Source organism: Lepidochelys kempii, unplaced genomic scaffold (genome assembly GCF_965140265.1).
Source record: "Lepidochelys kempii isolate rLepKem1 unplaced genomic scaffold, rLepKem1.hap2 scaffold_61, whole genome shotgun sequence".
Taxonomy (NCBI): Eukaryota; Metazoa; Chordata; order Testudines; family Cheloniidae; genus Lepidochelys; species Lepidochelys kempii.
The window spans coordinates 600,796-670,224 of record NW_027333641.1 but is presented as its reverse complement, the minus strand read 5'-3'; the positions used below and the strand labels follow the sequence as shown (position 1 = coordinate 670,224).

Below are 69,429 nucleotides of genomic sequence, written 5' to 3'. Positions count from 1 at the left end.
TCCCTCTCGCACCAGCACCCGTCCCTCTCGCACCAGCGCCCGTCCCCCTCCCACATCTGTCCCTCTCGCACCAGCACCCGTCCCTCTCGCACCAGCACCCGTCCCCCTCCCACATCTGTCCCTCTCGCACCAGCACCCGTCCCTCTCGCACCAGTGCCCGTCCCCCTCCCACATCTGTCCCTCTCGCACCAGCACCCGTCCCTCTCGCACCAGCACCCGTCCCCCTCCCACATCTGTCCCTCTCGCACCAGCACCCGTCCCTCTCGCACCAGTGCCCGTCCCCCTCCCACATCTGTCCCTCTCACACCAGCACCCGTCCCTCTCGCACCAGCGCCCGTCCCCCTCCCACATCTGTCCCTCTCGCACCAGCACCCGTCCCTCTCGCACCAGTGCCCGTCCCTCTCACACCAGCACCCCCGCCTGCCCTTCCTCACACAAACGCTTCTGCCAGTGCCATCCCCACCTGCACACACAGCCAGGCCCTGCCCCTCGTACATGGGCCCCCCTCACACCATCCCCCCTCGCACGGGCCCTCTGGCCGCACACGCCCTCGGCCCCCTCTGCACACGTGGCAGGAGCTCTGCCCATGCCCCACGCCCCAGCTGTGCCACTCACAGGGAGTGGGCGAGCCCCAGGGCCAGCGCCCAGGCCAGGGACAGGGTGGCCACGGCACCCCGCATGCTGATCTGGCTCAGGGCTCTGGGCTGTCGCCTGCCCCTATATAGAGTGGGAGGCAGGGCCCAGAGCCCATGGCACAGCCCCCACCCCCCAGCCCAGAGCAGCTCCAATTAACCCTGCACACGCCAGGCTCCCTGCTGCCCCGGGGACCAGCCCCACAGCCCGGAGCCGAGAGCCCCGGAGACCCCCAGAACCCAGCAGAGGCAGCCAGGTGGAATGGGGAGACTCTGCCCCCCTGGAGCCGAGCAGGGTGGGGGTTGTTCACTGTCTGCCCCAGGACTTGGCCCCCGGGGCCTTGCTGGGATGGGGTGCAGGGCTGAGCACAGGTCCACACCACCGCTGCCCCCCACCCAGGGCTGCCCCTGGGTCCCCACTGGGTAAATCCCCTGAGTGCTGGCTAGGGGCCTGGGGAGAGCTGGGGGCGGGGAGGGGGAGATGCATGGGGCAGAGGGACAGGGCGAGGGGGGGCGCTGCATGGGGGCTGCATGGGGCAGAGGGGACCGGGCCGAGGGGGCTACATGGGGCAGAGGGACAGGTGTGGGGGCTGCATGGGGCAGATGGCCGGGCTGGGGTGGGTTGCATGGGACAGAGGGACCGAGTCGGGGGGGGGGGGCTCCATGGGGCAGAGGGACAGGGCAAGGGGGGGTGCTGCATGGGGAAGAGGGGACCAGGCCAGGGTGTGTGTGTGCGCGCATGGGGCAAAGGCAACCGGGCCGGCAGGGCTTCATGGGGCAGAGGGACCAAGCCGGGGGGGCTGCAAGGGGCAGAGGGACAGAGCGAGGGGGGGCGCTGCATGGGGCAGAGGGGACTGGGCCGGGGGGGCTGCATGGGGCAGAGGGATGGGACGGGGGTGCTGCATGGGGCAGACGGCTAGGCCAGGGGGTACATTCCTGGCACTGTCCTGCCTGTTTCCCAGCAGCTCCCTGGGGACGCCCCGCAGGGGGGTAACCCTGGCCCCAGCTCTGTTTGCTCAGCTCAGGGCAGCGACCAAAGTGCAGGTCAGTGAGCACAGCACCCGGGGGTCAGCGCCCTGCCACCCTCCCCCACCCTGGGCCTGGGCCATACCCACCCTTACCTGGGCCTGGGTTAGGGCCCCCCCCTTCCCTGGCCACGGGGCCCTGCCTCCCTCCTGTCATGCTGGGTACAGGGCCCTGCTCCCTTTTCCTGGGCACGGGACCCTGCCTCCCTCCCCTGCTCTGGGCATGGGGTCCTGCCCCTCTCTCCCCCTCTGGGCACGGGGCCCGCCCCATTCCATTAAACTAGCCAGAGACATAAAGGGTAACAAGAAAACTTTCTACAAGTACATTAGAAGAAAGAGGAAGACCAAGGACAGGGTTGGCTCATTACTCAGTGAGCGGGGGAAACAATAACAGGGATTGTGGAAATGGCAGAGGTGCTAAATGACTTCTTCGTTTTGGTTTTCACCAAGACGGTTGGTGGTGATTGGACATCTAATGTAGTGAATGCCAGTGAATACCAGGTAGGGTCAGAAGAGGCTAAAATAGGAATAGAACAAGTTAAAAGTTACTTAGACAAGATAGATGTCTTCAAGTCACTGGGGCCTGGTGAAATGCATCCAAGAACACTCAAGGAGCTGACTGAGGAGAGATCTCAGCCATTAGCGATTATCTCTGAGAAGTCATGGAAGACGGGAGAGATTTCAGAAGACTGGGAAAGGGCAAATCTAGTGCCCATCTCTAAAAAGTAAAATAAGGACAACCCAGGGAATGACAGCCCAGTCAGCTTAACGTCTGTACCCAGAAAGATAATGGAGCAAATAATTAAGCAATCATTTTGCAAACATCTAGAAAATAATAAGGTGATAAGTAACAGTCAGCATGGATTTGTCAAAAACAAATCGTGTCAAACCAACCCGGTAGCTTTCTTCACCAGGGTAACGAGCCTTGTGGATAGAGGGGAAGCGGTAGACGTGGTATATCCTGACTCCAGTAAGGCTTTTGATACTCTCACAAACAAACTAGGGAAATGCAACCTAGATGGAGCTACTATAAGGTGGGTACAAAACTGGTTGGAAAACCGTTCCCAGAGAGTAGTTATCAGTGCTTCACAGTCATGCTGAAAGGGAATAACGAGTGGGGTCCCACAGGGATCAGTTCTGGGCCTGGTTCTCTTCAATATCTTCACTGATTTAGATAATGGCATACAGAGTACACTTACAAAGTTTGTGGACAATACCAAGCTGGGAGGGTTGCAAGTGCTTTGGAGAACAGGATTAAAATTTAAAATGATCTGGACAAACTAGAGAAATGGTCTGAAGTAAATAGGATGAAATTCAATAAGGACAAATGCAAAGTACCCCACTTAGGAAGGGACAATCGGTTGCACACATACAAAATGGGCAATGACTGCCTAGAAAGGAGAACTGCAGAAAGGGATCTATACGAGTCAACAGTGTAATGCTGTTGCAAAAAAAGCAAACATCATTCTGGGCTGGATTAGCAGGAGTGCTGTAATCAAGACACAGGAAGTAATTCTTCCACTCTACTCCGCGCTGATTAGGCCTCAACTGGAGTATTGTGTCCAGTTCTGGGTGACACATTTCAGGAAGGATGTGGACAAATTGGAGAAAGTCCAGAGAAGAGTAACAAAAATGATGGAAGGTCTAGAAAACATGACCTGTGAGGGAAGATTGAAAAAATGGGATTTGTTTAGTCTGGAAAAGAGAAGACTGAGAGGCAATGGGCTTACGTTGCAGCAAGGGCGGTTTAGGTTGGACATTAGCTAAAGCTTCCTAATTGCCAGGGTGGTTAAGCCCTGGAATAAATTGCCCAGGGAGGTGGTGGAATCTCCATCATTGGGGATTTTTAAGAGCTGGTTGGACAAACGTCTGTCAAGGATGGTCTAGATAATACTTAGTCCTGCCACGAGTGCGGGGGACTGGATGTGACAAAGTTGGGGATGTTTGTGGTGATTTACATTAAGAGCATGTGTGCGCCTCAGTTTCCCTGTGTCCTGCACGTTTAACAAGGTGGTGGGAGAGGGGGGTTGTTGCAGAGGACAAGGTGTGACCTCGCCTAGCAACCGGGACCCCGGACAATGGCCTGGAGACGGGGAACCCCAACACCTGGTGACTAAGAGGCCCACCCCAGCTTGGCCGATAGCCGGGTCTGGGCAGTGGGAGGACCCCGGTGACCGGACCAGCGGGTCCCGCCGGGGGGGAACAAAGGGCGGAGGAGAGGGGCCCCAGCGACCGAGACAAAGGGCAGAGGCGGGGCTTGGGGGCGGTGATAGGGGGGCTCGGCAGGGGGGAGGGAGCGGGCAGAGCCGCCCTGGATGCGGGACAGCCCTAAATGGGCTGGGCTGGGGGAGGCCAGGCCTGAGGCCGGGCACTTTCCTGTGCTGGGTTCAGACGCTCACTAAACCCTCCTGTGTTACGCTGGCCCAGAGTCGCTCCAGTCTAGAGATTGGGGGCAGCGGGGGGGGGAGGGCCCTGGGGGTCCAGAGCGAGGGGACTCCTTGATGGGGCCCATGGCACAGACAGGCGTGCTGAGGCTCAGGACTTGTCTACACTACCCACAGGAGCAACGGGCAGCGGGGGTCGATTTATCGCATCTAGAGGCGATAAATTGACCCCTGAGCGCTCCCCCGTTGACGCCGGGACTCCACCGGAGCGAGAGGCAACGGGGGACCGTCAGCCGTCGACTCCGCGCAGCGAAGACACCGCGGTGAGTAGATTGAAGTACGTCAACTTCAGCAACACTGGTTTCGTAAAAAGTAAAGGAGTACTCGTGGCACCTTAGAGACTAACCAATTTATTTGAGCATGAGCTTTCGTGAGCTACAGCTCACTTCATCGGATGCTGTGCTGTGGAAAGTGTAGAAGATCTTTTATACACACAAAGCATGAAAAAATACCTCCCCCCACCCCACTCTCCTGCTGGAGTTGCATATCTTAGATCGAAACACACACACCCTTCCCCCCGAGTGTAGACCAGCCCTCAGAGAGGTGCAGTTCCAGGAGGCCGGGGGGCTGGACCCCTGAGAGAGAGTGGCCCCTCGAGAAGGGCTGTCGCACTGAAGGGGGCTCCCCCCAGGGACCACACGGGGCCGAGCGTGGGCGCGACCGGGGGTCCGTGGCACTGGACGAGCTGACCTCTCGAGGGCCCTTCCGGTCCTGTGATTCTCTGGTCAGTGCCAGGGGCTTGGAGGATGATCTTCGCAGCAGCAGGCTGAGTGGATCTGGGCAGCCAGGATGACACTGGATCAGGTGTCCCAGAGCCACACGATCGGTGCTACACCCCCTGCTTCGGAAAAGTCTTTCTGAGGGAACCTTCAGCGTGCCAGAGGCGAGGCCGGAGAGCGGGGGGGCAGGGATGGAGACACAAGAGACCTGGAGGAGAGTCTGAGCTCTGTGGGTGGCTCTGCCTCGGGCTGGAGAGGTGATGCAGGACGTATCCACAAGCCTTCGCCAGAGCCAAGCGGGAAGGAGCTGGAGCCCAGGGCCGAGGTACAGGCAGGCTGGGCTTGTGGCCACAGGGACCGAGAAAGGAGGGAACAGGGAGGGTTTGTGGAGGGAGATTTAAGTCTCCAGTTTTGCCATGTGGTGCTCGAGCTGCCCCTGCAGAGACAGGCCAAGGCCGCCCTTTGCACCGGAGAGGCCAGGCTGGAGCAGAGGCCGGGTTGGAGCAGAGGTTGGGCTGGATCAGGGAGGCCAGGCTGGAGCCGGGAGGCTGGGCTGGAGCGGAGGCCGGGCTGGACCAGGGAGGCCGGGCTGGAGCCGAGGCCTCAGGGAGGCTGGGCTGGAGCCAGGAGGCCGGGCTGCAGCAGAGGCTGGTTCATTTGTGTTTGCAGACAAGGTGACCCAGAGACAAGGGCAGAGCATTCTCAGGAGGCTGGTTTGCAATTTTTTCCGTCCCCCGCTGGGCTCCTCCCCCGGTCCTTCGTTCCGAGCAGGGTCTCGAGCCCCCCAGGGGAGAACGGGGGCTCTGAATCCCAGCGACGGAGCGGCTGGATGGAGTGGCTGCACCCAGTGTCAGTTCGTATAAGTACATGGCACAGGGTCCTGGACCCGCAGGCCGGGAGGGGCCCAGGGGGCATCAGCTGGTCCCGTCCCTGCACTCAGGGCAGGGCCAGGCATGACTCGGCTTGTTGGGTTCTGAGCCTGCAGCCTGGGTGATGAATTTCCAGGGCTACAAAGTGGAGCTCAGACGTTGGGCTGCAGCACAGTGACAGGGGGCAGGGCGGCGAGGGCTCTCCCGGCTCCCCCCAGCCTCGGCTCTCCCTGCCGGTGGCCTCCAAGCACCCGGCATCGGCCGACCAGGAAGAGACGCATGACAGGTGCGGCCCTGAGAAATCCTGCCCAGAATGTCCCGCATCCCGTGGGCGGAGAGGAAACAGGGAGGGGATTGACCCGGCGGCCAAGGCCGGTGGTGGGTGCTATGGGGGGCTCCCTGCCTGCAGGGTCCTGCTGGGAGCGTCTCGCCACCAAGGGACTGTCTGGCTGTGTCACGTCTCTGTGTTTGACTCCCCAGGCTGGTCTCTGGGGTGCAAGGAGGGGGTGGGGACGTAAAACCAACCTTCAGGGGGACGAGCCAGAGGGGAACGGGCCAAGTGTCTGGCAGCTAGGAGCTTGGGGAGGGGGATTTGGGGAGACTCAGGGTCACCCTGCAGGGACTGACAGGGCTGGGGAGAGCCAGGGGATCAGGGCTCTGAGTTCAGGCTGTGCAGAGTGAAGCCCTCCAGGTTGCTGACCAGCAGTGACAGGACCCCTCACTGCACTGGGGGCCCCCAAAACATCAGACACCTTCACCAGGATCCAGCTGAGGTCTGAGAGCTCCCCCGTCCCTGTGTCACCAGGGCGGGGACTGGTGAGCGCAGTGTGGCGGGGCCAGTCACCATCGCTGAGACCAGGCCGGCTGGGGTATCAGATTGGCTCGCACGGCGTCTGGCGTTTGGACTCTGCTCCGCTGCACGTGTGGCCAATGCTCCAGGGGCACGTCTGCACCCCGGCTCCTCACGTTCACACGGGATTTCGTCATCACACATTTGTAACAAAAAAATAATCTCCCTTTTGGGCGGCTTCTCGGATTCCCAGGACAGGGCTGTGCCTGCAGCTTTGGGACAGGCCTGGGGAGGAACCCCCCGATGACCCAGACCCCCAAGGATTCCTGTTCTCCCTCCAGGGCCGGCCATGCGGCCTCACCACCTCCTCTTAGCTCCAGCCTCCTGCGACTCCGGTCAGAGACCTTTACACTCTGCAGGGAATCTTGTGCCTGTCTTGGTCGTCCTCCCTGGGGAGACCCCATGCTCCGCTGGCCAGAGCTTCCCGGCTGGGGGCGTTGAGTGGTTCAGTCCTTGGAGTCCTCATTGTCCTTCGGGTCCTGCACTGATATGGGCTGGTCCTAGCCAGTCCAGACGCCCCGTCCTATCGTCCCAGACGGCTACAGGACGCAAATGCCTCAGCTCTCCTGCTCTGCCCCATGAGCAGCCCCTGAGCCCTTCTGCAGCCCTGGGGCAGCAATCCCTGGCCGGTCAGCCACTGTTGTGCCATAAAGCTATTGCAGATGAGTCCCACATCTTCACTGGGTGTTTGCTGGCCCTGTGGCAATGTCCAGGAGCGGTTCACGGTCAATTGCACGCAACATCAGACACGCAGAAATAAAGACATGAAACTTTTTATACCCTTGGATTATGTCCAAAGTCTCCTTCTCTACCTGATAAACTATTACCAGCAGGACAGTGGGGTGGGAGGAGGTATTGTTTCATGATCTCTGTGTGTATATAAAGTCTGCTGCAGTTTCCACGGTATGCATCCGATGAAGTGAGCTGTAGCTCACGAAAGCTCATGCTCAAATAAATTGGTTAGTCTCTAAGGTGCCACAAGTCCTCCTTTTCTTTTTGCAAATACAGACGAACACGGCTGTTACTCTGAAACTTCTCTATCTGAGCACCGTGAGAGGGAAGCCAGGGGTCTGACTCCTCTGATAACACCCTGCTGAGGGCACCTGTGACAGCTCCGGCCTGCTCCACACCACACAGGTGTGGACACGTCTCCCTAGGGAGAAGCGCCCCATTCCAGCCAGGCAGGAACACCCCCTTCCGAGGGCGTTGTGCCATGGTCCATGTATTCAGAGTAGCAGCCGTGTTAGTCTGTATCCGTAAAAAGAAAAGGAGGACTTGTGGCACCTTAGAGACTAACCAATTTATTAGAGCATGAGCTTTCGTGAGCTACAGCTCAGTTCATCAGATGCATGCAGTGGAAAATACAGTGGGGAGATTTATATACACAGAGAACAGGAAACAATGGGTGTTACCTACACACTGTAACCAGAGGGATCAGGTACGGTGAGCTATTACCAGCAGGAGAGCAGGCAGGGGGACCTTTTGTAGTGTTAATCAAGGTGGGCCATTTCCAGCAGTTGACAAGAACGTCTGGGGTGGTCAGGGGGAGATAAACATGGGGAAATAGTTTTACTCTGTGTAATGACCCATCCACTCCCAGTCTTTATTCAAGCCTAAGTTAATTGTATCCAGTTTGCAAATGAATTCCAATTCAGCAGTCTCTCGTTGGAGTCTGTTTTTGAAGTTTTTCTGTTGTAATATCGCAACTTTCATGTCTGTGATTGCGTGACCAGAGAGATTGAAGCGTTCTCCGACTGGTTTATGAATGTTATAATTCTTAACATCTGATTTGTGTCCATTTATTCTTTTACGTAGAGACTGTCCAGTTTGACCAATGTACATGGCAGAGGGGCATTGCTGGCCCATGATGGCGTAGATCACATTGGTAGATGTGCAGGTGAACGAGCCTCTGATAGTGTGGCTGATGTGATTAGGCCCTATGATGGTGTCCCCTGAATAGATATGTGGACACAGTTGGCAACGGGCTTTGTTGCAAGGATAGGTTCCTGGGTTAGTGGTTCTGTTGTGTGGCGTGTGGTTGCTGGTGAGTATTCGCTCCAGGTTGGGGGGCATGTATTGAGATCGGCACGGCGTGAGTGTCAACGCCGCATTACTCATGTCAACCATAGCAGTCCTCCAGCAGCTGCCCCACAATGCCCCCACTCTGACCGCTCTGGCCACCATTGTGAACTCCACTGCCCAGGGGTCACAGAGACCAGACCCCCCTGGCGTGGATTTCGGAAATTCCCTTTCCTGAGAGCAGCTCTCCACTGGTGTGTGCAGTGTCCTGCTGGCTACGCGCTCCAGACGCACTCCTGCCTGGTGCTCACGGGAGATGCTGGATCTCCAGGGCTGGTGGGGAGAAGCACCGTTCCGATCCAGCTGTACGTCAACAGCTGCGATCTGGTTGCTCGGGCGGAGCAGGAGAAGGGGCGCGTCAGGGCCCAGAAGCAGAGCCACAGGAAAGCCAAGAAGCTGGGGCAGGTGTCCCGGAACGCCAGGGAGGCCGACCATCGACGCGGTTGGCTTTGACGTATTGCTGCGTGCCGTACTTGGTGAAGACAGTGAGCTCAATAACTCCCGGAGCTCTGGGGCACTGCTTGGCTCAGTCGGTGCCCGCTGGGTCCCATTGTTTCCTTTGTTACTCATAGATGTAGCCTGCAAAGGCAGAGAATGGGCCACTTGACACAAGACCAGCGTGACAGGAGCGTTGCCTATTCACCCAAAGCAGATCGCTGGGGAAGGCAGTCCACGGCTTTTTAGGATACAATTTTTTCAATTTTACTCACTAAAATCATAGGGGAAACCATCGACCACTTTTTAACCCTGAGTCCCTTTTATCCCATAACGTGTTTTGGTTTGTGTTTGAATTCTGCAAGAGAACTGAGTCCGGAACTAAGATACCAAAAGAACCCAAACCCAAGGATGCAATAGTCTCCATACTCCGATGCCCTCTGCAGAAGTTCCTCCTCACTTAAGGAGGGAGACCAATGGACTTTTGAAACGTTACCCCTAAACTATTGCTAAGACTATCGTGCATATACGGGGCGGGGTGGGGCTGCTGTTTGAAAACTGGGAACAGCACAATCAAGGATTCCAAAGCACATTACTTGAAGTGACTGGACTAAGGGAAGTTGCTATAAAGGTTAGCCATAATGTTAATGTCACCAAATCACTGGCCATGCTCTGGAACTGCTCCATACAAAGCCAGGCAGGACTCTGTGGAAGCCTCCTCTCCCTGAGCAGACTGTCCCCAGGGCAAGAAGCTTCCACAACTTGGACCCTCCTGGATCTGACTGGTATGATTTAGTTGGGGATCGGTCCTGCTTTGAGCAGGGAGTTGGACTAGATGACCTCCTGAGGTCCCTTCCAACCCTGATAGTCTATGACCTTGGAGCATTCAGCCTCCTCTGCCCCTCCGTGCACTTCCCACAGCGAGTCCGCCCAGGCGGGGTCCTGGGGAAGCCAGAGGCTCCTGCCCCCAAACTCCGCAGTCAGACGGGACTCTCTGCCAGCCAGTAAAACAGAGGGTTTATTAGATGACAGGAACATAGTCCAAACCAGAGCTGGTAGGTACAGGAAACAGAACCCCTCCGTCAGGTCCATCGTGGGGCCAGGGAGGCCAAACTATGGGTCTGAGCCTCCCTCTCTTTCCCCAGCCAGCTCCAAACTGAAACTCTCCAGCCGCTCCTCTGGCCTTTGTCTCTTTCCTGGGCCAGGAGGCCACCTGATCCCTTTGCTCTCCAATCTCTTCAATTGGCACCTTGCAGGGGGGAAGGGCCCAGGCCATCAGTGGCCAGGAGATAGTGTGTCAGCCATTCTCTGTGCAGACACCATCCCACTGGCCCTCTAGGGCTCTGTAACAACCACACCCCCTTATCCCACTGTTGCCGGCACCCAGTGCCGAGAGGCTGAACAACAGCTTGAGTTGGTTCGTTACCCGGTGTGCTACACCCAATAATCACAACGAGGTGGAGAAGCAGAAAAGTTTATTTGCAGCTGCAAAAAGGTACAGGGAGAATAAAATCTCAAATCCTGCACAACAGAGCAGGAAGTTACACAGGCTTTTATACATCCTTTTTCCCAGCATACTTATCCAATAGCAAGCTGCCCCAAGTATCCATATAGCCAGCCAATCCAGTTCCCAGCTAGTTCCCTGATTCTCTGTATCATTTGTTAAACTATACATAAAGCTGCTTTATTCAGCATTGTTCTTCCATATCTCCCCTGTTTGGCCTTGCTTAGTTTCAGGCAGTCTGACTCTGCAACATACTGTTGCAGATTCTCAGCATAACTGCTGTGTGTGCCTCCAGGCGGGGGGGCCAAGGACACTTGGGCCTAGTACGCAGAGCTGCTGCGAGTGCCTCCAGGCAGGAGGGGGGGCCAAGGACACCTGGGCCTAGTGCGAGGGGGCTTCATCGACACTCGTGGTCTTCCATCCCCTTGAGTTACCTAGTGGCCATGCCCCAGTGTCCCCAACACCACCACCTAGATACTTAAGAAATGCATAGGGAAAACTGAAGCACACACACAGTATTCAGAGAGAATAGTAAGAACAGTCCCACTTTGTCACAGCTAATGAGGGGCTTTTTACCATTTTTAAAGACCAAGGCTAAAGGCTTTATGTAAAAAGAGGTAATTCAATTTCTGGTACAAAACTAAAAGTGAATAAGGATGGCTGTTAACTTTGCGTACAGTCTGTAACTAAGGAAATCTACCTGCATGTATGACGGAGCCCGTGGGAGCTAGCTGAGGTCACTCAATCAGGGTGATCTGCAAACAGACCAGGGCAGACAAACCCCAAACGCTGGTGGATATTCCACTACTGAGATTTACCCAGCCAGCCCAAAACAGCTTCTGTATCACCTCCCTGGTTACTCAGATGTCCAAATAATGCAGTTCCCTTAAAGTGCCCAGCCTCTGGCCTCCATCCAGACACGCCTGTCAAACATAGGATAATAAATTCTGAAAATCTTATTTCATCATGTAAAAGAAAAGGTTCTCCTGACCCCAAAGGATCAGCCACACACCCAGGTCCAATTAGAACTTAGATCTTACCCAAAATACACACTTATAGTCAATTCTTGTTATCTAAGCTAAAATTTATTTAAAAAGAAAAGATCAATTATACAGACAGACTTGAATTCAATTCTTGAGGTCTTAAGATACAGAGCGGAGATGAGTTTGTAGTGGCCAAAAGCTCTTTTAGAAATAGTCCAGAGGTCATAGTCCAATGTCCATGTTCAGGGTGACTCCAGTCAGTGACACGGGATCTCAATTCTTATGGCTCAGGGTTCCCCCTCTTGAAACCCAAAGCAGATATGAGATGAAGAAGGATCGTGTCCCAGGGTTTTTATACATTTCCTGTAGCCTTTTGGCCTGAGAAGACAATAGGCTTAACTTTCCTTCTCCCAAACATCCTGGCAATTAGCCCAGGATAATTTATCCATTGAACAGTTCACATACAGGTTACCACAACCTTCAAAGAGACATGTAGACAATAACACTATTCCACTCAAATGTCTTCCTAAATGTTAATATTCCATTTTTGATCTTTGACTCAAAGCTATAGCCATAGACAAGACTTGTTTGCTGACATTGCAAGACCATATCTCTAACAATGTGGGCTGCATGTCGTCGCTTGGCCCTGGGTCAGGTCAGTCTGGGAGTTAATTAACTCTTTCTGGCCCTGTCACCTTTCAATGAGATGTTATATGACACTCATAATGTCACAGCATGTTCCTGTTGCCTGGTGTTTTAACAGTTTGTTAAAACTTTACATTGTTGAGATTTTGAAAACACCTTAGGGACGTAGAAGAGTGTGGGGGAAAAGTCCCGTCTTCCCTCCGGGATGAAGTGTTTGCTTGTAACATAAGCCAGTATTTCTCTGAACTCTGCCTGGGTGTGTTTTGTCTAAAGCTTTCTTTGTGCTTTACGAGTGATACGCTTTTAAGAAGCAGACAGGCAACACTTTCAAAAACCAGCTAACGCTTTATTTCCTGGAAGGCTGCTGTATTTCTACCAAGACTTTGCATTACAGGCAGCATCTCTCTTTCCATTCCTTTGTGTGAGGCGCTGTATTTTTTAAATGGACCAAGGCTCGATGGCCACACCTCCATGGTCATGTGGCACATTCTGATTGGTTCAAGACAATGCATTCTATGATGTCGCCATAGAATAGCTTCTGAGGGGCTCAGCCAAGAGGCCTGGTTTGCCCCAGGCTGGCTGAGCCCGAAATTGTTGGCAGTTGCCGAGACGTGGTTTTCTCCTCTCCCTGCCACCTACTCAGTGACAGGCCCTTTGTTTTGCCTCTTTCTGTAGCAGGCTAAGAGGCATTTGCTTTTCTTAGCTGCTCTTCAAGCCTCTCGCACTTCGTGCCGTGTTTATTTCCTGTATTTTTATGTATAAAGTCTGAAAAATAGGCGCGTGGAGGGCAGGACATAAACCAAAAAGGGGTGTGGAAACCTGTCAGAGTACAGAGTCCTTAACGACTCATTTCCCATTAAAACAGAGGTTTTCAAACTGTGGGTCGGGATCCCAAAGTGGGTCGCGACCCCATCAGGGCCAACGTTAGACTTGCTGGGACCCAGGGCTGAAGCTGAAGCCTGAGCTCCACGCCCGCCTGGGGCAGCGGGACTCAGGGCCCCCCCTCCCCCGGGGCCATGTAGTAACTTTGCTATCAGAGGGGGGTCGCGGGGCAACGAAGTTTGAGACCCCCTGCGTTAGAATGATGTGCTGACGGCCCCGCCCCGCAGAACACCTGAGCCGGGCAAGGAGGTCATGACGTGTCCAGTGAGATCCTGCAGCCAGCGCTGCATGGGACCGGGAGCACAGGGCCCGGAGAGCAAACGCTGCAGGCAGCCTGGGGAAGGGAAACGCGGAGAAGAAAAAGGCCGAGGAGTCCCAGCAGGAAAAGCAGAGGGGAGGCTCCAGGACGTGTGGGGGCTTCTCCAGCAGCAAGCACGGCGGCTGCAGACTCTGGTGGACCTCCTGGGCTGGCCTCCCTCCGCAGCCCGTGGAGAACTGCACTGCAGCACCTGCCGGGCCCCCTCACCATTCCACATGGCACCAGGGGCCACCTCCCTTCCCCTTCCCCTCCTCCTCCCCCCGGGGGGACGCCCACCGCCTGGTGACAGCCGCGGTTGCTGTATGTCCAGGTGGCTGTTCTTTCCCTCGTTAATATGTTCATGGAGAAGAACCTGAACGCTTCATGTATTTGTTTTAAATTGCTCCGGGGGGTTGCACTGGTTTAATACTGAATACAATTCTGAAAGTTGGAAAACGATCACGGTTCTGAGCTCCCAGCATATGCTGCAGAGAGACCCCACGTGTTACCGCTCGGTGTGACGCAGCTCCCAGGCTCAGTGACACACCCCGTGTGACAATCGCACGAGTGCAGAACACAGTCCCTAGCAGGCAGGGCCAGGGAGCGCACCGGGCACCACGGCACCCGGGATTCTTCAGACAGGCATGAAGATCACAGGCTACAGATCGCATTATGGGATGCAGACGCTGCATGCTGGGAAGTTGAGCCCTGGCTCCCACTCACCCGGCGTCTCTGCTCCACCCTGCATTGCCAGAACGTCCCAGCAGCCCCTGCGCTGGACGGTGGTGGTGGCACGCGGGGGCAGCCAGCCCCGGTGCACGGCCCTGCCCATGGCACAGGCAGCCTGGTGAGCAGGTGCTGCGCCGACGTGGCGAGGACCCGGGGACGCACCAGCTCAGGAGCCCCACGCGCCGCGGGGGCCGAGTGCATCAGCAAACGCTTGTAGCGTAGCCGTGGCCGCAGGTTTGCTCCTCCTGGCCTAGTACCACAGCGGGGGAGGGCAGGCTGTTTCACTGAAAAACATCCTCAGTTTCTCAGACTCTTTATGACGCTTTGCATCTCCTCTCCACAGGACACCTTTGCATGCCCTGCCCTGCCTGGGCAGCTCAGTCAGGCTCCAATTTCCCCCCGTGGGTCCCTGTTCGAAGGAAACTCCGCTCTCCTCTCTCGGCTGCTGGGGCAGGTGTGGGGGCCTTTTCTTTCAGCGTCTCTAACTGGGGTCCTGGCAACCCCTTGGCAAATTAACAAATGTCCCATTAGCTTCCCGGCGGGCAGCCCGTGTGCCTGGTGCCGCAGCTGTGTCCGTTGCTCCGGGGAAGAATCCACTGGTGCTGTCGTCACCCTCTGAATCCGGGCGGTGCACTCGGTGTTTGCCAGCTCCTGCAGGAACTGAAATGGGTCCCACCACTTTGCATCTGTTCCCATAGACTGGGCATTGGCTGGCTTGTGCTGGTTGTCACAGTGTGTGCAGCTCCATGCGCGGCTCTGGCTAGAGGCTTTGAGAGCTGTGTGGCTTTCTGCCTCAGGCCTCTGTTGGAGCCTGTCATGTCCAGTGTCAGAGCACGGGCCACCCTGCACAAACGTCACTCTGGGCTGGGCAACTTCTGGGGTTTGGCAAATCCTAATGGCCTTGTAGTCACGCAATAATCTGAGCTTTTCATTCCGATTCCCACCGTGCTTTGGTCTCTGATCAGGGACTCAGTTAACTCCCTAAACTTGGCTGTTCAGCCTCGGGTCAGCTGCGAACTCCCCATCATTTCTGCTGCCTGAGTGGACTGAAACCATTAAACCCGCCTGTGACACCTGGCATCCCCATAGTCCCCACTGTCATGGAGTGAGGCTAGGTTTTGTACAAAGTGTCATTCTAAACGTGCTGGCCAGTCGTATCTCGCTGGATTGTACCTGCTACCTCTGGTAAGATGAGGCCCTGAACCATAAACCCTTGGTATCTGAGGCCCGGGATGGGGCCTGAGGCCCAAAGTAAAGGAATGGTTAAGACTTTGCTACCATAAAGCAAAGTTCAGCTGGGAGCCAGAGGCAGGCCCGGCTCACAGAAGCTGCCAAGAAGAAGGCTGCTAGTTGCATATATATACATACCTAAAGGGGACCAAGCACTAATAGGATAAACATGGACAAGGATGGCACCAGAACGGTCCGCTACGAACACTTCCCACAGAGATAACGAGGAACAGGCTGACCCATCCTAAAGACAGGGTCAGAAGGACAATACGATGGATAGACTTGTTTCTTGGAACCAACCTGTACCAGGAGAGAGGCAGCACCCCAACACAGAGGGGCTGGACCTCCATGCGTCAGGAGTGATGTGTAACCTGTTTGTACCTGTGTACAAGAACGCACCTCTGAGGGGTTGACTTTGTCTGGCCTAGGGAGCAGTGGAGAGTACCGCCACTGACTGAGCTGTGTCCATTGCCGGGGGGCACATATTCGTAGTGTGTCCAGTAGAGTCTGCCGGAAACTATTTCTGTGCTTCGTTTGGCAATAAACCTGGCCGGTTGCCTTCGTACCTTACTGGAGTCTGTGGTCATTGGGGGTCCTCTCGGGGTCTGCTGTGTCAGCGATCTGCAGAGCCGGGGCAGCATGCAGGGAGAACACACACGCAGCCGACTGTTATCATCACTGGACAGAGCAGAGCACCACCCCGGTGACGTCTGACCGTCCGCAGGTGACAGCAGCTGGGTGTGTCCTACCTGTGTGAATGCTGGTGAAAGTGCAGCTGGGGGGCTTTGCAGCTTGTCACAGCAGCACGGTGTAAGCGGGAGTCCAGGCTGGTGGGCCGGGGGGCTCAGTGGTACCCCAGTTCCAGGTGGTACCCCGGGGGGACGCATCACATTGCTGAGTGCAGCAGAACCAGCGAATATTGGAAACCGGCACCCCTCTGCGCAGCACCTTCTCATGGGCAGAATGAATTCCCTCCATCGTCTCCAAACTTCCAGAAAGCTTGAGCATTTAGCTGCTCCGTTCTCCCCCTCAGGGCTTGGCCTTGGTTTCTGTTTGCTCCGGGAGACACACGGTGGGTCAGTAACATCCCTCCGGGCCCAAGGGGCTTCAGACAGACCCTCCACTCAGGACCCTTCCCTGCTCCTTCTGCACCACAGAGCAGGAGCCTCAGCAGCCCCTGCCCGACCTCCTGCCTGCAGGACTAGCCCCCAGAAGGGTCCCCTTCCCGCTGCCAGACCCCACTGCTGCCCCCCACCAGCTACGTCCCTCTGCTCCTTGGGGAGGACGGGCCCTGTCTCGAGGGGGGTCCCGCTGCTGCCGGAACACAACCAAAAAGCAACGAGCTGCACGAGACTCCCTCCCCTCCGGGTGCCAGGAACCGGCCCTTGCCCAGCGCCCACGCCCGCAGAGCTGTGCAGCTCACATCTCTGTGCACCAGCCGCGCCGTCAGCAGGGACAGAGGCCTGCTCCTCGCAGGCCCCGGGAGGGTGAAGTCACGGCGGGGGCTTGACAGACCCCCTGGAGGAGAGGCACCATCCCCCAGGGAGGGCAGCCGGGCACAGCCCGAGCGCCAGGTGTGTCTCCTGCAGGCCCCTCAGGCTCTGCCCAGCGAGTGATGGCACCTCTCCCAGCTCTGGGTCCGCGGGGAGCAGGGTGAACCTGGGTGCGGTGGGGAACCTCTCCGGGAGCAGGGCAGGAGGAAGCAGGGCTGGGAGAGGTGCCCCCCTCGCCACCCAGCCCAGAGGAGCCAGGTCCAGCCCCCAGAGCGGCCCCCTACGTTCCCTCTCAACTGCACGGCCGCACAGGTGCTCAGGGCTGCGGCGGGGAGAACGTCTGCAGCCAGGTTAAGAGAGCAGCAGCCATGAGCTGAGACGCAGAAACTCACATCCCCACAATCCCTCTAAATGACATTGAAACAATGGACTATCCGGCGGCGAAGAAGGAGACCCCGTCCTAATGGCCCCCGCTAGCACCAGGTACAGAAACGGATCTTAAGCTGGTTAAAGAAAACTTGGTTTGATAGTGTCTGTCTGGAAAGAAATCACTTCTCAAGAGTTGGGGTTGTGAAATCCTCATTTCTTTATTGTTTTGTCATTCTGCTCCCCACTTCCCTATGGTTTGTCTGTCTGGTCTCTGCCTGGTGCTTGGATTGTTTCTGTCTGTTACATAATTGATGTTGCTGGGCGTAAATGAATTCAGGGGTGGGGTAGGAGAGGTTCGAGAACGTTGTTACCCTTGGTTGGAAGTGGTTTGTAAAATGTTAGGGTAACGAGTGGTTAAGGTCTCGCTAAGCAGGGCTCAGACTGAAGGCTGCAGGGCAGGTGGTGTCAGGGAGCTGGCAGCCAGCTACCACAAGACACACTCCTTCCTGCGGGAGGCAGGGGATAACGGGGCGACCCCTGGGCACCCCGAGAACCGTCACAACAGGTGAGGAGGTGGCTGGGCGCTGGTGAGTTTTTCTTGGACCCTGTTGTATTTAGCAGCTACTCGGGCTGTTTGAACGTTGTGGGTGGAGCTGTCCCCTTAAGGACAAGGTGGGAAATGGTCGAAAGTTACCTGGGTAAGTTCCCCATGCGTCCCGCTGATCGCCCGCGGCTGGCAGCCTCCCCTCAGGACCCCCGGACGCTCACCGGCGAAGCACACCGGAGCTGGCTGGTGCAGGGCTCAACGGGGATGGGGGGGGTCAGGACCCCCCTGGGCTCTTTGCTTTTCCTACTCCCATCCCCCAAGGCCCCTGTGAGTGGGGGCACGACCTGGGGTCAAATCAACGCTCTCCACAGGCCGGAGTAAGGTCTAGTCCTCCCATTTGCCCCAGGGAATCCAGGCACCATCCAGCGTCTTCACTCCCAGCCCCCCAGGTAATTTTCACGGTGTGACGGAGCAGGGAGTGGGGCGCATTGACCTGGGGATGTCCCGTGGGAGTTTGACTGGGACTGGCTGCATCGGTGCTGGATGGTGGGGGTGACGCCTCTTGGGGGACGATACCTGATCCTGTAACCTGAGCCTGGGAGGGAGGAGGGGGGGGCTGGGCTGGGGCCAGGTGACACCTTTGACCAGGAAACTGGACAAAGGCTGAAGGAGCAGCTGGGGGGGGGGCAGGGTGAGGCAGCGTGAAGGGGTTTCAGTTTGGGGCTTGCTGGGCCAATAAAGGGAGGCCCAGCTGGGGCTCTAGGCTCCCCACCCATCAAGACGGACCTGACTGAGGGGTCCTGGTCTCTGCACCTACAAGCTCTGCTTTAGACCATGTTCCTGTTGGCTAATAAACCCTCTGTGGTGGGCGGAGAGTCCTGGGGAACTGCAGGAAGTGGGGTGCAGGCCCCGACTCCCCCACGCTCCGTGACACCCTGTACGGCTGCAGCTTGCTGGGGCATGGGGGCGACAGAGTCCACAAGTCAGCGCCACGCGAAGGCACCCAGGACGAGCACACCTGGCGGGCCCGGGACCCAACGCGAGTGGCGCGTTTGCTGGCAGCCGGATTCCTTAGCTCCGTCACGAAACGCTGCTGGAGGCGGGAACACGAGGCCTGGCGGGGGCTTTGGCGTTCCCCACTGGCTGAAGTGAGTGACGCGTGTGTCAGGCGGGCACAGCAGCAGAGCCCAGCCCTGAGCGAACCCAAACCTTGGTGGCCAGAGGGAGCCCCGGAGCCCACGGCCACAAGGCCAGCAGGGGGCAGTCGTGCTGCAGCCGCTGAGCTTGTGACTGACGGCCACGGAGCTGCGGGACCTGCCAGTGCCACTCAGGCGAGCACGGCCGGACAGTCAGACCGCGGTCAACAGTAGAACGAGGCCGTTACACAAACTGGGGGCTGTACGCACCAGCCTGCACAAAAGTGCAACGCCCGGACAATACAGTGACTGGTTCCAGGCAGCCATTCTCCAGCCTGCATGACACAGGGGCCCAGGCCAAGTGATCCTAATGCTGCTTTCCAACCTTGAGCTCTCTGAATCGCGGGCTAAGCGGCGCCGCTAACCAAGTGTGCATCAGGAATGAGCTGGAGCCATGGCCAGGTGGGAGCCACGTGCATTCATAGAATCACAGACTATCAGGGTTGGAAGGGACCTCAGGAGGTCATCTAGTCCCACCCCCTGCTCAAAGCAGGACCAATCCCCAACTACATCATCCCAGCCAGGGCTTTATCAAGCCTGACCTTAAAAACTTCTAAGGAAGGAGATTCCACCACCTCCCTAGGGAACCCGTTCCAGTGTTTCACCACCCTCCTAGTGAAAAAGTCCAACCTAAACCTCCCCCACTGCAACTTGAGACCATTACTCCTCGTTCTGTCATCTGCTACCACTGAGAACAGTCTAGATCCATCCTCTTTGGAACCCCCTTTCAGGTAGTTGAAAGCAGCTATCAAATCCCCCCTCATTCTTCTCTTCTGCAGGCTAAACAATCCCAGTTCCCTCAGCCTCTCCTCATAAGTCATGTGTTCCAGTCCCCTAATCATTTTTGTTGCCCTCTGCTGGACTCTTTCCAATTTTTCCACATCCTTCTTGTAGTGTGGGGCCCAAAACTGGACACAGTACTCCAGATGAGGCCTCACCAGTGTCGAATAGAGGGGAACGATCACGTCCCTCAATCTGCTGGCTATGCCCCTACTTATACATCCCAAAATGCCATTGGCCTTCTTGGCAACAAGGGCACACTGCTGACTCATATCCAGCTTCTCGTCCACTGTCACCCCTAGGTCCTTTTCTGCAGAACTGCTGCCGAGCCATTCGGTCCCTAGTCTGTAGAGGTGCATGGGATTCTTTCGTCCTAAGTGCAGGACTCTGCACTTGTCCTTGTTGAACCTCATCAGATTTCTTTTGGTCCAATCCTCTAATTTGTCTAGGTCCCTCTGTATCCTATCCCTACCCTCCAGTGTATCTACCTCTCCTCCCAGTTTAGTGTCATCTGCAAACTTGCTGAGGGTGCAATCCACACCATCCTCCAGATCATTTATGAAGATATTGAACAAAACCAGCCCCAGGACCGACCCTTGGGGCACTCCACTTGATACTGGCTGCCAACTAGACATGGAGCCATTGATCACTACCCGTTGAGCCCGACAATCTAGCCAACTTTCTATCCACCTTATAGTCCATTCATCCAGCCCATACTTCTTTAACTTGCTGGCAAGAATACTGTGGGAGACTGTGTCAAAAGCTTTGTTAAAGTCAAGGAACAACATGTCCACCGCTTTCCCCTCATCCACAGAGCCAGTTATTTTGTCATAGAAGGCAATTAGAGGAGAGGAAAGTGATCAGGAAGAGTCAGCATGGGTTCACCAAGGGCAAATCATGCCTGACTAATCTAAGTGCTTCAGAATTGATTCCTTGAGGACCTGCTCCATGATTTTTCCAGGGACTGAGGTGAGGCTGACTGGCCTGTAGTTCCTAGGATCCTCCTTCTTCCCTTTTTTAAAGATGGGCACTACATTAGCCTTTTTCCAGTCGCCCGGGACTTCCCCAGATTGCCATGAGTTTTCAAAGATAATGGCCAATGGCTCTGCAATCACAGCCGCCAACTCCTTTCGCACTCTCGGATGCAACGCATCCGGCCCCATGGACTCGTGCTCGTCCAGCTTTTCTAAATAGTCCCGAACCACTTCTTTCTCCACAGAGGGCTGGTCACCTCCTCCCCATGCTGTGCTGCCCAGTGCAGCAGTCTGGGAGCTGACCTTGTTCGTGAAGACAGAGGCAAAAAAAGCATTGAGTACATTAGCTTTTCCCACATCCTCTGTCACTAGGTTGCCTCCCTCATTCAGTGAGTGTCCCACACTTTCCCTGACCTTCTTCTCATTGCTAACTTACCTGAAGAAACCCTTCTTGTTACTCTTAACATCCCTTGCTAGCTGCAACTCCAGGTGTGATTTGGCCTTCCTGATTTCACTCCTACATGCCCGAGCAATATTTTTATACTCCTCCCCGATCCTTTGTCCAGTCTTCCACTTCTTGTAAGCTGTTTTGTGTTTAAGATCACCCTCCTGGTGAAATAGTGTTTCCTAATATCCAACCTAGACCTCCCCCACTGCAACTTGAGACCATGACTCCTCGTTCTGTCTTCTGCTACCACTGAGAACAGCTGAGTTCCATCCTCTTTGGAACGCCCCCCCCCTTCAGGTAGTTGAAAGCAGCTAACAAATCCCCCCTCATTCTTCTCTTCTGCAGGCTAAACAATCCCAGTTCCCTCAGCCTCTCCTCATAAGTCATGTGCCCCAGCCCCCTGATCATTTTCATTGCCCTCCGCTGGACTCTCTCCAATTTGTCCACATCCTTTCCGTAGTGTGGGGCCCAAAACTGGACGCAATACTCCAGGTGTGGCTTCACCAGTGCCAAATAGAGGGGAACGATCACGTCCCTCGATCTGCTGGCAATGCCCCTACTAATGCAGCCCAATATGCCGTTAGCCTTCTTGGCAACAAGGGCGCAGTGGTGACACATATCCAGCTTCTCATCCACTGTAAACCCCAGGTCCTGTTCTGCAGAACTGCCTCTTAGCCAGTCGGTCCCCAGCCTATAGCAGTCCCTGGGATTCTTCCTTCCTAAGTGCACTTGTCGTTGTTGAGGGCAGAGATAGGGTCCAGAGTGACCTAGATAAATTGGCGGATTGGGCCAAAAGAACTCGTATCTCCCCACCCCCACCCCCGAAAGTGTAGTGTCATCCACAAGCTTGCTGAGGGTGCAATTCATCCCATCATCCAGATCATTAAATGGGAGAAAGAATTAAACAGAAATCTGTGACAAGTAACTGGGGACTGTAACAGCACTTCCTTAGCTGCTCCAAAAGCCACCATCCCACCCCGGAGAAAGAAGGCCGTAGTGGTTAAAACTAACCTGGCTTAGAGGAGAAGTCAGCTACAAACGCCGCATCTAACAAATGGAGGAAAGGGAGAGTTGATAGCAAAACTGTAACCCAGGAATCAGGAATTGTAGAAAATCGATAAGGGACAAAAGTAGAAACTTGTGGTCAGCAAATTTAAGGACATGAAGTTTTAAAAAGAATATTAAGAAAAGGAATCCTACCAGTGGTATTGGTGTATTATGAGACAGAACTGATACATTTGATCAATAATAATGCAGAAAAGGAAAAAGTGGTCAATAAATATTTGTATCCTGTATTTTGGGGAAAAAACATCCTGTCATCCTATCAAACAGTGAGGCTGGCACTTGTTCCATTCTACCAGTATCACTGGAGGATGTTAAACAGCAGCTACTAAAATTAGACATTTATAAATCAGAAGATCCAGGTAACTTGTGTCCAAGAGTTTTAAAAGAGCTGGCTGAGGAGCTCACTGGACTGTTAATGTTGGTTTTCAGTAAGTCTGGGGATGTTCCAGAAGAATGGAAGACAGCTAATGTTGTGCCAATATTTAAAAGGGCAAACGGGATGGCCTGAAGTAGTCTGTCACTCTGATATCAATCCTGGGCAGATGGGGGAGACCGTTTTGCAGAATACGCCACTCTGCCCCCATACGCCACAGCCATGCCAATGCCGCGCCGGCTACGCCACACCCGGAGGTCCAGGCATGGCCGGGGTTCCCTCCACATGGGAGAGGTGCCTTCCTCCCAGCTGGGTGCCTTCCAGCAACCACCTGCACCCTGCGGCGTTGCAGACGAACACGTAACAAGGGCTGCACGAAGGCCACCTAGGGAGGAAGCACCCATGGGCAGCGCCAGCAATGTTTCACAGCAGTATGGAGCCAGCTGCCAGGGCTGTGCACTGCCGAAGGTCCATTGCTGGCTGGACGAGCCCCGGACAGTTCCAGGCATCGCCTTTCCAGGCTCCCATGAGAGGCCAAACAATCCTCCATGTCCCCATGTCGTGGGTCAGCCCCAGTCCAGGTGCAGCAGGCCCTGGCCCTCCAGGCCCACCTCTGCCCCAGGTGCCAGCCCAGGCCTTGGGGATCAGCAGCAAGGGCCTGTTTGTTCTGTGCCGATTCCCTGGGCTGCTTCCTGCCTTTGCCCAGCTGCAGACATTGGTCGGAGAGCCGTGCTTGCCTGTCTCCTCCCGCCCGAGCTGCCAGCTCAGCATCTGCTCAGTTCACTGCGGTGGGTGGGTGTTCTCAGGGGGCTCTGACCCGTGCTCGAGAGGTTACCGAGCCCTCCATTAACCCTTCCTGGCTGCCATCACAGCTGTACGGGCCAAGGCCAAGCCACGAGCCAGAGCCCACCTGGTGGCCCAGGATGGATTTCCCACCCCTGGGAGCCGAGTAGGCACAGACTTGGCTGCACTGGCTGGGAAAATGCTCCCATCCGTCTCGACTGCGTGTCCCTGAACCATCCTGGGCCGGGGCTGCTACAGACAAGGGGGGGTCGCGCTAACACATCTATCGGGCTGCACACAGACCACATGCCCAGAGTGCAGCCTGGCTGGGGTTTGCACGGCAGCCATGGCGCGGGGGGTGGGGGGGGATCCTGCTGACACCTGGGTTCAGAGCAGACTGAGCCCAGGCTGCCTGTCGTGCCCGGCGCGGATGTCAGAGATTTGCAGACACATGGCGACGGCTAACTGAAGCCAGCGGGCGGCTCCGGGGTCCCGGGTGGCCCCACATCCCACACACAAGGGCCGTGCACATTGCTGGGGGAACCTGGGGTGCAACCAGCAGGGGGGTCACATGTGGTCACACGTGGGGTCGTAGGAGGGCGTCACCCCAGAGGAACAGGCGACAGGGTGGCCAGAGCCCAGAAGGCGGGCGAGAGGGGTCCCCGAGTCAGTCTCAGGCAGGCACCGGCCCCCGGGCACCAGGGCACAGCAGGGCCACAGGAACTGGCCTGGTTCTCCTGGCATCCGAGGTGCTGCTTGGGTGAGAGACCCGCACGTCCAACGCCCGTGCAGGGCACCAAGCGCTCGGTCTCCACTGCTCGCTCTAGCTCCGCTCGGGCCCAAGCACTGCGCTCTCCTGCGCCTGGCTCCCCCTGCCGAGGCCAGGGCTCCCCCAGGCAGCACCTCCCAGCCCTGGGAGCAGCACCGGCCACGGGACCGTCCCACAGCGCTGGGGCGGGCACGGTGCCATCTCAGGGGGTGGGGAGACGCGGGCAGTCGTGCGCTAGAAATGCTGTGACCCCGTTCCCCGGCTGCGGGGGGAGGAGCCGCACCGCTTGGCCACAGCGTCACCGAGCACGTAGGAGCGAGCCCTGCCCCGGCCTCCCTCGGGACCCTCTGGCTAAGTGCCAGGCTCAGCCGCGGCCTCCACGTCGCCCCAGGCAGCCAGCGGACGAGGGGAGGCCTGAGGCTTTGCTGGGGGAGCCGGGCCGAGCTCCCAGCACTGATGCCCGGGGAGGGGGGGGGGCACGGGCACTAAGGCGTTCCCTCCCCAGTGCTCACACCAAGGCCGCGTGGGGGGGGGGGCGGACCTTGCTGATTTACACCCAACCCCCAGGAGGGCAGGTGCTGCGTGGACACTGTGCCCTTTGTCACCGGGCACCCCATCCGCTGGGCCCCTGCTGCGCCCGGCTCACCTCAGCCCCTTCGGGGCAGCGGAGGGCTGGGGCGGGGGCTTGCTGGGGGCGGGGGCTCCCCTGCCTGGGGCACAGCCCATGAGGGAGACAGGAACCTGGCATCATGCTGCTGTGGCCCTAACGCTGGCCCCCACCCAGGCCTCGGGGCTGGTGCCCGGCTCTGAGAGCCCACCCCCTGCCCCGCCCCAGCAAGAGGCGCCCCTTCTCCCCAGCCACCCGTAGGCCCAGCAGCCGCATCACACAGCCCGTACCCTTGTCATGGGCGCCCGGGGGCGTGAAAGGGGCAGTTTGCCCCCCAAAGCTAAGCAGCACTGTGACCCGGTGAGCGAGGCCCCCAGAGCCTCACCGTTATCTGCCCTGCCAGGAGCTGGAGCCAGCCCCAGCCCCGGGACAGGGCCCGAGCAGCTGGTGGGTCCGAGCAAGGGCCAAGCATGGGAGCTCAGCCCCTGCGGTTTGCTTGTCTCCCAGGTGCCCTCTGCTGCCCACACGGCTTGTAGGTGGTGCCAGGCTACAGCCCCAGTTAGGGGGGCTGCACACGGGGGGACCCCAGGGATCCCCAAGGCAGGAAAGCCCCGTGAGGCTTGCACAAGCAGCAAGGGGCTGAGCCGCACCCCACCCTGAGGCCCTGCCAGTCACTTCTTGCCATGCCCACCGCTCTCTACCCCACATCTGTCTCGTGGCTCCACCGCAGAACAGGGGGGCGGGGGCATGGCTCTGCGTGTGGCCGGGGGGGGGAGGATTAGGCAGGGCCAGGGGTGGGGCAGGGCAGGGCTGGCGGAGGGCCAGGTGCAGGGATGGAGTACGACAGGCCAGGGCGAGAACCAAGAGTCCAGCCTGTAGCGGGGCAGCCAGCACCCGTCACTGGTTCCCTCCAGGCCAGGGGACGGGCACTAGCCAGGGAAAGCAGGGGAGGAGGCTGCCCCCGATACACCCCGTATCCCCAGCAGCTGGGTCAGTCTGGGTTACAGCACCCACAGATCCACCGTTCCACCAAGCGCTAGCAGATGCCCGGGGGGGCACCCCCTCCCACCCCACTCACTGACCCAGGGCCCCCTGACAGAGGCCCTTGGCTGCCCCTCGGCACCGCCCTCCGTGTGAGCCTGGCAATGCTGCAGCCCTGCGGGCCCCTACACCCCAGGGCCCCACTCAGCCCTCTGTCCCCGCACCCTCCACAGCGCTGCACCCCCTGCCAAGCCCCCACTCATGGCAGCCCAGCGATCCTGGTGCCACGGGGAGGTTGGGCCTGCCTCCCCCGACAGGGACAGGGCCCAGCATACTTTCAGAATACTTTATTTTGTACATATGGTTCATTAGCATACGGCAGTCCCACCCCCACTTGCACCCATGTGTGGAGGGTGCTGGCTGTAACCCTGGGACTGCGGGGCTGAAAGCTGGGGGGGGAAGCTTAGATTCGTGGCTCCTGGGCGTGAGGGTAGCATTACCCTGGGGGCAGGAGGGGCAGGATCTGGCTCCTGGGGGGTTCATAGCGGCGATGGCTGTGGGGCTCCCTAGGCACGGGGGTGCAGCCAGGATTGGGGGCTCCCCTGGAGACTAGCCCCCAGCATGGAGGGGGAACTGGGCTGGACACCCTCCCACCCGTGGGGTCTGCGGGGGGGGGAGGGACTTGCCGGGACCTGGCAGTGCCATGATGGGCAGGCCTAGGGCATGCATCCCTGGAATAACACAGAGTGAGACGCACCCACAGCCAGGGCCTGGCAGAGGCCAGGGCACGCCCCGCTGCCCAGACCCACGCCAGGCCGCTGCTCTGGGGCCTGCAGGTCCCACGACCCCTCCCTGCCCCCAGTGCTGGGTTCGGCAACCCCATCCCTGAACCCAGCCACAGAAATAAAGTGCAGATCAACCCTAGTGAGAAGGGAGACACAGGGAGGGAGAGAGGGGAACGTGGGGGAGGGGTTACTGGAGGGCAGATCGGGGTGGGCTGGGGGAGGCCACAGTGGGAAGGCAGCTGGGGGTTGCTGGTGGGGTGCATAGCTGGGAGACACCGGAGAGGTGAGAGGTGCCAGGGAGCACAACGGGCTTTGCTGGCGGCACATGGGGGCAGCAGGTTGGCATTGCAGGGGGCACAGCAGGGCAGGGGGTGGGCATTGCTGGCGGGCACCAGGGGGCTGGGCAGGTGTTGCTGGTGGGCACAGGGGGCAGGCACTGCTGGGTGGCACCAGAGGCAGCGGGCAGGCGGTGAGGGGTTGCACTGGGGGGTGGGCGTTGCTGCGGGCACTGCTGGGTTGCACTGGGGGGCGGTGGTGCTAGGTTTTACAAGGGAGTGGGCGGTGCTGCAGGCATTGGGGGGCGGGCGGTGGTGCTACATTGGGGGGTGGGCGGTGCTGGGTTGTACAGGGGAGTGGGGGGTCCGGGTGCTGGACTGCACTGGGGTGCAGGCAATGCTGGGGGCTCAGAGGTGGGAGTTGCTGGTGGGTACGGGGGCGGTGATAGGCAGGAGATGCTGCACCCCAGAGAGAAGGAACAACAGCCCCAGCTCCTGTATTCCCATTGACCGTCTGGCCCGGATGGCTGGGGTGAGGGGCAGCCCCCCAACAAACACCAAAGGGCCCAGGTGTGGGGGAAGGGAAGACAGCCCCTAACCTTCACCGCAACCAGGGGGACCTGCTGGGCCGCCCCTCTCCGCGGGCCAGTCTCCCTGCTGTGGGGCACAGGCCGGCAGGCTCAAGGGTGGGTCCCCCCTCGCCGGGCTCTTGCACTGCAGCTTGGGGGGCCCAGGGCTCCTGCAAGCCCCCCCAGTGGGGCTGGGCACTCAGCACAAGCCTGCAGGTGGGGGAGCAGCCCCTCGGTCTCTAGTCCAGGCAGTGGGGCAGGTGCAGGCTGGGGCCCACCCGGTGCCCCTCAGCTACTGCAGGTAGCGATAGGCCTTGAAACAGTGGTTGCCCGAGTCGGCCACCACCACGTGTCCGTCCGAGGTGAGCGCCAGGCCCTGCGGCCCATACAGCGGGTCGGCCAGCGTGTTGATGTAGGACAGGAAGGAGCCTGAGCTGTCGAAGACCTGCCGAGAGAGGGGACTGTGACAAACCTGAGGGACGGTCTCAGACTGAGGCGGTTCTGGAACAAACTGATGAATTTAAACAGCAATAAGTCACCAGGAGCAGGTGGTCACCCAAGAGTTCTGAAGGAACTGTGAAATTGCAGAACTACTCTGTAACCTATCGCTTACATCAGCTTCTGTCCCAGATGGCTGGAGGATAGCTAATGTGACACCAATTTTTAAAAAGGGCTCCAGAGGAGACCCTGGCAACTACAGGCCAATAAGCCTGACTTCAGTACCGGGCAAACTGGTTGAAACTAAAGAAAAGAACAAAATTGTCGGACACAGAGATGAACGTAATTTGTTGGGAAATAGTCAACATGGTTTTTGTAAAGGGAAATCCTGCCTCACTAATCTACTAGAATTGTTTGAGGGGATCAACAAGCACGCGGATAAGGGTGATCCAGTGGATACAGTGTGTTTAGATTTTCAGAAAGCCTTTGACAAGGTCCCTCACCAAAGGCTCTTAAGCAAAGTAAGCTGTCATGGGATAAGGGGAAAGGTCCTCTCATGAATTGGTAACTGGTTAAAAGACAGGAAACAAAGGGTAGGAGTAAATGGTCGGTTTTCACAATGGAGAGAGGTGAATAGTGGTGTCCTCCAGGGGTCTGTATGGGGCCCAGTCCTATTCAATATATTCATAAATGATCTGGAAAAAGGGGTAAACAGTAGGGCTGTCAATTAATCGCAGCTTTAATCACACTGTTAAACAATAGAATTCCAATTGCAATTAATTAAATATTTTTGGATGTTTTTCTACGTTTTCAAATATATTGATTTCAATTACAGCACAGAATACAAAGTGTACAGTGCTCACTTTATATATATATATATTTTTTGTTACAAATACCTGCACTCTAAAAACAAAAGGAATTTTTCAATTCACCTCACAGAAGTACTGTAGTGCATTCTCTTTAGAGATGGTGTCCCTAGCCTCTGTTTGCCAGAAGCTGGGAATGGGCAACAGGAGATGGCTCACTTGATGATTCCCTATTCTGTTCATTCCCTCTGGGGCACCTGGCACTGGCCACTGTCAGAGACCATCGTGCTGACCCAGTCTGGTCGTTCTTATGCTCTTTATCATGAAAGTGCAACTTACAAATGTAGGGTTTTTTTGTTATATAACTGCACTCAAAAACAAAACAATGCAAAACTTTAGAGCCTACAAGTCTAATTAGGCTAACTTCTTGTTCAGCCAATCGCTAAGACAAACAAGTGCGTTCACTTTTGTGGGAGATAATGCTGCCCACTTCTTGTTTACAATGTCACCTGGAAGTGAGAACAGGCATTCACATGGGACTTTTGTAGATGGCATTGCAAGGTATTTACGTGCTAGATATTAAACATTTGTATGCCTCTTCATGCTTTGGCCACCATGTGATGTTATTGACATAATCTGTAACCATTTAGATCACGGTTGCAACCACTCTCATATATTTGCAGCAAATATTGTACAAAGGTTATCATATAAGGCGTCTAAGACAAGGTTATGTGTTGCTGGTTAGGATGATCCTGCCTGTTTGCACATATCATTTTGTATTTAAAGATATAAGTATTGGCTCTAGACTGTCTCTATTTCAAACTTCTGCTGTGCTTCTGGGTGACACCCCAGACATCAGCTCTGCCTAGCCTGCTGGATGGCCCATTAAGGACCATCAGTGACACAAGTGACCCATTGAGAGAAGGCAGACATGCCTTGGGACTCAGCAAGGCGTGCAGGGACCTGCCTAGGGACAAAACTCTGAGGTTTTTTCATGCCATGTGCTGGAATGATTGTCTTAGAAAGAAAGAAAGAAAGAAAGAAAGAAAGAAAGAAAGAAAGAAAGAAAGAAAGAAAGAAAGAAAGAAAGAAAAAGAAAGAAAAAGAAAGAAAGAAAGAAAGAAAGAAAGAAAGGCCACATGACAAGAGACTATAAAACCCTGCTGCAGCTCCTCTGTCTTGTTTTCAGTCCTTCTTGCCTCTGGAGGGACTTCGCTACAAACGGAAGCTCTACACAAAGGACTGAATGACCCAGCCAGCTGGGGATGATCGACCAGCTGGGGATGTTCTCCAGAGACTTAATTTGAACCTGCCGTTTATTCCATCACTGCTACAAGCCTGAACCAAGAACTTTGACATTGCTGTGTGTCATTGATTCCATTTCACCAGTTCTAGCTCTCATCGCTCTCTTATTCCTTTTATGAATAAACCTTTAGATTTTAGATTAGAAAGGATTGGCAACAGCGTGATTTGTGGGTAAGATCTGATTTGTATATTGACCTGGGTCTGGGGCTTGGTCCTTTGGGATCGAGAGAACCTTTTTCCTTTTACTGGGGTATTGGTTTTCATAACCATTCGACCCCATAACGAGGGGCACTGGTGGGGATACTGGAGTGTCTGAGGGAATTGCTTGTGTGACTTACGTCTGACTTATGGGCAAAACCAAAGTCTTCTCTGTCTGGCTGGTTTGGTTTGCCTTGATGTGTATAGAAACCCTAGCCTTGGGCTGTAACTGCCCTGCTTGAAGCAATTTGTCCTGAATTGGCACTCTCAGCTGGGTCCCGCCAAAGCCAGCATGGTTACACACCATTCAAAAGACATGCTTCCATGCTGATGATGCTCGTTAAAAAAAATAATCCATTAATTAAATTTGTGACTGAACTCCTTGGGGGAGAATTGTATGTCTCCTGCTCTGTTTTACCTGGATTCTGCCATATATTTCATGTTATAGCAGTCTCAGATAATGACCCAGCACGTAGAATCATAGAAGATTAGGGTTGCAAGGGACCTCAGGAGGTCATCTAGTCCCACCCCCTGCTCAAAGCAGGACCAACCCCTAAATCATCCCAGCCAGGGCTTTGTCAAGCCGGGTCTTAAAAACCTCTAAGGATGGAGATTCCACCGCCTCCCTAGGTAATGCATTCCAGTGCTTTACCACCCACCTAGTGAAAAAGGTTTTCCTAATATCCAACCTAGACCGCCCCCACTGCAACTTGAGACCATTACACCTTGTTCTGTCATCTGCCATCACTTAGAACAGCCGAGCTCCGTTCTCTTTGGAACCCTCCATTCAGGTAGTTGAAGGCTGCTACCAAATCCCGCCTCACTCTTCTCCTCTGCTGACTAAATAACCCCAGTTCCCTCAGCCTCTCCTCATACGTCATATTCCCCAGCCCCCTAATAATTTTCGTTGCCCTCCACTGGACTCTCTTCAATTTGTCCACATCCTTTCTGTAGCAGGGGGCCCAAAACTGGACGCAATACTCCAGGGGTGGCCTCACCAATGCTGAATAGAGGGGAATAATCACTTCCCTTGATCTGCTGGCAGTGCTCCTACCAATATAGCCCAATATGCCGTTAGCCTTCTTGGCAACAAGGGCACACTGTTGACTCATATCCAGCTTCTCGTCCACTGTAATCCCCAGGTCCTTTTCTGCAAAACTGCTGTTTAGCCAGTCGATCCCCGGCCTGTAGCAGTGCATGGGATTCTTCCGTCCTAAGTGCAGGACTCTGCACTTGTCCTTGTTGAACCTCATCAGATTTCTTTTGGCCCAATCCTCCAATTGGTCTAGGTCACTCTGGACCCTATCCTTACCCTCCAGCGTATCTATCTCTCCCCCGAACTTAGTGTCATCCACAAACTTGCTGAGTGTGTAATCCATCCCATCCTCCAGATCATTAATAAAGATGTTGAACAAAACCGGCCCCAGGACCGACCCTTGGGGCACTCCACTTGATACCAGCTGCCAACTAGACATGGAGCCATTGATCACTACCCGTTGAGCCCAACGATCTAGCCAGCTTTCTATCCACCTTATAGTCCATTCATCCAGCCCATACTTTATTAACTTGCTGGCAAGAATACTGTGGGAGACCGTATCAAAAGCTTTGCTAAAGTCAAGATATATCACATCCACCACTTTTCCCATATCCACAGAGCCAGTTATCTCATCACAGAAGGCAATCAGGTTGGTCAGGCATGACTTGCCCTTGGTGAATCCATGCTGACTCTTCCTGATCACCTTCCGCTCCTCCAAGTGCTTCAAAATGGATTCCTTGAGGACCTGCTCCGTGATTTTTCAGGGACTTAGGTGAGGCTGACCAGTCTGTTCATTTTAAGAACACTTTCACTGCAGATTTGACAAAACGCAAAGAAGGTACCAATGTGCAATTTCTAAAGATAGCTACCGCACTCAACACAAGGTTTAAGAATCTGAAGCGCCTTCCAAAATCTGAGAGGGACGAGGTGTGGAGCAAACTTTCAAAAGCCTTAAAAAAGCAACACGCCGAGGAGAAAACTACAGAACCTGAACCACCAAAAAAGAAAATCAACCTTCTGCTGGTGGCATCTGACTCAGAGGATGAAAATGAACATGCGTCGGTCCGCTCTGCTTTGGATCGTTATTGAACAGAACCTGTCATCAGCAAGGACGCGTGTCCCCTGGAATGGTGGTTGAAGCATGAAGGGACATAAGAATCTTTAGCGCATCTGGCACGTAAATATCTTGCTACACCAGTTACAAAAGTCCCATGCGAATGCCTGTTCTCACTTCCAGGTGACACTGTAAACAAGAAGTGGGCAGCATTATCTCCCACAAAAGTGAACACTTTTGAGCGATTGGCTGAACAAGAAGTAGGACTGAGTGGATAGGCTCTAACGTTTTACATTGTTTTGTTTTTTAATGCAGTTATTTTTGTACATAATTCTACATGTGTAAGTTCAACTTTCAGGATAAAGAGATTGCGCTACAGTCCTTGTAATGGGGGAACTGAAAAATGCTATCATATTTTTTTTACAGTGGAAATATTTGTAATCAGAAATAAAGTGAGCACTGTGCACTTTGTATTCTGTGCTGTAACTGAAATCAATATATTTGAAAATGAAAAAAAAACATAAATATTTCAATAAATTGAATTCTATTATTGTTTAACAGTGTGATTAATCACAATTAATGTTTTTAATCGCTCGACAGCCGTAGTAACCAGTGATGTGGCAAAATTTGCAGATGATACAAAACTGCTCAAGATAGTTAAGTCCTAGGCAGACTGCGAAGAGCTACAAAAGGATCTCACAAAACTGGGTGACTGGGCAACAAACTGACAGACGAAATTCAATGTTGATAACTGAAAAATAATGCACATTGGAAAACATAATCCCCGCTATCCATATAAAATGATGGGGTCTAAATTAGCTGTTACCACTCAAGAAAGATCTTGGAGTCATTGTGGATAGTTCTCTGAAAACATCCACTCAGTGTGCAGCGGCAGTCAAAAAAGCTAACAGAATGCTGGGAATCATTAAGAAAGGGAGAGATAAGACGATAGAAAATATCAGATTGCCCCATCTAAATCCATGGTACGCCCACACCTTGAATACCGCGTGCAGATGTGGTCGCCATATCTCAAAAGTCAACAAAATTGATTAGGGGTCTGGATCCGTATGAGGAGAGATTAATAACACTGGGACTTTTCAGTTTGGAAAAGAGACGACTAAGGGGGGATATGATAGAGGTCTATAAACTCATGACTGGTGTGAAAACAGTAAATAAGGAAGCGTTATTTACTCCTCATAACACAAGAACTAGGCGTCACCAAATGAAATTAACAGGCAGCAGGTTTAAAAGAAACAAAAGGAAGTATTTCTTCACACAACGCACAGTTAACCTGTGGAACTCCTTGCCAGAGGATGTTGTGAAGGCCAAGACCATAATCAGGGTTCAAAAAAGAACTAGCTAAGTTCATGGGGGATAGGTCCATCAGTGGCTATTAGCCAGGATGGGCAGGGTTGGTGTCCCTCGCCTCTGTTTGCCAGAAGCTAGGAATGGGCGACAGGGGATGGATCACTTGATGATTACCTGTTCAGTTCATTCCCTCTGGGGCACCTGGCATAGGCCACTGTCGGAAGACAGGATACTGGGCTGGATGGACCTTTGGTATGACCCAGTCTGGCCGATCTTTTGTTCTTATGTACTGCAGAGCCGTAGCACCACCCCCCAACAGGGTCTCCTCACCCCCCGGAACAACCTAGGCCCCTGCCCTGCCCTGCACAGTGCCAGGCCTGTAGGGGGTCTGAGCCACATCCTGGATTGCTACCCACCAGTGCCAGTCACAAGCTGGGCAGCCCTGGGGACAGCCTCATGGACCAGGGGAATCCCCTCCTGCTCCACATGTCACAAGCCTACGGAACTCACTGCCACCAGATACAAAGGGGCCGGGCACTTAGAGTCAAGGAGGGATGGGGCATTTCTCTAATGTCAGAGAAGTGAATGCCAATGTGTGGGGGGAGGGGAGGAACTGCTGCATCGGGGCAGGACCACCAGCCTGGCAGGTTCCCAGTGCCCCCCATGCAAGTCCCGGCCCTCGTGCCCTACCTGGATCCGGCTGTTGCCCCAGTCGGCCACGATGATGTTGCCGTTGGAATCCACGGCCACGCCGGTGGGAGCGTTGAACTGCCCGTTCCCCTCCCCGTGTGAGCCAAACTTGAAGAGGAACTCACCATCGGCGCTGTACACCTGGGGGAAGGAGAGGGGCTTGTCACCCCGCCAGCCACCACAGGGAGCCCCCGACCCAGCGCTTGGCTGGCAGGGACCCAGCCGGCTGGGACTGTGCCAGCACAGAAGGGCTAAGAGCTGGAACCTGGAGGAGGCGTTGGCTCGATGGAGGGCCACCACGGGCCGGGGAGCACCGGAGCGCGGGAGCGGGGCAGGTGGAAGGTGTGAGCAGGCCAAGGGGCCGGCAGGGGCCAGGCTGGGGCCTGGGGACCGGCAGCGAGGGAAAGGTCAACTCGTTCCATGGCAGACGGGCTGGGTGGCGACCTCTTAACCGCTGCTGCTCTTGGCTCCCCAAGGTCGCCCCACGCTGGGGCCGGGACTGGTGAACCCTACACTGCCCTCAGCTGGGCGGGGGGCCCTCCGCAGGGACACGGCTCCCCAGGGCCCATTGTGGCAGGAGGCGCTGGGCAGAGCGCAGCCGGGACGCAGGTGGCTGGAGGCCAGGGGGTCAGTCTCTGGGGTGCTGAGGCAGTGTGTGCCGAGGAGAGCGGGATCCCGGGGGACTGGCCTGCAGAAGAGTTCCTCCCAGGGCCAATCCTGTGGCTAGGTGCCGGGGTGCGGGCAGGGCCAGGTGTGATGAAGTGGGGCTGTTCTTAATGTTTCCTCTGAATACTGTAGGGGTGCCTCAGTTTCCCCTAGGCATTTCTTAAATCTCTAGGGGGTGGAAATAAGGGGGTGTAATTGTTGCAGAGCAAAGGGCCAGGGTACATAAATGGCCGACACTCTGTCTCCTGGCAACTGATGGCCTGGGCTCTTGCCCCCTGCAAGGTGAGAACTAAAGGGTTGGAGAACAAAGGAATCAGGAGACCTCCTGGCCCGGGAAAGGGACAAAGCCCAGAGGAGGAGGGGCTGGAGAGAGTTTCAGTTGGGGGCAGGCTGGGGACGTGGAGTGAAGTGCAGATGGAGTTGTCTGGCTCACTGCCCCCCAAAATGGACTCGATTGAGGGGTCCTGTTCTCTGCACCTACAAGCTCTGGTTTAGACCATGTTCCTGTCGTCTAATAAACCTTCTGTTTTACTGGCTGGCTGAGAGTTACGTCTGACTGCGGAGTTGGGGGGCAGGACCCTCCGGCTTCCCCAGGACCCCACCTGGGTAGACTCGCTGTGGGAAGCGCACGGAGGGGCAGAGGAGGCTGAATGCTCCGAGGTCAGACCCAGGAAGGTGGAAGCCGGGTGAGCTGTGTGTCCTGCAGACAGTCTGCTCACAGAGAGGAGACTTCCTCAGAGTCCTGACTGGCTTCATAGGGAGCAGTTCCAGAGCATCGCCCGGGGACCCCGTGACACCAGGGCCCGACTCTCACCTTCACCGAGTGGTTGTGGAAGTCGGTCACTACGATCTCGTTCTTGTTGTTAACAGCGACGAAGTGGGGCCCTGGGAGGAGAGAAAGAAACCCCTGAACCTGCCTCAGCGCATGGGGCTGGGGCGGGCTCTGCTCGTCGGGGCAGGAGCCAGCTGGGGGCAGCTGGGGCAGGGGGAACCAGTGCCTGCCTCATGGCGGGGCAGGTCTGTCACCCCATCAAATGCCCGCTCTCCTGGGGATGGGGCAGGGAGGGCACAAGCCAGGGGCAGTGGAAGGGCCCAGGCCAGGCCCTGGAGGTTAGTGCACAGTGAATGCTGTAAGGGTTCAGGAGCAGCTGGTCAGCCTGGGCACTGGGGTGGGTGTGTGAGAAAGGGCAGTTAGTGACCACAGCAGCTGCCAGACCCATTAGAGAGGGAGAGACTTCAGCAGGAAACACCAGCCCTGCAGGGCATCATGGCCATTCACAGAGGACAAGTGCTGAGAAAGGAGAGAAAAGAACCCAGGAGTCCTGACTCCCGGCCTGCCCCGCCCCAACCCACCAGACCTCACTCCCCTCCGAGGTGGGAGAGAACCCAGGAGTCCTGGCTCCCAGCCCCTCTTGCTCTAACCCACCAGACCCCACTCCCCTCCCAGCCGGGATAGAACCCAGGAGTCCTGGCTCCCAGCCCCTCTTGCTCTAACCCACCAGACCCCACTCCCCTCCCAGCCGGAAGAGAACCCAGGAGTCCTGGCTCCCAGCCCCTCTTGCTCTAACCCACCAGACCCCACTCCCCTCCCAGCCGGGAGAGAACCCAGGAGTCCTGGCTCCCAGCCCCTCTTGCTCTAACCCACCAGACCCCAGTCCCCTCCCAGACAGGAGAGAACCCAGGAGTCCTGGCTCCCAGCCCCTCTTGCTCTAACCCACCAGACCCCACTCCCCTTCCAGCCGGGATAGAACCCAGGAGTCCTGGCCCCCAGACCCCCCTGCCCTAACCACTATCCCCCACTCCCTTCCCAGACAGGAGAGAACCCAGGAGTCCTGGCCCCCAGTCTCGCACTCAGGCCACAAGTGTGCGCTGCCTGTCCAAGCGCCCGGTAGCCCAGCGGAGTGAAGGTCACCAAACTCACCAGGCTGGCCCAGCAGGAAGCCAAAGGCATGCAGTAGTAAGGACCTGCCGGTCGCGGTATTACCATCGAGGGTACCTGCAAACTGCCGCTCCGCCGTGCCGCGGCTGCCGAACTTGGTCACCAGCTTCCCGTTGGACTGGAAGATGAAGACGCAGCAGGCCTTGTTGTCCACCACGATGATGTGGCCATTGCGGTCCACGGCCACACCCTTGGGGCCCATCAGCCGCCCAGCCCCGATCTTCGTCTGCAGCGGCAGGGAGCGGGACATTGGATCACATGGCCTGGGGACTGGAACCTGTACGAGCCCTGCCTCACTCCCTCCACCCACCCCCGCGTCTGGAATGGGAACAGCCTCCAGCCCTCAGGGCTGGCATGTCCCCAATAACCTGTCCCTGAGGAAGGGCCCCCAGGCTGGGGGGTTAGACCCTGCTATTCAGCCCCCTCTGGTGTTGTTCTGCAGACTCGTTATGGGGCACAAGAACAGCCAGACTGGGTCAGACCAAAGGTCCCCCTAGTCCAGTATCCTGTCTGCTGACAGTGGCCAATGCCAGGTGCCCCAGAGGGAATGAACAGAACAGGAAATCATCAAGTGATCCCCCGTCGCTCATCCCCAGCTTCTGGCAAACAGAGGCGAGGGACACCATCCCTGCCCATCCTGGCTGACAGCCATTGATGGACCTATCTTCCATGAGCTTATCTAGTTCTTTTTTGAACCCTGTTATAGTCTTGGCCTTCACAACATCCTCTGGCAAGGAGTTCCACAGGTTGACAGTGTGTGGTGCGAAAAAACCATGTTGACTCTTCCCCAACAAATTATGTTCATCTATCTTTCTGACAATTCTGTTCTTTACGATAGTTTCAACCAGTTTGCCTGCTACTGAAGTGAGGCTTACCAGCCTGTAATTGCCGGGATCACCTCTGGAGACCTTTTTAAAAATTGGTGTCACATTAGCTATCCTCCAGCCATCTGGGACAGAAGCTGATTTAAGCAATAGGTTACCTACCACAGTTAGTCGTCCTGCAATTTCACATTTGAGTTCCTTCAGAACTCTTGGGTGAATCCCATCGGGTCCTGGTGACTTATTACTGTTTAGTTTAACAATTTGTTCCCAAACCTCCTCTAACGATACCTCAATCTGGGACAGTTCTGCAGATTTGTCATCCTGCTCAGTTCCTGGCTCAGGGGACCTAGTGGCAGAGAGTTCCACAGGCCCGTTGTGAAGTGGATTTAGAAGTGTTTCATTTGCCCCAGTATACATTTGCTAACTGTCAGGGTCTCCCCTTCATTCCAGGGGGAAGGAGACACCCAAACCCACCTTCTCTGCCCCAGGCAGGTCTTTCTCTCCCTTGATCCCATCCCCTCTGGGCACTCACCAGTCCATCTGGTCATTCTCTGCCCTTCCCCCAAACCCCTGCCCTGCCCTCTCACCTTGAACTTGCCCTCGGGGGAGAAGATGCTGACCCAGCGGTTGTCGTAGTCAGCTATGATGATGTCCCCATTCATGTCAACCGTGACACCGGTGGGGCGCTGCAGCTGCCCTGGGGAACGGCCCCGGACGCCGAAGCGCAGCCGGAACTGGCCCTCGTTGGAGAAGACCTGGCGGGAGCAGAGCAAGGCGGTTGGTGGGGTGAAGCTGGAAGGGAGAGAGAGGGGAGGGGGCTTGGAGCTGATGAGTCCCTACCTGCACACACTGGTTATTGCTGTCGGCCACCACGATGCGACCGGAGCTGGAGGTGGAGATGCCCTGCAGGTTGGTGAATTCCCCCTTCTCCCGGCCTCGGCTTCCTACAGGCAGAGCACAGGGTGAGGGGGCATCAGCCAGGGGAGCCAGGCAGGAGGGGCGTGGGGAGCAGGCACAGAATCACAGCAGTGTAGGACCGGAGGGACTTGAGAGGTCCCTTGCTGCAATGGGACCTCCCTTGCTGCAATGTAAGCCAATTGCTTCTTGTCCTGTCCTCAGAAGTTAAGAAAAACAATTTTTCTCCCTCCTCCTTGTAAGAGCCTTTTAGGCACTTGAAAACTGTGATCATGTCTCTCTCAGTCTTCTCTTCTCCAGACTAAACAAACCCAATTTTTTCAATCTTCCCTCACAGGTCATGTTTTCTAGACCTTCCATCATTTTTGTTGCTCTTCTCTGGACTTTCTCCAATTTGTCCACATCCTTCCTGAAATGTGTCACCCAGAACGGGACACAATACTCCAGTTGAGGCCTAATCAGCACGGAGTAAAGCGGAAGAATTACTTCTCGTGTCTTGCTTACAACACTCCTGCTAATACATCCTAGAATGATGTTTGCTTTTTTTGCAACAGCATTACACTGTTGACTCATATTTAACTTGTGGTCCACTCTGACCCCCAGATCCGTTTCTGCAGTTCTCCTTCCTAGGCAGTCATTGCCCATTTTGTATGTGTGCAACTGATTGTTCCTTCCTAAGTGGGGTACTTTGCATTTGTCCTCATTGAATTTCATCCTATTTACTTCAGACCATTTCTCCAGGTTGTCCACAAACGTTTAAGTGCTCTCCCTATGCCAGTATCCAAATCATTAATGAAGATATCGAACGGCACCAGACCCAGGGCGGACTCCTGTGAGACCCCACTCGATATGCTGTCACATTCCCCAGGGTACAATCTTGATCTGTCCTTCCAGCTTGGAGCTCGGTTTTCCAAGCAGTCGCACACTCACCTTACAGGAGGTTTGTCTAGGCACACCTCCCTAGTTTGCTTATGAGAAGGCCATGAGCCTTATTAAAGCTGAGATATGTCACATCTCCCGCTTCCCCCCATCCACAAGGCTTGTTACCCTGTCGGAGAAGGAAATGAGGTTGGTGTGACACGATTTGTTCTTGACAAATCCATGCTAACTGTCACTTCTCACCTGATTCTCTTCTAGATGCTCAAAGACGGGCTGATTATTTGCTTCATTGCCACCGAGTGTCAGCTGTGATGCAGTGCTGAGCCGATCCGGCCTCCCTCGGGACCCTCTGGCTAAGTGCCGGGCTCAGCCGCGGCCTCCACGTCGCCCCAGGCAGCCAGCGGACGAGGGGAGGCCTGAGGCTTTGCTGGGTGAGCCGGGCCGAGCTCCCAGCACTGATGCCCGGGGGGGGGCATGGGCACTAAGGCGTTCCCTCCCCAGTGCTCACACCAAGGCCGCGTGGGGGGGGGGACACCTTGCTGATTTACACCCAGCCCCCAGGAGGGCAGGTGCTGCGTGGACACTGCGCCCTTTGTCGCCGGGCACCCCATCCGCTGGGCCCCTGCCGCACCAGCCTGTGCCCGGCTCACAATGGGGCAGGAGCTCAGACTAGCTCTGAGGACAGGCAAAGAGCAAGTTAAGAATGTAGACAGGTTAGCGGTCTTCCAGGCGGCAGGGCCTGATGAGACCCAGCCTAGAACACTCCAGGAGCTGGCTGAAGAGATCTCTGAGCCATTGGCCGTTAGCTTGGAGAACTTCTGGACGACCAGAGAGATCCCAGAAACTGGAAATGGTCAAGTATAGTTGTCAGGGATCCACAGGCCGGTGTCCTGGCCCAGCTCCGGGACAGGCCCTGGCAGTCCCCCTGCAGGCGTCAGCCCCCTCCGGGTCACACTTGCTGAGGTCAGCCCCTCGGCTCCCCCCTTCCCGGGACTGAACCTCGGAGCCTCCAGCCCCCACCGGGAGCTCCCTCAGCGAGTCCCCCTGGGTGGAACCCCGGTGGGAAACTTGTACCCCAAGAGAGCCGGGCACCCCCCTGCCTGACTCTGCAGTGACTCAGCCAGCGGGTAACAGCAGGGGGTGACTGGTTGTCTGGACCCAGCGCAGGGAGTCCTGGGTTAGCACCAGGAACGGAGAGTTACAGCCTGGGCCAGCCGGGTCGGATCAGAGCCCAGAGCCCTCCCAGCCCCTCTGTAATCCCCATCCACCAGCTTCTCCTTGTGCCACCCATGCTTATCACACACACACCCCCCCGACCCCTCCTCAACCCTCTGTCCTCCAGCTGGTCGCATCGGCTGTCTGCCTGTGGAGGGGGGCCCATCCCTGGGCATCAGTTGCTAGGTCCAGGCAGTTGTCTTCTGGGCCTCTCCATGGGACCAGGCCCCAGCCAGCCAGGCACAGTCAGATCTGGGTCTCTGCAAAGAGAAAATGCCCCTCCCCCGCAGCTAACCATGCAGCACATGGGGAAAGTGAGGCACGCCCTGTGTTCATCCAAAATATGAAAAATTCCCACTCCATCACTTCAGGATCTATCTATAAACAGGGACATAACCCAGGGAATTACAGACCAGTCAGCTTAATCTGAGCTCCTGCCCCATTCACACTGAGGCTGGCTGTGTTCGTCATCTGATAGCTGCTTACGTTTGACCATAAGAACGGTCACACTGGGTCAGACCAAAGGTCCATCTAGCCCAGTATCCTGTCTTCCGACAATGGCTAGTGCCGGGTGCCCCAGAGGGAATGAACAGAACAGAGAATCATCAAGTGATCCATCCCCTGTCATCCAGTCCGAGCTTCTGGCCATCAGAGGCTAGGGACACCATCCCTGTCCATTCTGGCTATTAGCCATTGATGGACCTGTCCTCCATTAACTTATCTAGGTCTTTTTCGAACCCTGTTATAATCTTGGCCTTCACAACATCCTCTGGCAAGGAGTTCCACAGGTTGACAGTGTGTCGTGTGAAAAAATACTTTCTTTTGTTTGTTTTAAACCTGCTGCCTGTTAATTTCATTTGGTGACCCCTAATTCTTGTGTTATGAGAAGGAGTAAACAACACTTCCTTATTTACTTTCTCCACCCAGTCATGATTTTATAGCCCTCGACCATATCCCCCCTTAGTCACCTCTTTTCCAAGCTGAAAAGTCCCAGTCTTATTAATCTCTCCTCATATGGAAGCTGTTCCACGCCCCTCATCATTAATGTTGCCTTTTTCTGAACCTTTTCCAATTCCAACATATCTTTTTTGAGATGGGGAAACCACACCTGCGCGCAGTATTCAAGATGTGGGCATACCATGGATCTATCTAGAGGCAATATGATATTTTCTCTCGTCTTATCTCTCCATTTCCTAATGATTCCCAACATTCTGTTTGCTTTTCTGACTGCCACTGCCCATTGAGTGGATGAAGTGAAAACTGAAACAAAACAGGTATTTAGCACTTCAGCCCTTGCTGTGTTTTCTGTTATTCTCTTTCCCTCTTCACTGAGTAACAGGCCTACCCTGTGCTTGGTCTTCCTCTTGCTTCTCATGTGTCTGTAAAACGTTTTCTTGTTACCCTCTATGTCCCTGGCTCATTTAATCTCATTTTGTGCCTTGTATGACAAAGTGAGAATGTTCTTTATGTCTTCTCTGAACACAGTGTGTGCCTCAGTTTCCCCATGTGTTACTCAAGTACTGAGGTGGTGGGACAGGGTGTGTTATCATTGCAGAGACCCCCAGAGGGCAGGTGTGGCTGCTGATGGGCTGCGGAGAACAGCGAACACTCGGCAGCCTGGCAACTGCTGACCAGGCCCCCTCCTCCGCAAGGAGCAGCCGGGGGTGTTGGTGCAGCTGGGGTGACCTGCTGGACCGGGGAAAGGGACAAAGGACGGAGGACGGCAATGGGCATGATGGGGGCCGGGCAGATGGAAGCGAGTCATTCTCCTGGTTGGGGACTCAGGGGCGAGGGCCCAGGGCTCTGCCCCCCACCAGATGGACTTTGCTGAGGGTCCCCGATCCCGGTGCTACCAAGCTCTGTTCTACGCTGGGTTCCCAACGATAATAACCCGTCTGTGCCACACGCGGGCTGGGAGTCACGGCTGGCTGCGGCGTGGGGGGCAGGGCCTTTTGGGGGTGAGGCTCCCCAGGGGTCCCGCCCAGGGGGACTCGCTGCGGGGAGCTCATGGGGTGACCAGGGGGCTGAACACTCCGAGGCCAGACTCAGGAGGCCCCAAAGCAGAGCAGGGTCCTTGCCCTGGGACAGGTGCCCTGAGGGCAGACGCTGCCCAGATTCCTGCCTGGTGTCACTCAGAGCAGGGCCAGCGCCCCCAGCCTGGGCGCCCGGCACAGCCTGACCTGTCTCACTTTGTCCCCACTTGCTTGCATTGGTTTTTTTACATTCATCTTGCGCGAGCTGACGCTGGGAAGACGCTGGCCATTTCTGGGAAGGCTGAGGAGGCCAATGAGGTCTGTGCCCCCTGCAGGACCCTCTCCCTGCTGTGGGTGCCACCCCTAGGCAAGCCCCCTACTCTCAATGACCCCCAGTCCCCACAACCTCCCGGCCCTCGCGCTCACCCACGCGGAAGATGAGCTCGTCCTCGATGGGATTCTCCTTCTTCTTGCCGGTGCCGTACATGCTGGAGGGGCGCCGCACGGCCTTCTGCCGGATGTGCCCGCTGCTGGGGGACTTGACACGGCGCTTGACGTCGTCGGGCGAGGGGGGCACGTCGCAGGCCTTGAGGGCCTTGGTGCGGAAGGGGCTGCCCTTGATGGGCTGCCCATAGAGCAGGATGGAGAGCAGGAAGTCGCCCTCCTGCCGCGGCGTGTACACCAGCTCGTAGGTGCCGTTCTTGTTGTCCAGCACCTCGGCTTCGGCCCGGCTGCCGTCGGGCGCCGTCACCTGGGCCTGCAGGCTGGCGCTGCCGCTGCGTACCAGCTCCCCGGCCCTGTCCTTGGTGGTGATGGTGAGGGAGGAGGCCTGCCCCACCACTGCGTGCCGCAGCCCCTCGCCCGTGGCCACCGTCTTGTGGGCGATGGCGCTGGTGGTGATAAGCACGCCCAGGTTGAGGATGGACTTGCGGACGCCGTCCGTCTCCACCACGTAGTCCAGCTGGTCGTTCTCCTGCGGCTGCTCGGGGAACTCCTGGCTGGCCAGGGCGCTGAGCCGCTCACTCATCTGCTTCTTCACCAGCAGCACCTCGGTCTCCGTGCCATGGTGCAACGCCTGCTCCGTGAAGGTGCAGCTGCTCAGGATGTTCTCCTGGCCCTGCCGCAGGGCGTCCAGCTGGGCCTGCAGCACCTGGGGAAGGGGCACATCAGCCAGCGGGGCATGGGAGGGACAGCAGGGGCGGGGCGGGGCTGGGGGGCAGGATCAGCCAGCAGGGCACAGATGGGGCTGGGGGGCAGGGACGGGGCACGGCGCAGGGGCAGCGGGGGGCAGGGGCAGCTTGAGGGCAGAGGCGGGGCAGGGCTGGGCTGGGCTGGGCTTGGGGGCAGCCAGCGGGGCATGGATGGGGCTGGGCTGGGGCAGGGTCAGCTGAGGGGCAGGGGGCGGGGTGGGGCTGGGGCAGCCATCGGGGCACAGCCAAGGCAGGGCCAGGTGGATGCCCAGCGACAAACTGTTCAGAGGGACAATGCTGCTCCCCCGGGGCACTTCCTTTTACTCGTCTCCCAAGTCACTCTGCACGGTAGGGTCTATGGGGTGTATCTGCAGGGGGTGCTGGGGTAGAGCTATGGGGGTTCTGGGTGGGGCAGGCAGGGCTATCGGGGGCTCTGACAGAGTGGGAATTTTTTGTAATATTTAGATAAATCCGGTTCCCCTGTGTGCGTGGCTCACTAGGTGGTTGGCAGAGACCCAGAGATCGGCTGTGACAGCGCCTGGCTGCCTGGGGCCCGGGCCCATGGGGAGCCCCACAAGACAACGGCCCTCCAACTGCCCGGACATTTGGCACCTAGCAACTAACGCCCGGGGGATGGGCCCCGCTCGGCAGGGAGCCAGCCCCTGTGACCAGCCAGAGAGCAAAGGGCGGAGGAGGGGCCAGGGAGAGGGGTTGGGAAGTGGGGGGCTGCCGGAAGCAGGAGACGCTCCTGGACAGGGATTACAGAGGGGCCGGGGGGCTCTGATCCAACCCGGCTGGCCCAGGCTCTAACTCTCTGTGCTGGGTCCAGACCCCCAGGCACCCCCCTGCTGTTACCCGCTGGCTGAGTCACTGCAGAGTCAGGCAGGGGGATGCCCGGCTCTCTTGGGGTACAAGTCTCCTGCCGGGGTCCCACCCAGGGGGACTCACCAAGGGAGCTCCCGGCGTGAGCTCCGAGGGTCGGTCCCTGGGGAGGGAGCTGGGGGGCAGACCCTGGCCGGAGCAGGGCACCAGGCCAGTGAGCCGGACCAGAGGCACAGGGAGGGGCTGGGGTTACCTTCTGCTTGGCGCTGCAGGTGGCCTCCAGGTCACGCACGAGCAGCCCCTTGCGCTGCTGCAGGGCCTGCTCCAGCTCCGCGAAGGAGCCGCTGATCTCGCCCACGGCGGCGTTCTTCCGCTCGACGAGCTGCTTGCTGATCTCGGTCACCAGCCCGATGGCAGCCGTCAGCTGGGGCAGCCTGTGGGGGGCGGGGCCGTCACCCACGGGGCAGCCCCCCTACACCCCGGCCCCCACGGGGCAGCCCCCCCCCACAGCCATCAGCTGGGGCAGCCTGCGGGGGGGCGGGGCCGTCACCCACAGGGCAGCCCCCCTACACCCCGGCCCCCACGGGGCAGCCCCCCCTCACAGCCATCAGCTGGGGCAGCCTGTGGGGGGGCAGGGCCCTCACCCACGGGGCAGCCCCCCCTACACCCCGGCCCCCACGGGGCAGCCCCCCCTCACAGCCATCAGCTGGGGTAGCCTGCGGGGGAGCGGGGCCGTCACCCACAGGGCAGCCCGCCCTACACCCCGGCCCCCATGGGGCAGCCGCCCCTCACAGCCAGTTCCACACCTGGGAACCTCCCCTTGTGCAGGACACCAGCTCCCCCACCCCCTCCCCAGCTCCCCATACCGGCTCTTGATGGCGTCGAGCTGCTCCTGCAGCGAGGCCTTGTGCTGCTCCACCACGTTGCGCAGGGGCACGGTGACGTGCTCCCGGTGCTCGCCCTCCGTGCACTCGCGGCACATGGCCGTCTCGCACGACTCGCAGTAGAACTCCATCACCTGGGGGCGGGCAGGGGCCGTCAGGGGCTGCCACTCCCCACGGCTGCAGGCCCCCCAGCCCTGGCTGTCCAGGTCCCGAGGGCGGGGCGGGGAGGAGGCTGGCACCAGGCCAGAAAGCCCCCCTCGCTCTGTCACTCCGCTCCCGGAGAAGTGGGGTCACCCTGCTCCCTCCCCTTCATGGGCTCCTGCCCAGGCCACCTCCCCCAAGCCAGGCTGGCACCCAGCTCCCTGAAAAGTGGGGGCACCCTGGCCTGGCCCTTTCTCCTAGGGGCCCCCACCTCCCCAGGACGCGGGGTCACCCCGCCCCTCTCCCGGCCAGGGGCCCCCACCTCCCCAGGACGCGGGGTCACCCCGCCCCTCTCCCGGCCAGGGGCCCCCACCTCCCCAGGACGCGGGGTCACCCCGCCCCTCTCCCGGCCAGGGGCCCCCACCTTGCCCTCGTGGTTGGGGCAGGACAGCGGCTGGCCGGTGATGGCGCTGACGGGGTCCAGCGTGGTGGCGTCCGGGCGGCTGCTGCCCTCGGGGGTGCGCTGCAGCACCTCCATGAGGTTGGTGATGAAGAAGTTGCTCTGGAGTGCGGCCACGCCCTGCTCCGGCAGGATGGAGGTCTGGCGGCACACGGGGCAAGACAGGGTGAGGCTCTGGGGCGGGATATAGTTCTGGAGACACCTGGGACAGAGCGGGCAAAACAAGAGGGTCAGGAGGCGCGGGCCAGGCTGCGGGCAGGCTGCAGGGAGCTCGGCTGGGCCAGCACCGGGACAAGTGGAGCCTACGAGGGTGGATCGGACAGACGGGGAAGGGATCCGGGCAGGGGGAGATGGACGGACGGGGGCAGAGAGGGAGGGAGAGACAAACAGTCGGACAGGGAGGGAGGAGATCCGGACAAACGAGTGCACGCCAGGCAGCGGGGTGATCCCAGAGACGAGCCAGCCATGAGCCCTGTGAATGGGGTGGGACAGACGGACGGACAGGTGAGTGGGTGCGGGACAGTGGGGAGCTGGGGGGGAAAATGAGGCAGAGGGAGATAAGTGAACATCACTCCAGGGGGTGCAGAGGGTCACGCCCTGAGACACCCAAAATGAAGCTCCCCCCAGGCAGCTCTGATGGAAGGGGGGGCAGCTGTCCCCTTCAAAATTCTTTCCCATCGCCCCTGGGCCAGCCCGGCCTGGTCGCTCTCCCCGGGCAGGAATCTCTCCGGCCACTGAGAGTTCCCAGAGCCCATCTCTGCCCCCACCTCTCTTCCACACCGGGGGGTGGATCCAGCGCAGTGCCCGGGAGGTCAGGGGGAATGGACCCAGTGCAGCGCCCGGGGGAGGGAGAGCAATACAGCGGTGCACAGACAATCCAGGAAGTTTTTGGAAAGCGTCGGGGACAATTTCCTGGTGCAAGTGCTGGAGGAACCAACTAGGGGCAGAGCTCTTCTTGACCTGCTGCTCACAAACCAGGAAGAATTAATAGGGAAAGCAAAAGTGGATGGGAACCTGAGAGGCAGTGACCATGAGATGGTCGAGTTCAGGATCCTGACACAAGGAAGAAAGGAAAGCAGCAGAATACGGACCCTGGACTTCAGGAAAGCAGACTTCGACTCCTTCAGGGAACAGATGGGTAGGATCCCCTGGGAGAATAACATGAGGGGGAAAAGAGTCCAGGAGAGCTGGCTGTATTTCAAAGAATCCCTATTGAGGTTACAGGGACAAACCATCCCAATGTGTCGAAAGAATAGTAAATATGGCAGGCAACCAGCTTGGCTTAACAGTGAAATCCTTGCTGATCTTAAACACAAAAAAGAAGCTTACAAGAAGTGGAAGATTGGACAAATGACCAGGGATGAGTATAAAAATATTGCTCGGGCATGCAGGAGTGAAATCAGGAAGGTCAAATCACACCTGGAGTTGCAGCTAGCAAGAGATGTTAAGACTAACAAGAAGAGTTTCTTCAGGTATGTTGGCAACAAGAAGAAAGCCAAGGAATGTGTGGGCCCCTTACTGAATGAGGGAGGCAACCTAGTGACAGAGGATGTGGAAAAAGCTAATGTACTCAATGCTTTTTTTGCCTCTGTTTTCACTAACAAGGTCAGCTCCCAGACTGCTGCACTGGGCAGCACAGCATGGGGAGGAGGTGACCAGCCCTCTGTGGAGAAAGAAGTGGTTCGGGACTATTTAGAAAAGCTGGACGTGCACAAGTCCATGGGGCCAGATGCGCTGCATCCGAGAGTGCTAAAGGAGTTGGCGGATGTGATTGCAGAGCCATTGGCCATTATCTTTGAAAACTCATGGAGATCGGGGGAAGTCCCGGGCGACTGGAAAAAGGCTAATGTAATGCCCATCTTTAAAAGAGGGAAGGAGGAGGATCCTGGGAACTACAGGCCAGTCAGCCTCACCTCAGTCCCTGGAAAAATCATGGAGCAGACCCTCAAGGAATCAATCCTGAAGCACTTAGAGGAGAGGAAAGTGATCAGGAAGAGTCAGCATGGATTCACCAAGGGAAGGTCATGCCTGACTAATCTAATTGCCTTCTATGACGAGATAACTGGTTCTGTGGATGAAGGGAAAGCAGTGGACGTGTTGTTCCTTGACTTTAGCAAAGTTTTTGACACAGTCTCCCACAGTATTCTTGCCAGCAAGTTAAAGAAGTATGGGCTGGATGAATGGACTGTAAGGTGGATAGAAAGCTGGCTAGATTGTCGGGCTCAACGGGTAGTGATCAATGGCTCCATGCCTAGTTGGCAGCCGGTGTCAAGTGGAGTGCCCCAGGGGTCGGTCCTGGAGCCGGTTTTGTTCAATATCTTCATTAATGATCTGGAGGATGGTGTGGATTGCACCCACAGCAAGTTTGCAGATGACACTAAACTGGGAGGAGTGGTAGATACGCTGGAGGGGAGGGATAGGATACAGAGGGACCTTGACAAATTAGAGGATTGGCCAAAAGAAATTTGATGAGGTTCAACAAGGACAAGTGCAGAGTCCTGCACTTAGGACGGAAGAATCCAATGCACCGCTTCAGACTAGGGACCGAATGGCTCGGCAGCAGGTCTGCAGAAAAGGACCTAGGGGTGACAGTGGACGAGAAGCTGGATATGAGTCAGCAGTGTGCCCTTGTTGCCAAGAAGGCCAATGCATTTTGGGATGTATAATTAGGGGCATTGCCAGCAGATCGAGGGATGTGATCGTTCCCCTCTATTCGACATTGGTGAGGCCTCATCTGGAGTACTGTGTCCAGTTTTGGGCCCCACACTACAAGAAGGATGTGGATAAATTGGAGAGAGTCCAGCGAAGGGCAACAAAAATGATTAGGGGTCTGGAACACATGACTTATGAGGAGAGGCTGAGGGAACTGGGATTGTTTAGCCTGCAGAAGAGAAGAATGAGGGGGGATTTGATAGCTGCTTTCAACTACCTGAAAGGGGGTTCCAAAGAGGATGGATCTAGACTGTTCTCAATGGTAGCAGATGACAGAACGAGGAGTAGTGGTCTCAAGTTGCAGTGGGGGAGGTTTAGGTTGGACTTTTTCACTAGGAGGGTGGTGAAACCCTTAGATTAGAAATTAGACGAAGGTTTCTAACCATCAGAGGAGTGAAGTTTTGGAATAGCCTTCCGAGGGAAGTAGTGGGGGCAAAAGATCTATCTTGCTTTAAGATTAAACTCGATAAGTTTATGGAGGAGATGGTATGATGGGATAACATGGTTTTGGTAATTAAATATTCATGGTAAATAGGCCCAATGGCCTGTGATGGGTTTTTAGATGGGGTAAGATCCAAGTTACCCGGGAAAGAATTTTCTGTAGTATCTGGCTGATGAATCTTGCCCATATGCTCAGGGTTTAGCTGATCGCCATATTTGGGGTCGGGAAGGAATTTTCCTCCAGGGCAGATTGGAAGGCCCTGGAGGTTTTTCGCCTTCCTCTGTAGCATGGGGCATGGGTCACTTGCTGGAGGATTCTCTGCTCCTTGAGGTCTTCAAACTACAATTTGAGGACTTCAATAGCACAGATATAGGTGTGAGGTCTTTTTTAGGAGTGGTGGGTGAAGTTCTGTGGCCTGCATTGTGCAGGAGGTCAGACTAGATGATCATAATGGTCCCTTCTGACCTAAATATCTATGAATCTATGAAACACTGGAATGCGTTACCTAGGGAGGTGGTGGAATCTCCTTCCTTAGAAGTTTTTAAGGTCAGGCTTGACATCTTGGCTGGGATGATTTAGTTGGGGATAGGTCCTGCTTTGAACAGGGGGTGGGACTAGATGACCTCCTGAGGTCCCTTCCAACCCTGATATTCTCTGACCCAGCATGGCCCCGGGGGGGGCAGGGTCAGGGGAAGCAGACCCAGTGCAGTGCCTGGAGCTCACCTACCAGCGCTAGGGGGCGCTGCCCAGAGCCTCGGGAAGGAACGTACCACCCAGACACCAGCACTGGGGGGCTGGGTGATAAAGAAAAGGAAGTGGAATTTAGGAGCATCTGTTCGATCTAGTTGTGATTGCTGTAAGCTGGTGGGATGATTCGCACAATTGCAGTGTTAGAGTCACTGGTTATAACCCATTGAGGAAGGGGTGAGTGTGCAAAAGAGGAAGGGGAGGGACTTTGTCAAAGATAGCATCACCTGTGTCCAAGTCACTGCTAACTCAGAAGACACATGATCCTGTTGAATGCGTGTAGATCAGTGTCCTAGGCGAAAAAGGCCCAGGTGGGGTGTTGGTACATGTCTGTTCCAGACTCCAAATGACCCTCTGGATGCGCCTGGCTGCAGCGTGTAGGGAAAAGCACTGCATGCCACTGAATCTGCGTGATGCGCGCTGGAGCGTCCCATGCCAGTACGAGCAGCCCTTTGGAATCCCTAAGGACTGTAGAGGAGAATTTCCTAACTCCAACAGCACAGCACCGGCACGGGTCATGGGGAGAGGTTCTGTATTAGACCCTGGCCTAAGAGACAATGAAGAACTGATCACAGAACTCAAAGTTAATGGTTCCTTAGGTACAAGTGGTCATGACTTGATCCCATCTATAATGTGTAACAGAATGAAGTCCATGGTGCTTTAATAGGGCCAGTTTCACAAGGCTGAGAACAAAGCGAGAGGTGGAGGCCAGGTGCCCGGTTTGCCCAGGAAAGAGACAAAGGATGGAGGGGGGCAGCTGGATGTGACTGAGGCTGGGCTGCAGGAGGCAAGTCAGTCTGCAGCTGGGGGACTGAAGAGGGGGAGCCCGAGGCTCTGCTCCCCCGCCCCCCGCCACACCGCTCCCAGGGCTTTGCCCTGGTGACAGGTGCCCTGAGGGGAGATGTCGCACCAGAGTCCTGCCTGGCTTCATCCAGAGCCGTTCCAGAGCCCCAAGCCTCTGCTCTTGTGACAGTTTAACAGGGTCTATTTTCCATAAACCCATGCTGATTTGCATTAATTACATTTCCCTCCTTTAGTTCTTTATGAATCAAGTGCTGTATCAGCCACTCCATTATCTTGCCCTGCATTGATGTCAGGCTGACAGGCCTGTAATTACCTGTGTCAGCCCCTTTACCCTTTAAAAATATTGCCACATTAGTTTCTTCCAGTCTCAAACTTGTCAAAAATCAACATAACAGTCCAGCAAGCTCCTCATCCAGCTCTTTTAAAACTCTTGGGTGCAAGTTACATGGATCTGATGATTTTAAAATAGTAGCTGCTGTTTAACATCCTCCAGAGGCACTAGTGGGTGGAAAGAGTGTTAGTATCACCATATGGCCATCACCAAGTCACCCTCACCTTCTCTTTGTTCCGCTACCCAGACTGAGCTCCTCCAGTCTCTCACTCCGGGGAGCTCTGCAGCCCTTGAGTTATTCCCATCACTTTTCCAAGCCTTCTTCCATTCATCACCAGCCTTCCCCAATGGGGACCCCAGAACTGACACAGACAGCCAAGCGTGGGTCAGCCCCATGTGATAGGGCGGGTTTGAGGCCAGGCCGCTGGAAGTGAGTCAGTCTCCTGGCTGGGGACTCAGGGGCGAGGGCCCAGGGCTCTAGATCCCCCATCTCCCCACGATAATAACCCATCTGTGTCACACACGGGCTGGGAGTCACAGCTGGCTGCGGAGTTGGGGGCAGGGCCCTTTGGGGATGAGGCTCCCCCAGGGGGACTTGCTGCAGGGAGCTCACAGGGTGACCAGGGAGCTGAACGCTCCGAGGTCAGACCCAGGAGGGGCCAAAGTGGAGCAGGGTCCTTGCCCTTGGACAGGCGCCCTGAGGGGAGACACTGCCCCAGAGTCCTGGGTGAGCTTCATCCAGAGCCCAGAGCCCGGGACACATGAGCCCAGAAGTGGCACTATCCCAGCTGCAGCTGCTCTGTGAATCCCACCACGCCCCTCGAGTGGGTTTCACTACATCCCGCAGCTCTGCAAATACCCGAGGACCGCACACGGCTCGCAACACTCAGGGCAGCAGAGCAGACCTGTGCGGGCGCCACGCTTCTGGGAGAGATGGGGAACAGCGACTCGTCCGGCCCAGGGTCGTGGGAAAGTGAAGAGAGGTGCAAAAGTTATGGGATAGAGATATTATGGGATGGAGACCGTTGCATTGTGGGAAGTTGACCTCTTGCTCCCAGTCACCTGTTCTGTCTCGTTTCTGTCCCCGCATGCATTGCCTATGCTACCCGCTACGCTGGACGGTGGCGGGTTGCTCGCTGGGCCCCGCCCATTGTGCACAGCCTCGTGCACGGACACAAGCACTCCTGGTGAGTACGCGAGGAGCTGAGTGTGCATGCACACCAGTGACGTACGACCGCAGTGGCTCTATGCCAACGAAACTTGTGTCAGCAAAATGTCGTTGTGCGGACACCCTCAGAGACACGGGTATAAACGAGCTGTCGGAGCCGAGAGGGGCAGTAAAAAGAACTGGCCAAGGCCAACCCCACAGCAGCGGTCTGTGTTTTTCCCTTCCGTCCTCTGGGCTACCCTAAGGACTCCCTAGGTGGCTAATAAACGGGACTCTCCTCTGAAAAGGTGGCTTGGTGCATTCATCCCTGAAGAGGGGACCCATCTCAGAGCAGGGTCCGTTGGCTGGACTCACGGAGCAGAGCTCACCCTGGGAAGCAGCAGGCTGGAGTCCAGAGTCTGTTTCCCAGGTGGTGAGGCTGCATGACCTGCCCTGTAGGGAGAGTGAGACCCCCTGCAGGTCTGGCACACTGAGGGACCACATCTGGGGCACAGCACGGAGCCTGCGGCCCCAGGACATGGTGTATGTGGGACAAAGTGGGAATGTTCTTAATGTTTTCTCTGAATACTGTGGGGGTGCCTCAGTTTCCCCTATGCAGTTCTTAAGTCTCTAGGTGGGGGGATCAGAGGGTGTGATTGCTGCAGAGCCCTAACAGGGCCAGTGGGATGGTGTCTGCACACAGAATAGCCGACACCCTGTCTCCTGGCACCTGATGGCCTGGGCCCCTCCCCTGCAAAGGTGGCAACTGAAGGGGTTGGAGAACAAAGAGATCAGATGGCCTCCTGACCAGGGAAAAAGAAAAAGGCCAGAAGAGGGGCAGGAGAGTTTCAGTTTGGAGCTGCTGGGGAAGGAGGGAGGCTCAGATCCCCTGCCCCCAAGATGGACCTGACTGAGGGGTCCTCTTCTTTGTACCTCCAAGCTCTGTGTTAGATCATGTCCCTGTCGTGTAATAAACCTTCTGTGTTCCCAGCTGGCTGAGAGTCACGTCTGACTGTGGAATTAGGGTGCAGGAGCCTCTGGCTTCCCCAGGAGCCCCGCCTGCACGGACTCGTTGCAGGAAGCGCACAGTGTGAGAAGACGATGCTGAATGCTCTGAGATCAGACTCAGGAAGGTCGAAGCCGTGTAAGTTTCTTGCCCTGGAGACAATCTGCTCTCAGAGAGGAGGCTCCCCCAGAGTCCTGACTGGCTTCGTATAGAGTAGGTCCAGAGCATCGCCCGAGGACTCCGTGACAAGTGGTGGGATGTACTGCATCCCGTGAATCCCATTTCTTGCAGTAAGTGACTGGGGAGCAGTAAAACAAAGGGGGCTTAATGAGGACCAGGCGTGCTGAAGGCTCAGAGAGGGGTGGTTCCAGGGGGCGAAGGAGCTACGCTTAACCCCTGGGAATGTGTGACCAGCGAGAAGGACTGTTGCAGTAACAGGATCCCCCTGGGGACTACGGCAAGCAGTCCCATGGGTGGAGGAATCTGCGGCTCGACCCTGGGAGAGAGGTGGTGACCTCGAGAAGGGCTGGCACACTAGAGATTCCTCCTGGAAACCGTGGGGAGCTGAGAGCACACGGGCCTGTGAGTCCACAACAACTTGGGAACAGCGGAGTGATGGCCTATCACCATAGAATCACAGAATATCAGAGTTGGAAGGGACCTCAGGAGGTCATCTAGTCCAACCCCCTGCTCAAAGCAGGACCAATCCCCAATTTTTGCCCCAGATCCCTAAATGGCCCCCTCAAGGATTGAACTCACAAACCTGGGTTTAGCAGGCCAATGCTCAAACCACTGAGCTATCCCTCCTCCCCACGATAATAACCCTGTGCAAAAAGAGAGGGTTGTGCATGGGAAAGATCACCAAAGCACAGTTCATCGTGCAGCTGGAGGACGATGACCGCCCTAAGGAACAGAGTCCTGACCCCAAATGGGGCTATAGCAGGATTTGGGAGCAGCTGGAGTAGTAGCCAGGCATCCCCAAGACTCCTGTCCCCAACCAGACGGGGGTCTTCACAATCGGGTTTGCCATCAGGGAATCGGACGGGATTGGAGCTGAGTCCGAGGACCGTGGGAGACAGCGAGAGCCAAAGAAAGAGCTGCAGGAAAAGCAGCAGCATGAACTGGCGATGGTGGGGTGGAGAGGCCTAGGGGACCTCCCAGGGGTGAGTGTGGATAGACCCCCAGTTCCACAGGGAACCTCGAGACTAAATTGCTGCCCTGGTTAAGGGGGGGGATGTGGATGCCACCTCACTGCCTTTGAGCAGGCTGGCGATTTGAACCAGGGGGACCCTGCGGAAAAGCCCCGGTGTCTAGCTCCCTTGCTGGGTCCCAAGGCCATAGACTCCGTCAGCCCGATGGGTGGGGAGGTGGACAGGCTCCCGGCCCCAGCCTATATGTCTGTGTGGAGTTTCCTGGGGTTAGGCCCCTCAGACCTCCAGTGGGAGCGGAAAGGGATGGTCAATGGGGAGACATTCCTGGGGTGGCGAGATCCTGCGACAGAGAGAACTGGTGTCAGGCCCTGGGTGGTGCAGCCTCAGATGCTGAGGGGCTGTGTGAGCTGAGTGAGGGTCCCAAGGACAAAGCCCCTCGCCCTGCCTGTGGCCCAGATCCCTGTGCAGACCCAGGAGGGGTGGGGCTGGCTGGTCGTTGGGGCTCTCCAGGATATGGGCCGTGAGGTCCTGTTGGGGGGTGACTGTGTCTCTTTGGGACAGGATCCAGGCCCTGCTCCTGTAACGGCCGAGGATCTGAATTTGAATCCAGGGAACCAATCGGCGGAGAGGGAAATGGTCAGTGAAAATGCAGATGACCTGGCTGGCAGTGGGGAGGAGCTGCTAGGCTTAGGATACCTGCCTACCTGTAACCAGCCCCCTGGGACTGGGTGGGACGGAAAGAGGCTCCCTGCCCCCCTGCACACCGGAGAGGGGGCTCACGCTGGATCCGATGCTGTAAGGAGAGCAGAGAGCTCGCTGCCTGCCCCCACTGGGACAGCAAGGGCAGCGCTGAGCAAGGGTGGAGCTGAGACCCCAGTTGAGGGGGGGACCCACAGGCAGGGCAGTTCGGCTGCCAACCAGGTTTAGCTGGTCCAGAGACGCTGCTGGGAAGTGATCCCACGGCAGGGAGGGAGCGACCAGGGACAGGGCTCAGCGGGGCTGTGACCCCAGGCCCAGCCCACGAGAGGGAGCAGGTCCCACTCCCGTCCCCAGCACCTGAATTCCAGACCGAGCTACGGAAGGATCCCTCCTAGGAGGAGCTGAGGGGACTTGCTGGCCACAGGCTGCAAACCCCCGTGGGGAAGGCTGCAGGGACAGATTCCCGTGGGAGAAGGGATTCCTGTACCGAGACGGGGCTCCCCCAGGGGAAGTAGAACCGTGGGGGATCAGGAGGCCGCTGGGGGTGCCCCGGAAATGTCACCACCAGCTGTCGTACCTGGCCCGCAATGACCCTCTCTCGGGACACCAGGGGATCCAGGCCCCAGGCAGCGGCTGCTGCAGAACCACGACTGGCCCGGAGTCTGGGACGCGGCCCAGCGGCACGGCAGGTCCTGCAACCCTGGCCAGAGGTGGGGGGGAGGGAAGGCCAGGATAAGGGAGAAGCTCCCTTGAGACCCCTGCCCAACACAGAGGAACCTTTCCAGAAGGTGACTATGGACATAGTGGGGCCCCTGTGACGAAGTGGGACTATTCTTAATGTTTCCTCCGAATATTGTGGGGGTGCCTCAGTTTCCCCTATGCAGTTCTTAAGTATTTAGAGGGTGGGGTAAGGGTGTATGATCATTGCAGAGCCCTAGAGGGCAGGGGTGTGCAGGGGTCTGGACACAGAGAATGGCCAACACCCTGTTTCTTGGCAACTGATGGCCTGGGCCCTTTCCCCCCTCCCCACCCCCAAGGTGAAAGCTGAAGGGTTGGATAACAAGGGAATCAGGTGACCACCTGGCCCAGGAAAGGAACAAAACCCAGAGGAGGAGGGGCTGGAGGGAGTTTCAGTTTGGGGCTGGCTGGGACATGGAGTGAAGTGCAGACGGGGTTGTCTGGCTCACTGCCCCCCAAAATGGACCCAGCTGAGGGGTCCCGTTCTCTGCACCTGCAAGCTCTGTTTTAGACCACGTTCCTGTCGTCTAATAAACCTTCTGTTTTACTGGCTGGCTGAGAGTCACGTCTGACTGCGAAGTTGGGGTGCAGGACCCTCTGGCTTCCCCAGGAGCCCCGCCTGAGCGGACTCGCTGTGGGAAGCGCACAGAGGGGCAGAGGAGGCTGAATGCTCCGAGGTCAGACCCAGGAAGGTGGAAGCCGTGTGAGCTGTGTGTCCTGAAGACAGGCTGCTTACAGGAAGGTGACTGCCCAAGAGTCCTGACTGGCTTCATGGGGAGCAGTTCCAGAGCATCGCCCGGGGACTCCGTGACAGCCCCTCAGCAAGGCGACCCGGGCAGGGAAGAAATAAGGCCTGGGGGTGATGGATTTCGCCACCCACTACCCAGGGGCGGGTCCTCCACCAAGGCAGACGCGCTGCTGACCATCTTCAGCAGAGGGGGGGCCCCAGCAAGGTCCTTAGAGACCAGGGGTCCAATGTCCTGTCAGTCTTGCTCTGGGGCTGGTGGGAGAAATGGGTCAGGAGAAATTAAGGTCAGGCTTGACAAAGCCCTGGCTGGGATGATTTAACTGGGAATTGGTCCTGCTTCGAGCAGGGGGTTGGACTAGATGACCTTCTGGGGTCCCTTCCAACCCTGATATTCTATGATTCTATGAAATGGGGGGTCTGGCCCACCTGGGCCTCTGCAGGTCACCCTCCGTCCCATGGGCTGGTGGAGAGAGTTTATGGGCCCCTGGGGTTGATCCTGAGGACTTTTATGAATCAGCATCTGCAGGACGGGGACAAGGACCTGCCCCACCTGTGATATGGGGAAGTGCCCCAGGAATCCACCAGGTTCTTCCCTTTTGAGCTGCTCTATGGGAGGAGAGTGAGGGGACCCTGGACCTGGTAAGGGTCGATTCGGAGGAGAAGGGGGAAGACCCCCGGGTGGATCTCTTCCCTGAGGTGGGGGCCAATCCTCCCATCAGGTGTCCCTTGTTCAGAGTCCCTGGGAAAACAGCCCAGAGCCTGGAGAGAGAGGTCAAGGATAGGCTGGCTTTAGGGGTGATCCAGCCGTTCAATAGCCCATGGGCCCATCTCAGCCCCAGCTGGTGGGGGGTCTCCCCCATAGCGTTAGCTGGCTAGAACAAAAGGCCTCAGGGCACAGTGCAGCTTGGCCAGCACGCCGGAAGCTCTGGTGCTGAATCAGGGCAGCCCACTCCCATCCGCACTGGGACACGGCGCTGGGTCACAGGCAGATCCACCCCTGCAGCCCCACCCCCCACTGGGAGACGGTGCTGGGTCACATAGAATCATAGAATATCAGGGTTGGAAGGGACCCCAGAAGGTCATCTAGTCCAACCCCCTGCTCGAAGCAGGACCAATTCCCAGTTAAATCATCCCAGCCAGGGCTGGCCATGCTGCCCACATCCCCCCCAGGGACACGGCACCGGGTCACAGGCAGGTGAGGCCCTGAAGGCCCCCCCATCTCACCGCTCACAGAAGGGGTGCAGGCAGAGGGGTAGCCATAGGAGGGATGGAGGGGGCTGGGGGGGCGCTCACCGCTCAAAGAAGGGGTGCAGGCAGAGGGGTAGCCCTGGGGGTGATGGAGGGGGCCTGGGGGGGTGGAGGGGGCGCTCACCACTCGCAGAAGGGGTGCAGGCAGAGGGGGAGCCCTGGGGGGATGGAGGGGGGCTGGGGGGGTGGAGGGGGGCTGGGGGGGCGCTCACCACTCGCAGAAGGGGTGGAGGCAGAGGGGGAGCCCTGGGGGGGATGGAAGGGACCTGGGGGGGCGCTCACCGCTCACAGAAGGGTTGCAGGCAGAGGGGGAGCCCTGGGGGTGATGGCGGTGCCTGGGGGGGCGCTCACCGCTCACAGAAGGGGTGGAGGCAGAGGGGAAGCCCTGGGGGGGATGGAGGGGGTCTGGGGGGGCGCTCACGGCTCGCAGAAGGGGTGCAGGCAGAGGGGGAGCCCTGGGGGCGTGGAGGGGGTCTGGGGGGGCGCTCACCGCTCACAGAAGGGGTGGAGGCAGAGGGGAAGCCCTGGGGGGGATGGAGGGGGTCTGGGGGGGCGCTCACGGCTCGCAGAAGGGGTGCAGGCAGAGGGGGAGCCCTGGGGGCGTGGAGGGGGTCTGGGGGGGATGGAGGGGGCTGGGGGGGCGCTCACCGCTCACAGAAGGGTTGCAGGCAGAGGGGGAGCCCTGGGGGGGCGGAGGGGCCCGGCGGGGGGTGGAGGGGGCTGGGGGGGGCACTCACCGCTCACAGAAGGGTTGCAGGCAGAGGGGGAGCCCTGGGGGGGCGCTCACCGCTCACAGAAGGTGTGCAGGCAGAGGGGGAGCCCTGGGGGGGATAGAGGGGCCTGGGGGGGCGCTCACCGCTCACAGAAGGTGTGCAGGTAGAGGGGGAGCCCTAGGGGGGTGGAGGGGCCCTGGGGGGGATGAAGGGGTCTGGGGGGGGCGCTCACCGCTCACAGAAGGTGTGCAGGCAGGGCAGCACCTTGGGGTTGCGGTACCGGTCCAGGCAGATGCTGCAGACCAGGAACTGCTTGTCGATCTGCCGCACCACGGGGCTGGCGTTGGCCTCCCGCTTCGCCATGGTGACCCTCGGTCAGCGAGGCTGCGGGCCCAACTGCCACTGACCTGCAGGGGCGAGAGTGGGGGTGAGCCAGGACCGGTGCCCTCACTCAGCGCTGTCCTGAACGGCCCCAGCCCCAGGCCCTGGGGTGCCCTCAGACGCCCCCCCAGGACCTGGCATCCCGCCCAGGCAGGCACCAGGCCAGAGGCAGCTCTCCGTCCTCTGGCCAGCTCCCTGCCCAGGGCCAGGAGCATCCAGCCACCCTGGTCCTGCTGAGGCTCTGCCCCCTGGGCACCCCGCCCCTTGTCCCGGCTCAGGGAGGGGGAGAACCCAGAAATGGCTCAGGGTGGCCAGAGCCTTATGGGGCCTGCCCATCCCTTGGAGGCCCCGCCAGCTCAGGCCACACCACCCAGTATCCAGTGTCCTCTGAGACCATGGGCACAGTTGGCAAAGAGCAGGGGCTGCAAGAGCCGGCTAGCCCCAGCTCCAGGGCTCCTCTACACCGAGAGCCGGGAGCTCCGTCCCAGAGCCGTGGGGCGAGCAGGTGCTGGGAGCAGGGGCACTTCAGAGCCTCGCATGGGGGCACTGCTCCCCCCTTCCCCCCAGCTCTGTATCCCCCCCTCCCTCCAGCGAGCTCTGCATCCCCCCCTCCCCAGAGGGCGCTGCTCCCCCCTCCCTCCAGCTCTGCATCCCTCCTACCCCCAGCGAGCACTGCTCCCCCCTCCCCCCAGCTCTGCATCCCCCCCCCGAGAGAGCACTGCTCCCCCCCAGCTCTGCATCCCCCCCTCCCCAGAGGGCGCTGCTCCCCCCCCAGCTCTGCATCCCTCCTACCCCCAGCGAGCGCTGCTCCCCCCTCCCCCCAGCTCTGCATCCCCCCCCCGAGAGAGCACTGCTCCCCCCCAGCTCTGCATCCCCCCCTCCCCAGAGGGCGCTGCTCCCCCCCAGCTCTGCATCCCTCCTACCCCCAGCGAGCGCTGCTCCCCCCTCCCCCCAGCTCTGCATCCCCCCCCGAGAGAGCACTGCTCCCCCCCAGTTCTGCATCCCCCCTCCCCGGAGGGCGCTGCTCCCCCCCTCCGCATCCCCCCTTCCCGGAGGGCACTCTGCCCCACCCACCACCAGGCTCTGCACCCCCCAGAGAGCGCTGCCCCCCACGCCAAGGCTCTACATCTCCGCCCCCCAGCACTGCCAGGCTCTGCAGCCCCCGACTCACGCTAGCGGCTCCCCGCGCCGCAGGGTCCCAGGCCCGGCCGCCGCCCCGCCCGGCCGGCCATTGTGCGGGCAGCAGCTGAGCGAGGCTACGTCACCGCCGCCGCCCCGCCCCCGCCGCCGTCACAGCGCCCCGCCCCCGCCGCCGCGACAGAGGGCGGGGCCGCTGGGCTAGGGGATCCCGGCGGGGGGGGGACGTGGCTGGGGATCCCGGCGGGGGGCGCAGTGGGGGGGGGGCAGGGGGACGTGGCAGGGGGATCCCGGCGGGGGGCGCAGTGGGGGGGGACGTGGCAGGGGGATCCCGGCGGGGGGCGCAGTGGGGGGGGGGCAGGGCGCCGGCTGGGGGATCCCGGCGGGGGGCGCAGTGGGGGGGGGGGCAGGGGGACGTGGCAGGGGGATCCCGGCGGGGGGCGCAGTGGGGGGGGGACGTGGCAGGGGGATCCCGGCGGGGGGCGCAGTGGGGGGGGACAGGGCGCCGGCTGGGGGATCCCGGCGGGGGGGGGACGTGGCTGGGGATCCCGGCGGGGGGCGCAGCTGGGGGGGCGCAGCAGGGCGCTGGCCGGGGGGAGCAGCGCGCCGGCTGGAGGATCCCAGCAGGGGGTACTGGGGAGTGTGGGGGGAGGGTGCCGATTGGGAGGCTCACGGGTGTAACCGCCCCATGGCCAAGGGGGCACAGTGCCCTGGGGGGGCAGGCACACCGGGACAGGGGGGCTGAGGAGGGGGCTCAGGGGGCCGAGGCCGACCCTGCCGTCCCTGGGGCAGGACATGCACAGGCTGCCCACGCCCCTCCCTCGCTTGGGGCCGTGGCCAAGGGCCCGAGCCACTGAGGGTCCCGCCAGGGCAGAGTGGCCGGACAGGCCAGGGCGGGGCCGGGGTCCCCCACAGGGGGAGGGTACCCGGACCCCAGGGTGTGGCAGAGAGTCCGGCCGGGTGACGGGTAGCACCGGGCCCAGGAAACCCTGCTAGGCTTCCTGCCAGGCCACTGAGCCCAGCCGTGCCCCATAGCCAGCGCCAGGCCCCGGTGCCCGGCCCCTCGCCCAGCGCCAGGCCCCGGTGCCCGGCCCCTCGCCCCTCGGCCAGCGCCAGGCCCCGGTGCCCGGCCCCTCGCCCCACGGCCAGCGCCAGGCCCCGGTGCCCGGCCCCTCGCCCCACGGCCAGCGCCAGGCCCCGGTGCCCGGCCCCTCGCCCCTCGCCCAGCGCCAGGCCCCGGTGCCCGGCCCCTCGCCCCTCGCCCAGCGCCAGGCCCCGGTGCCCGGCCCCTCGCCCCACGGCCAGCGCCAGGCCCCGGTGCCCGGCCCCTCGCCCCACGGCCAGCGCCAGGCCCCGGTGCCCGGCCCCTCGCCCCACGGCCAGCGCCAGGCCCCGGTGCCCGGCCCCTGCCCCCCCCCCCCATCTCCTCCTCATAGCCAGCGCAGAGTCGTCAGACACCCCCAGCCTCAGCCCCCCGCACCCCTTCCCCAACAGCCCCCCCGCATCCTCTCTCGCCCCCTCCCCCAGCAGTCGTGCCCCCCTCGTCCCCCCTCCCCCAGCAGTCGACCCCGCCCCCAGCAGCCGGGCCCCGGCGGCGCCGCTCTGCTCTGCGCTCCCTCTGCCCCGCCCCCAGGCCGGGCCGGGCCGGGCGATGCTGCCCCACACGGCTCCAGCCCCACTCACCACGTGGCCGCGCCGAGCCGAGCCGAGCCGAGCCGGGGTAGCGGGCGGGCCAGGCGCTGGGTGGCGGCTCCCAGCAGCGCAGGCCAGGCCAGGCCCGGCCCGGCCCGGCCCGGCTCGGCCCCGCCCCCAGTGTTCGGACCGCAGCAAGGCGCGGACGCGACTGGTTACCATGGGAACCACATCCCGCCCCGAGCCTCGCCCCCAACCAGCCCCGCCCAGCCCCTCAGCCCCGCCCCCAGCCCCGCCCCGCCCTGCCCCAGAGGCCCCCCCCCAGCCAGCCCCACCCCGCCCAGCGCCTGAGCCCTGCACCTCCAGCCCCGGAGCCCCATCTGGGTAGAAGGGGGATGTAACAATGGAAGGGGTGTATGGAGGTGGGGGTGGATGACTGGAAGGGGTGAATGGGTGTGGAGTGTATGAATGGAAGGGGTGTATGGAGATGGGGTGAATGGATGAAAGGTGGGGGTGGATGACTGGAAGGGGTGAATGGGTGTGGAGTGTATGAATGGAAGGGGTGTATGGAGATGGGGTGAATGGGTAGAAGGTGAGGGTGGATGACTGGAAGGGGTGAATGGGTGTGGAGTGTATGAATGGAAGAGGTGTATGGAGATGGGGTGAATGGGTAGAAGGTGAGGGTGGATGACTGGAAGGGGTGAATGGGTGAGGGGTGTATGAATGGAAGGGGTGTATGGAGATGGGGTGAATGGATGAAAGGTGGGGGTGGATGATTGGAAGGGGTGTATGGAGATGGGGTGAATGGGTAGAAGGTGAGGGTGGATGACTGGAAGGGGTGAATGGGTGGGGGGTGTATGAATGGAAGGGGTGTATGGAGATGGGGTGAATGGGTAGAAGGTGAGGGTGGATGACTGGAAGGGGTGAATGGGTGGGGGGTGGATGACTGGAAGGGGCGTATGGGGATTGGAGTGAATGGGTGGGGGGTGTATCAATGGAAGGGATGTATGGAGATGCATGACTCTAAGCTCAGGAGCATTCGGCATCCCCATTTCACACCGTGCGCTTCCCACAGCCAGTCCGCCCAGGCGGGCTCCTGGGGAAGCCAGAGAGTCCTGCCCCGCAACTCCGCAGTCAGACGTGCCTCTCAGCCAGCCAGTAAAACAGAAGGTTTGTTAGATGACAGGAACTGTGACGTGATTGACGTGAACTGGGACTGTACAGGTTTCAGAGTAACAGCCGTGTTAGTCTGTATTCGCAAAAAGAAAAGGAGGACTTGTGGCACCTTAGAGACTAACCAATTTATTTGAGCATGAGTTGCAACCAAGGTCCTGTAGTGGCACCAAATCTTGTATAAAGGGGGTCAAAAAAGGTGTCTAGGACAAGGTTATGGTTTGCTGGTTAGGATTATGCTTTTTTATATTTAAAGTTATGAATATTGGCTTTATACTGTCTGTATTTCAAACTTGTGCTATGCTTCTGGGTGATACCCCAGATAAGTTGGTGTCAGCTCTGCCCAGCCTGCTAGATGGCCAATTAAGGACCATCAGTTATATAACTGATCCACTGAGAGAAGGCAGATACACCTGGTAACTCAGTAAGGTATGCAGGGACCTGTCCGTGTGACTCCAAACTCCATTTTGCTATAATTTTCCACAGTAAGAACAAAGATGGGTTCTTACACCTGGAAAAGACTATAAAAGGCTGATGCCTCATCTCCATCTTGTCTTCAATCCTGCTTCATACCTCTGCTATAAACTGAAGCACTGAACAAAGGACTGAAAGACCCATCCCAGCTAGGGATGTTCTCCAGAGACTTGATTTGAACCTGCCTTTTAATCCGTCACTGCTACAAGCCTGAACCAAGAACTTTGCCATTACTGACAGGTTTCAGAGGAACAGCCGTGTTAGTCTGTATTCGCAAAAAGAAAAGGAGTACTTGTGGCACCTTAGAGACTAACCAATTTATTTGAGCATGAGCTTTCGTGAGCTATAGCTCACTTCATCAGATGTTTACCGTGGAAACTGCAGCAGACTTTATATACACACAGAAATCATGAAACAATACCTCCTCCCACCCCACTGTCCTGCTGGTAATAGCTTATCTAAAGTGATCAACAGGTGGGCCATTTCCAGCACAAATCCAGGTTTTCTCACCCTCCACCCCCCCACACAAATTCACTCTCCTGCTGGTGCTAGCCCATCCAAAGTGACAACTCTTATGATTATGTAAAGAGTTGTCACTTTGGATGGGCTAGCACCAGCAGGAGAGTGAATTTGTGTGGGGGGGTGGAGGGTGAGAAAACCTGGATTTGTGCTGGAAATGGCCCACCTGTTGATCACTTTAGATAAGCTATTACCAGCAGGACAGTGGGGTGGGAGGAGGTATTGTTTCATGATTTCTGTGTGTATATAAAGTCTGCTGCAGTTTCCACGGTAAACATCTGATGAAGTGAGCTGTAGCTCACGAAAGCTCATGCTCAAATAAATTGGTTAGTCTCTAAGGTGCCACAAGTACTCCTTTTCTTTTTGCCATTACTGTATGTCATTGATTCCATTTCTCCAATTCTAGCTCTCATCTATATCTTTTTCCTTTTATTAATAAATCTTTAGATTCGAAAGGATTGGCAACAGCGTGATTTGGGGGTAAGATCCGATTTGTATATTGACCTGGGTCTGGGGCTTGGTCCTTTGGGATCGAGAGAACCTTTTTCCTTTTACTGGGGTACTGGTTTTCATAACCATCTGTCCCCATAACGAGGGGCCCTGGTGGGGATACTGGGAAACTGGAGAGTCTAAGGGAATGGCTTGTGTGACTTGTGGTTAGCCAGTGGGATAAAACCAAAGTCCTCTCTGGCTGGCTGGTTTGGTTTGCCTTGGTGTGCACAGAAACCCCAGCCTTGGGCTGTAACTGCCCTGCTTGGAGCAGTTTGTCCTGAATTGGCACTCTCAGCTGGGTCCCACCAGAACCAGCATTGTTACAGGAACACAGTCCAAAACAGAGCTTGTAGGTACAGGAAACAGGACCCCTGATTCGAGTCCCATTCATTTCCCCAGCCAGCTCCAAACTGAAACTCTCCAGCCCCTCCTCTGGCCTTTTTCTCTTTCCCTGGGCCAGGAGGCCACCTGATCCCTTTGCTCTCCAACCCCTTCAGTTAGCACTCCTGTGGAGGAGGGACCCAGGCCATCAGTTGCCAGGAGACAGGGCATCAGCCATTCTCTGGGCAGACAACATCACACTGACCCTCTAGGGCTCTGCAACAATCACACCCCCTTATCCCACCAGCTAGAGACTTAAGAAATGCATAGGGGAAACTGAGGCACCCACACAGTATACAGAGGAAACATTAAGAACATTCCCACTTTATCACATCCCTCCCCCCTTCGAGACCAAACTGAGAGGGGTTACTTTAACCGGTGACCTGGGGAAGTTCGAACCCACCAATGTTCCCATGGATGCCCTAACATCTCTCCCACTCCTTGGTGTACGACCGGACCACAGGTGGGGCAGGTCCTTGTCCCCGTCCTGCAGATGCTGATTTGTAAAAGTCCTCAGCATCAACCCCAGGGGCCCATAAACTCTCTCCACCAGCCCATGGGACGGAGGGTGACCTGCAGAGGCGCAGGTGGGCCAGACCCCCCATTTCTCCCACCAGCCCCGGAGCAAGGCTGACAGGACATTAGACCCCTGGTCTCTAAGGACATTACTGGGGCCCCCCCCTCTGCTGAAGATGGTCAGCAGCGCGTGTGCCCTGGTGTCTGCCTCGGTGGAGGACAGAGCCCCCGCCCCTGGGTAGTGGGTGGCGAAATCCATCACCCCCAGGACGTATTTCTTCCCTGCCCGAGTCACCTTGCTGAGGGGCCCTACTATGTCCATAGCCACCTTCTGGAAAGGTTCCTCTGTGTTGGGCAGGGGTCTCAAGGGAGCTTCTCCCTTATCCCGGCCTTCCCTACCCTCTGGCCGGGGTCGCAGGACCTGCCGTGCCGCTGGGCCGCGTCCCAGACTCCGGGCCAGTCGTGGTTCTGCAGCAGCCGCTGCCTGGGGCCTGGATCCCCTGGTGTCCCGAGAGAGGGTCATTGCGGGCCAGGTATGACAGCTGGTGGTGACATTTCCGGGGCACCCCCAGCGGCTTCCTGATCCCCCACGGTTCTACTTCCCCTGGGGGAGCCCCGTCTCGGTCCAGGAATCCCTTCTCCCACGGGAATCTGTCCCTGCAGCCTTCCCCACGGGGGTTTGCAGCCTGTGGCCAGCAAGTCCCCTCAGCTCCTCCTAGGAGGGATCCTTCCGTAGCTCGGTCTGGAATTCAGGTGCTGGGGACGGGAGTGGGACCTGCTCCCTCTCGCGGGCTGGGCTTGGGGTCACAGCCCCGCTGAGCCCTGTCCCTGGTCGCTCCCTCCCTGCCGTGGGATCACTTCCCAGCAGCATCTCTGGACCAGCTAAACCTGGTTGGCAGCCAAACTGCCCTGCCTATGTCTCCCCCCTCAGCTGGGGTCTTATATCCCCGCCTTGCTCAGCGCTGCCCTTGCTGTCCCAGTGGGGGCAGGCAGCGAGCTCTCTGCTCTTCTTACAGCATCGGAGCCAGTGTGAGCCCCCTCTCCGGTGTGCAGGGGGGCAGGGAGCATCTCTCCGTTACAGGTAGGCAAGTATCCTAAGCCTAGCAGCTCCTCCCTGCTGCCAGCCAGGTCATCTGCATTTTCACTGACCATTTCCCTCTCCGCCGATTGGTTCCCTGGATTCAAATTCAAACCCTCGTTTGTTACAGGAGTAGGGCCTGGATCCTGTCCCAAAGATACACAGTCACCCCCCAACAGGGTCTCACAGCTGATATCCTGGAGAAGCCCAACGACCAGCCAGCCCCACCCCTCCTGGGTCTGCACAGGGATCTGGGCCACAGGCAGGGCGAGGGGTTTCATCCCTGGGATCCTCGCCCAGCTCACACAGCCCCTCAGCCTCTGAGGGGTTGCACCACCCAGGGCCTGACAACAGTTCTCTCTGTCCCAGGATCTCACCACCCCAGGAATGTCTCCCCATTGACCATCACCTTCCACTCCTACTGGAGGTCTGATGGGCCTGAGCCCAGGAGAGTCCACGCAGACATATGGTCACGGGCTGTAGGGGAGTCAGGGCCCTGCACCCCCCACTTCCTGCGATTCACCGGGACTCTCAGCCAGCCAGTAAAATGGAAGGTTTATTAGGGACAACAGGATCACAGTCCAGACCAGAGCTTGTAGGTACAAACAGGACCCCTCAGTCAGGTCCTTCTGGGGGGCAGGGAGATTAGTCCCCAGCTCTGGGAGCTCCCTCCTCTTCCCCAGCCAACTCCAAACTGGACAAACCCCTCCAGCCGTCTCACCCAGCTCCTCCTCCAGCCTTTGTCCACTTTCCGGGGCAGGAGGTGTCACCTGGGCCCAACCCCCCTCCCGGCTCAAGTTACAGGCTCAGGTATTCTCCCAGCCAGTGAAATCACCCTCTGATATCTCATCACTGACGCAGACAGTCCCAGTAAACTCCCCTGCCACATCTCCAGGTCAATCCGCCCCCCTCCCTGCTGCGTCACACATATGGGCCAGTTTCAGAGTAGCAGTCCTGTTAGTCTGTATCCGCGAAAAGAAAAGGAGGACTTGTGGCACCTTAGAGACTAACCAATTTATTTCATAGAATCATAGAATATCAGGGTTGGAAGGGACCCCAGAAGGTCATCCAGTCCAACCCCCTGCTCAAAGCAGGACCAATTCCCAGTTAAATCATCCCAGCCAGGGCTTTGTCAAGCCTGACCTTAAAAACCTCTAAGGAAGGAGATTCTACCACCTCCCTAGGTAACGCATTCCAGTGTTTCACCACCCTCTTAGTGAAAAAGTTTTTCCTAATATCCAATCTAAACCTCCCCCACTGCAACTTGAGACCATTACTCCTCGTTCTGTCATCTGCTACCACTGAGAACAGTCTAGAGCCATCCTCTTTGGAACCCCCTTTCAGGTAGTTGAAAGCAGCTATCAAATCCCCCCTCATTCTTCTCTTCTGCAGACTAAACAATCCCAGCTCCCTCAGCCTCTCCTCATAAGTCATGTGTTCCATTCCCCTAATCATTTTTGTTGCCCTTCGCTGGACTCTCTCCAATTTATCCACATCCTTCTTGAAGTGTGGGGCCCAAAACTGGACACAGTACTCCAGATGAGGCCTCACCAATGTCGAATGTCGAATACAGCTTATGCTCAAATAAATTGGTTAGTCTCTAAGGTGCCACAAGTACTCCTTTTCTTTTTACATATAGGCTGGGGCCAGGAGTGTCCACCACCCTACCCGTCAGGCTGACGGTGTCTATGGCCTTGGGACCCGGCAAGGGAGCTAGACACTGAGGCTTTTCTGCAGGGTCCCCCTGGTTCAAATCGCCAGCCTGCTCAAAGGCAGTGAGGTGGACATCCACATCCCCCCCCTTAACCAGGGGCAGCAATTTAGCATCGAGGTTCCCTGCGAACTGGCACCCTGGGATCTATCCCCACTCACTCCGGGTAGGTCCCCTAGGCCTCTCCGCTCCCCCACCGCCAGTTCATGCTGCTGCTGCTTCTCCTGCCGTTCTTTCTTGGGCTCTCGCTGTCTCTCATAGTCCTCGGAGTCAGCTCCAATCTCATCTGTCTCCAATTCGTTGATGGGGAACCCGATCGTGAAGACCCCCGTCTGGTCGGGGACAGGAGTCTTGGGGATGCCTGGCTTCTACTCCAGCTGCTCCCAGATCCTGCTATAGTCCCATTTGGGGTCAGGAATCTGTTCCTTAGAGTGGTCATCCTCCTCCAGCTGCTCGATTAACTCTGCTTTGGTGAACTTTCAACTGCGCAACCCTCTCTTTCTGCACAAATTACAATGTCCTTCTTAAGGAGATGGTGACAGGCCATCACTCCGCTCTTCCCACGTTCTTGTGGATTCACAGGCCTGTGCGCTCTCAGCTCCCCACGGTTTCCAGGAGCAATCTCTAGTGTGCCAGCCCTTCTCCAGGTCACCACCTCTCTCCCAGGGTCAAGTCGCAGACTCCTCCGCCCTTGGGACTGCTCACCGCAGTCCCCATGGGGACCCTGTTACTGCAACAGTCCTTCTCGCTGGTCACACACTCCCAGAGGTTAAGTGGAGCTCCTTCGCCCCCTGAAGCTGCCCCTCTCTGAGCCTTCAGCACCCCGGTCCTCATTAATCCCCCTCCATTTTACTGCTCCCCAGTCACGTACTGCAGGATGCTCTGTCCAAGGGATGCAGTACATCCCACTACTGCCACCAGTTATCATGGAGTCCCCGGGCGATGCTCTGGAACTGCTCCCTACGAAGCCAGTCAAGACTCTGGGGGAGCCTCCTCTCTCTGAGCAGCCTGTCTCCAGGGCAAGAAGCTCACACGGCTTCCACCTTCCTAGGTCTTCCTGCTGCTCACAAACCAGGAAAAATTAGTAGGGGAAGCAAAAGTGGATGGGAACCTGGGAGGCAGTGACCAGGAGATGGTCGAGTTCAGGGGAAAAGGAGTCCAGGAGAGCTGGCTGTATTTTAAAGAATCCTTATTGAGGTTACAGGGACAAACCATCCCGATGTGTAGAAAGAATAGTAAATATGGCAGGAGACCAGCTTGGCTTAACAGTGAAATCCTTGCTAATCTTAAATACAAAAAAGAAGCTTACAAGAACTGGAAGATTGGACAAATGACCAGGGATGAGTATAAAAATATTGCTCAGGCTTG

The 69,429-nt window shown here is 57.6% G+C and overlaps 1 protein-coding gene across 8 annotated transcripts; it reads right to left on the bottom strand.

The window, feature by feature from the left end:
* Positions 1 to 26,041: 26,041 nt before the first annotated feature.
* On the bottom strand, positions 26,042 to 61,901 carry TRIM3 (tripartite motif containing 3). Of its 8 annotated transcripts, none has more exons than XM_073327100.1 (12): positions 61,769 to 61,901; positions 58,800 to 58,974; positions 46,046 to 46,283; positions 45,463 to 45,614; positions 44,850 to 45,030; positions 43,011 to 43,734; positions 38,443 to 38,546; positions 38,190 to 38,357; positions 36,761 to 37,004; positions 35,654 to 35,724; positions 34,174 to 34,314; positions 26,042 to 27,783 (listed from the first exon to the last, which is right to left on the bottom strand). In XM_073327100.1, the coding sequence occupies exons 2-12, from the start codon at positions 58,928 to 58,930 to the stop codon at positions 27,631 to 27,633; spliced, it is 2,307 nt and encodes a 768-aa protein (XP_073183201.1). In that variant the 5' UTR covers positions 58,931 to 58,974; positions 61,769 to 61,901; the 3' UTR covers positions 26,042 to 27,630. The 8 variants fall into 8 exon arrangements, 6 of the variants coding, with proteins under 6 accessions (XP_073183201.1, XP_073183200.1, XP_073183202.1 ...); XM_073327099.1 differs by lacking the exon at positions 61,769 to 61,901 and adding an exon at positions 60,120 to 60,226; XM_073327101.1 differs by lacking the exon at positions 61,769 to 61,901 and adding an exon at positions 60,120 to 60,226 and having other exon boundaries at positions 36,824 to 37,004.
* Between the last annotated feature and the right edge of the window lie 7,528 nt (positions 61,902 to 69,429).

Coding starts and splice junctions, on each gene's coding strand:
- TRIM3 (XM_073327100.1), bottom strand. CDS start 58,930: ATGGCGAAGCGGGAGGCCAACGCCAGCCCCGTGGTGCGGCAGATCGAC. Junction 38,547..43,010: donor CGAGCTCATCTTCCGCGTGG/GTGAGCGCGAGG, acceptor CTCTGCCTGTAG/GAAGCCGAGGCCGGGAGAAG. Junction 38,358..38,442: donor GCAATAACCAGTGTGTGCAG/GTAGGGACTCAT, acceptor TGCTCCCGCCAG/GTCTTCTCCAACGAGGGCCA.